Raw genomic sequence first — 56,720 nt, forward strand, 5'->3', positions numbered from 1 at the left:
TCAACTCAAAGACAAAGTCTGTAAACATAGGCAGGTGGTTTTTCTCCATTGTTGGCCCTGGGGAAAGAAAAAACAATCGTGAAACAGCAATTCTACCTCTGTTACAGGGAGAAAAAAAAGTGTTGTCCTGTCTAGCCAACGCAGCAGCACCAGTTCTCTGGCCCGACAATAAAGCCTCCTAGCTAAAGCTGCTGCTGGCTAGGCTCTTGGAGCGATCTGGTTTCAACTCGGCTAACCTCTCAACATATTCTATAAGGTCCCAGATACATTTGGATTCACTGGAGCCATATGTTGGATATCCTGACACCCACCAACACCAGCACCAACTGGAACAGCTAGGTTGATTTCGAGCCATTTCCTGCCGGTGCTAATGAAACACAGAACTAACTAGCTGGAGCTAAATATCTCAGGGTGAGGTGTTCTTAGTTAGGTGAAAAGTGTAACAACTGAGGGATGACTTTGGTCAGAAGGACAGAATGTGTGTCCTCCTCACAAACATCACCAAAGATCATCTGCCTTCAAGACCTGAATAGAGGTGTCAACAGTCAGGCTACATGAGGTGATATCCCAAACTATATGTGTTGTAACCAATGAGTAGTCAGTAAGGGAGCCGAAAATGTCAAAACTAGAACGTGAAATAGTTTTATTTTGAAATTTGTGAGAGGAAGTAATGATTCATATAGGCTCTAGTTTGACAATTCATCCTCAAGGCACCTCTGGCAGTAGCTGCCTCCTGTGTGCTCCAGTCCCTTGTTCTTGTCAAAGCTGGTGTTTAAGGGAAGCATCTGCCACTGCACACACACTTGATACACTCACTCACACACATATCAATGCACCTGGGGTCCAGAGACATCAAGAGGAATATACAGTAAGAGGTCCAAGTAAATCAAGAAATAATTTAATTTACTATATATTTACACAGCAAGATGATAATGATTAAATCCAGCCACAGGTCACAAAAAAGGCAAAACCCAAACTGTCTCCTGAACATCACTGAAATGAAATGTACACACCATAACTGGTGTTTACAAAGCTGGTCTGAATAGCTTCAATTGAACTTCTTCAGTAAGCTCTTGCTGGTCATACTGGGTTCCCTGCTGCAGAGACCTGTTCAGTACCTGGATTTGTCTTTGTGATGTTTTCCCCTGTTGTCCAATGTGAGATGTGAATCAGAGAAGATTTTTCTATGGGAAGCACGACTGACCCCCTGTATTTAGTCTAGACAGTGAAGTAACAAATAAGCAAAAAAAACAATATAGTTTCAATATGGAATTTCATGTTAATTATATTATTCGTGTTAATTCATCCATGTCAATTTCATAATAACCTTACTTTCAGATAAATTATCAGAATAATAAATTCAGAAAACCTAGTAGGGTATGAGGCCTTGTCATAAGACACTGTCACTGCTGCCACCTAGTGGCTAGCAGCTGGAAAGACGCTATATAAACTGTATCATCAGTAACTTCAGTGCCAACTGAATCAGTACCAGAAATGTAGTCAGTTAGTGTTAAGTGTAAATAGGACAAGAAAATTAGTATTTTTTACTGTGTATACAAATTTCTCCTGAAGTTGAAAAAAGGTTTCAACAACAATAATAAATAAAGTGAAACTATGTGACTGCTTTCTTCTGCATTTATATCCATTTGGATCAATCTAGCAAGATGTAATGATAAAATAGGTCATCATGCATTCCAGAATGCTAATAATTAAATGTGACTTTAATTTAATGCATTAAACCTGCTTAATTACTTTTAGAGACCAAACCACAATATGTAATATTATGTTAATAATACTGATCATAGAAGCTATATAACCAGAGACAAAAAATATAAAATAATAGGCTACATTATGTGAATAGCATCAAGGGCACCAAATGACAACTTTTATAGATTTAGAGAGTCGTAAATATATATTATTTAACATACTGCTGATTAACTTATTATGTGCTAATTAATCTGATTACAATAGGGAAATAACCAGAGTAATAAAGTATTCACATACAAAAGATATTTACAAACAAACTGATTATACCAGGTATATAACAGTGAGAAAAATGATAGTACTAGAAAATACATTTAAAAATGTTCTATTAAGATTGGGACATGTGCCAGGATGTAGTAGGGCTGTTAAAAATGGCGAGCTTTTTCCCCCATAAAATGAAATTAATTAATTTAACCAGTAATAGCCTCAGAAAGGCTAACTAGAAATATGCGGCATGAAAGAACAATCTAATGCTACTGTTTTACAGAATACATTTTATAATCAGAGCACACACATAGGAATCTAGCACCAGCTGCTTCCTAGTTAGTTTGTTAAACTTCCTGAGTAAGCAATATTTCTAGTCTTTTTTCCCAAAATCATTATATAAGATTCCTTTCAAATGGCAGTTGGATCAAGTGGGCTTTTCTCGGATGCAGCATGCTCGATCTGTGCTGAGTGATGTTGGTTAGCACTGGAAAGGTGTTCTCGCACATCGCTGAGGATGCACCAAAAGTCCCTCCATGGTTCAGTGCTGTTATCACAGTAGCGCTGCAGGATGGCAGAAGGGGTCCACTTATCCTCAGTAGAGTGGGCCATTTCAGACTGCAAAAAGTGGCAAGCTGCAGAAAACAGATTCTGAAAGCTGGCATGGTGAACTCCAGCTAGTGTTGTAGTCAAGAACATCCAAAGTGAGACTAAGTCATGACCAAAACTAGACTGAGACAAGACCAAGAATTTGACAATTTGAGGCCCCATCCACACTGGTTTTAAAACGGAGACTTCTGCTACGTTTGCACCTCCCATCCAGACTAAAACGGCGAAAACGGAGACGTTTGAAACATTTGAAAACGCTGCCGACCCTGTTTTTCGTTTTGAAACTCCAAAGGGCGTTTTAGTGAAGACGGGCAAAAACAGAGGACTTTAGAAACAATGACGCAGACGCTCACGTTTGGCTCTCTGATTGGGTCTTATCAGTCATGCAAAGTAGAAACAGGATGCTACTGACAGAGTTTTTGATTTGGTATTTTTATTCAAATATTTTGGACTGTACAAATAAAACTTGCATGTTGCCGTATTTACTTTGTGATGACTCCCAGTCTGTTTTCCTTCGCCACAGCCACTTTGAACTCCAGTGTTACATTCAGTAACAGTCCCAGCTCGTTATTGGTCCATGCAAAATAAAATATGGTGCGTTTCTTTGTCTGTAGTACTTTATTCTTTCACCATATCTTCTGTAACTATTGAATAGACTATCTGCTTCATGTTTACACCGCCATGCACATGCGCAGTGTACTTGAACAGCCACTAGATGTGTGTCGTTTTAGTACAGACGGAGATTAACTCTGCAAGCAGCTAAAACGCTAGCGTGGACAAAGATCAGTACCACGTTGCTTAGCTTTAATATCAGGAGCTGTATGCAGCTGACATTAGCTAAAGTTGATGTAACTCACACATTTGCTACATAGCTTTATGTGGCCTGTCTTTTCATTGTTTGTCACAAGCACAAAGGTAACTTAGGAACAAGTGGTCACCACATGCACTTGAGAGCCAGCACAGCAGCTCCAGACTATGATACTCACAACTCTCCTGTTGCTATAGTCTCTGCAATGTCATCGCTGCTGCTGGGCCTGCTGGCTTTGGCCGGGGCAGATCGTGGAGTTTTCTTCATGGATCTGGGTTGCTACCCTGCCAATCATTGCTGGCTAGTGTAAAATGCACGTTATTGGCATGCCAGTGCATGAATGTCACCATAGACAAAACTCCGGTATACTGTCAAATACAGAATACAGAAAGAGGCAAGGGCTTAAATGTAATGGACATTCTTTTATATGTAAATGTCCCACACTCCAGCTTTAAAATAAAAATTTTTATTGCATAATAAAATCAATCCTGCACAATTTAATCCCGTTATAATTGTTTCTATTAAATAAATTGAAGGAAATGTGGAGAAATTGCTTTACCCAGGGAGTGCTACGTTTTTGGACTATGAAACATGAGTTTACCCGCTCACACATGGATGGGTCTTCTCCACCCTTGCAGGATGGGAAATTGACTTTAAAGACACTTCTCACCATCTGCCACAAGGTCCAGGAAGCAATGTCAATTGTCTGCTTTAAGATTTGAGGCCTCTACTACCACCTATGAGAACTCGTTTTCTGCAGCCCGAAGTAGTCAATGTTGACATTTTTGAAGGTGGTTTGTCAGGCAAGAGTCTGTCTTCAGGTATGTCTGCAATCTTCTGTCCGAGAGTCTTGAAATCCCTAAATCACTTTTTGTCAGATGACTACTCCTATTCACACTGCTACTTCGCTGCAGTGTGGAAATCTTTTCCTGAAACTGTTAGCGTTGGCTGAAATTGATGATCTCCATCTCAGCTCCTGTCAAGTCTTCCACAGTCACAGCATTCCTTTTCATTGTTGACTTGTTATTATGTTTCCTCTACTTCACAGTCCCCTGAGAGATGAGATCTGTTTGTGAATGTGCTTTGTTTTTCCTTAACTAATCTATGCTCGTAACATCATAACAATACATTGAGTGCATTTAGCAGTTTGTGGGTGCAGGCTCAGCAATGTGAGCACAGCAAAATTTCTTGGATGATAATGTAAACGGTTAGGGAGCTAGACTGAATATTATAAATGAGATTGTTGCCACATTTATAGTTAGAGTGTAGTAAGTAACCTTAATGTAACTTAGCCTATCCTATGGGTCTTCCACTGTGTGTTGCTGTCCTGCGCCGTTATGTTGTATTATTGTATATTATGTGGGTCCCATAAGTTACAGCGACTGAGCTGGGCAAAGAAACTAAATTTAAATTGAACGTTACGAAGCAAACAACGCCAGATCCATGCTAATCTCGAAGCCCCCTAGTTCTGTGAGCCAATGTGGTTTGAGCACGAGAAGTAGTATGAAGTAGGCTAGGCTATGTAAAAACCTTTCTAGTACACTGTAATCTGTTTTTGAACAAATCTGATAACCACTCCAGTTGCTGAATCTTCACTCATGTTAGATCTGCACTGTCGGTTGCAAATACTTTTCTAGCCTATTAGCTTACTGTTATAATACAGCCTGTCTAGTTTTGCAACAAATGCTGTTGTAATAAACTTATGTGTGATCAGTAACCAACATTATAACTAAAACACCATTCTGTTTTCTTTCTCATTTTCCTGATCCTTATTATTATTATATAATAGATATCTTGCAGATTAGTAGGCTTATGTCTGTGGCAGTGGTGGACAAAGTATTCAGGTCCTTTAAGTAAAAGTACTAATACCACACCGTAAAAAATACTCACAAGTAAAAGTACTTCATTGAAAATGTTACTTAAGTAAAAGTGTGTACGTATAATCAGGTAAATTTACTTAAAGTATTTAAAAATATCACATGAGAACCAACGTACTGATCTCAGATCTATTGTTTTTTTAGTAACTTTTTTAAAGTCATCTTTATTGCAAAAAAGGGGGTTACAATTCAGATGCGACTTATAAAGATATACATAACAGTATACAAATACATATTACAAAATTATTTTTTTTCCTGCTGAATTTACATTTATGAATGTGGAATTTTGCCAAAAGAATTAATACATGTAGAATGAAGAACATATTTTCTTTACTTTGACTTCTATAAAAGCAAAATACCACATTCTCCCACAATAAGGTAAAGTCTTTATAAATATGGTCTATGTTGAATCTGCTCAAGTTTTGCCAAAATGTTCTGGTGTGTAATACCAAAAGAGGTGCAAAACAGTTTCTGGGCGGTCTTCAAAAAAAGAACAGTTTATACTGATGTCTCTTTTAAATTTAACCATGTAATGATTAGCAGGGTGATGTCTGTGAATGACTCTGAACACTTCCTTCACCTTGTCATCTCAGATCTATCGTCAGCCACTTCCACCTCTCCCGGTTGTCGTATGTTGATGACGTTGAGGAAATGGCCGCTCTCGCCGTGTCTTGCGGGTAGTTTTATTTTCTCCACCATAGCGGTTAAATTAAACCGTATAAAATTTATTGCGGATTGTTACAAAACCAATATCAGCGGGAGAGGGCAGTTCGGAACGCAGCAGTGCCGTCTTTAAAGAGCTCCGGGTCGGCAAGGTGAATGAAAATGTGTGGTTGTTAGCAGCTAGCAGATTGTAGCTAAGCTTTTAGCTTAGCTGCAGCGGAGGCTGCATTGTTGAAAGACAGGCGAGTGTGCTACATTGTCTGCTTATTGCTAAAGCGGTAGTATCCGGTTAGTAATGCAATTAAGCCAACTGGTTTGTTTGTTTATATTCGTCAAGAAAGATTTGCTGTTCGGTGAGGGCAGTGTGGTCGTTGGTTAGCCAGCTCTTTTCACGTTGCCAAGTTATGGGCCTTGTTGCCACCTAGCGCGACCCAGCTATTAGAAGTGCTAACCTTACTAGATATGTTACGCTGCGGGTCAACTTTTGTATTTACAATTTTGGACATGCTGTCTAATTATGTAACACAAGTAGGGGAATAATGTCAAAGACTTTTAAATTAACGTTAAATGTGTACGCGTTTAGCTCCTACCATTGGCAATTGCTAGCTAGCTTGCTATAACGATAGCTTAGGTTTCTCCTTTGCTGTTGAATTAGCAGCGCTGGAAGCTAATGTTAACTTTTCTGTTGTCAATTATAAACTTGTGACTTCTTATTCTTATAAAAAGTGCTTTGTAAGTTAGTTGTAAGAAGTCCTAGACTTCTCTTATCCTGTTTGTCAGCAAGCTAGCCAGATTTTCTTTGCACAGGCAAACTCCAAATTACCGAAAAACAAACATTTATAGGTTGCTGTCATACATTTGTGTTATTTATTGCAATATATGTTGTACTGTATTGTGTAGCGTCTCGTATACCAAACTCAATCTGAAGGTTTAGCAATGCATTATTGGGTTTAGGATGTGTAAATACCCCTTTTTTTTCTGGGTGCATTATTTATATTTAGAGGCAACTTTATTGGTTAGTATGTATGTAGTAGTAGTAGTAGTAGTAGTAGGTTCTGAAATACTATTGTATACCTGATATATAACCTGGCTGATTTGTAAAGATGTTAAATGTACAGATTTTTTGATGGAGTTCTGTAAGATGTTCTTCCCATGAACATGCAGAAAGGCATATATTTACTATCAAAGTGCTGGCACAATTAGCATATTACGTGTTGATTGTTGTTGTTGTTTTTTTTTTTTTTTTACAGATTATTGTTTTTCTGTTTACATCAGAAAATTATCTAATGGATACTCCTGAAAGCCCTATCCAGTCCCCTCAGTCTCCTGAGGAGGAGGAGAAGGGCCTTTCTGACAGTGAGCTCCTAGATTCTCCTGATGAAGAGGAGGACGGGGTCATCTCAGACAGCGAGTTAGTCCATGGAGAGGAGAATGGGGCCCTGGGTGAGGAGGACGATGAGGAAGAGGCAGTGGAAAGCAGAGGAAGAGGTTTGGAGTTAGAGGAGGAGAGGGAAGAAGAGGATGAGGTGGTCCCTGACTTTGTCTCTGACCCAGAGGATGAGGAGCCTGTAGGAGAAACAGAAGGAATGGGCCTGAACGATGGGACCATTATCCTGGGGGGTGAAGACGGACCACACGGGGACCACTTAGAAGGGGAGGATGAGCGAGAAGGAGAAGATCAAGAGGATAGAGTCATTGACACCCCACAGTCTCCAGACTCAGAGCCAGAACAGGGCAAGAACTTCATTACTGAAGAGGACGGAGAAGATGGGGAAGGAGGATATAGTGACTACAGAAAGGATGCCTCATTAGAGCTTGAAACAGCTGATTTGGATGAGGAGGAGGAGGAGGAGGAAGACAAAAGCAAGGCCAAGGAAAAAGAGGATGAAAGAATGAGAGCTGAGGAAGAGGACAGGAGGAGAGCTGTCGTGGTGAGAGAGATGAAGGATGACTCAGCATCTGTTTCACGGGAGCTTGACGAGCACGAACTGGATTACGATGAGGAGGTCCCAGAGGAGCCCAGTATCCCTGTACATGAGGAAGATGAAGATGAAGAAGACCCAAAAGCAGAGGGAGAAGAAGAGGATGAGAGTGAAGACAAGATCAGTAAGAAGAAGGAGAAGAAACCAATCCTTCCCCCATCTCCTAAAGACAGTTTGAAGAGGACAGACAACTCCAAAGGGCCTGAGAGGATGCGCAGAGATTCCTTCCGAGACAAGAAGAAGGATGAAGATGATGGAGAGATTGACGAAGGAGAGATTGATGTAAGTGATCATAGTTTGGCAGGAAGTGTGAGGTTAATTCTTCTTTTAAAAAAAAAAAAAAAAAATGAATTAGAGGGTAAACCCCCCCAATGCACCATTTTATTTTCAAGGGGTTCCTCGTGTACAATACATTAAAATAAATTAAACAATCCCAATGACACAAAACAATCAATCTAGTAACATTAACATGGATATACACATTACGGCTCTCCCTTCATCCCAAACTACACCCACTACCTTTCTTAGAAGTGTTTATCTATCTATCTATCTATATATCTCTATCTATCTATCTATCTATCTATCTATCTAGATAGATAGAACAAGAACAATGAATGGGCCCTTGCACCTTTACGAAGGTCAGGAGGTGCTGCAACCGTGGTGCAGTTGACAGAGGGCCATGAATTTGCACACATTTTGGAAGCTGATCAAAGGAATTAAACGTCACTTTGTATGTCCCCTATGTGGTGCTAGAGAACACCCATTAATTACACGTTATGTTCCGGTACATCAAGTGTGGACCACACCATTAAAAGGGCTTACTCCATGTTGCCTGTAGGGCACGCGGCAACCATAAGTTGTAATTGGCATGTAGATATGCTCTGAGCGGGAGTCTTATAAAATATGTAGTTTGGGCCAGATTGGACAACGTATAATGAAGTCAGAACAACTTCCTGTTTCATGGCAAAACATTGAACACTGACAAAAAGTTCAACAAAATGTCACAGTTAGCGGAACTTCTCATCTCAAAGGTCTTTAGATTGCACTGCAAAAATCTGAAGTCAATCCAATTAATTCTGTAGGAGAGAGAGAGTTTGTTGGACCCTGTAAGTAATTAAAAATGGTCTAAAATTGCACTTTCAAATGGCAGACTTCCTGTTGGGTTTAGGGGGCTGCTCCAAAAGGCTTTTTTGTGTGTCTTGGGATGTTCTGCCACAAAGCATTCTGTACGGGGGCTCCTTCGTTGAACGCAAACTCGCTGTTGCCGGGACGCTATCAAACATGAACTTTGGTAGAGATTTGAGCATCTGCAATCAAGTTACAACTTGTAGTTTCATGGCAAAACATCAAACTTCAGTGCCACACCACGGACAAGCCGTTGAAAAAAATCACAAGCTTCACAACATAGCATCAATGTGCTAGGGCTTTTTTGAGACTGTTTTCAGGTGGGTGTGGCTAACCTATAGGGACAATACATCACAGCATAAGCTTGACATTTCCTGTTGCCATAAGGCAGCACTACGACAACGAGTGAAGATCGGAATGTGGATGACTTCTGGGCCAGACTATAAATCAAAAATGTAAAGTTTGCAAAGCGAAGGCAACGCAAAGGAACTCGCAGGTTGAATATATTCAACTCAAGCGAGAAAGTCGCATGACGCAAGTCGCGATTGCCTATCAGCATTGAGATTGTCCGTACGTCACCAACTGCTCCAGAGTGTTGTGTGGAGAGGGCCAGGCAGACCGTGAGATTGAAAATCTGCTGGCCGGCGGAGAGCTGCTAAAGTTGGGCTCGAGGAGCAGGGAGCAGCGCAGTGTTTCCTCTATATGCATTCAGCAGCGGCGGTGCGCACTACTAAAAGTTCTCACAATCATTGAACTATGCACTACAAATGTTTTCACTCGTACACTATGCGAGCACGGCAGTGTGCAAATAAAATGCACCTCAGAAGGGAGTAGGTTTCTCATGCTGCCTATTTTTTATATTAATGTCTACAGATAAATGTCAGAAGCTGTAAAAATGAACACACAAAAGGCAAACATGAACAGTCCTATTTATAATGATTAATATTAACGGGGTTTTCCTGCTGTTAAGACTTAGGTGTGATGCCCAAAACATGTTGTGCCATCACTGTGGAGCAACAGAACCAACCAAATTACTTTCTCCAGATCTAAAGGTTGTAGTTCCTCAGTAGACTGATCTTTGGGTGTTGTTTATTTATTATCTGCTCTAGCTTTTCCAGCTATTTGTTCAGAGATGTCGTGAAAATAATTGCCCAATATGATGTGAAATTGCGTATTTTTCATTGGAAAACATCAAATTTTCTTGGGAGGACCCCCAAACCCCCCGACCAACACCAAAACATTCATCTAAAGCTCACATTAAACTGGGAAAACACTGCAGTTTTAAGCTATTCTGAGGTGCATCACATGCCCATGGACACGAGCAATGTTGCTGAGATATGTTGAAACACTGAAGTTTACTTGTTTTGTTCGGGGGGAGCTTCTCAGCAGCTAGCTTCCGTGCACTTCCGGTTCCAGTATTGTTCTTAGCGTTGTTAGCTCTGTTGGATTATTACTTCATATTTATGGGCATTGCTGGGAGAAAAGAAAGTGAGAAGGTTGAACTACCTGGTGAGTTCAGAAAACATGTGTATGTAACTTTATTCCAGCTCTCGCTGTACTTTACTGTGAACAAGTTAGCATAGCATAGCCCTGATCGATCCAAACTCCATTCAGAAAACAAACATTTTAGAAGTTGTTGTCTTGCTGTCTTGCTGACAGACCTGACACAGCATGAATTCATATGTTTAACAAATCTGCATCATGTTGTAGTTATTTTGGCATCAGTTTGACCTGTTTATCGCTATTTAATCACAGCAAAATGTTTACTTTGGGTTCATACAGCTGTAGTAATGGCGAGTTGCGTTTATTCGCGTTATCGCATTGTGTGTGAACACTCAGCAGTTGTCCAGCGATAAAACCCCTGCGAGGATTAAATTTGCGTTTGGTCTGAATGCCGCACATTAACAGGCTAAATAACATTATGTCAAAATACTGAATCTACATATACACTAAAACTGAAGCTTATTATAAACAAGAACATGTAGATTTAAGATAAACAAGCAAAGAAATCTCGATTTCATAAAAAGAAGTAATCAATCTTAATAAGTTAGGGAAATAATAAACAATAAAAGTGAATATGATGATCTGAATGAACTAAATGCTGTTTTAAGTATGACGGATAGTTAGAGTAAAGGTAAATTTAAAAGCAAGACCAACCAATAAAGATGTCCCTAGAGTGAAGTGCTTGCCAGTTAAGTATGTCATACATGAAACGTGTGTGTGGTCAGGATGCCTCAAGACAATCTAATAATATTACTGTCAACAATATTTAAAGGATGAAGATGTGTAATCAATAATGGGAAATAAAAGCTGTTAGTTTGTTTTCTTAGTAATTCTTAATAGACTGAAACAATGAATTGACTGATATAGAATTCTAAGACTAGAATTTGTTTTATTTCTCATAAATCAATATGAGGCCTATAAGAAATTTCAGAATCAATCCCAATCCCAAAAAAAAGTCCCAAGTGGAGACCATCAGTTAAATGAATAGCCAGCTCAACAGATGATTATATCTAGTACCAAACAACATGTTACTAACTTAAAAAACATTTTAACAGCTTTAAATTTTAGTCGTATTGGACTCAGATGTGTATATATTTATCATCTGCATATAAATATAAAACTCTGGCTTGGTGCAGATGAATGGGGAAATATGCCTTGCATATTGAGTTTGATGGCTGCTCTCTTGTCTGGAGTTGTTTGTGTTTTATTCATCAACACAGAACTTTGTAAAATAGTAGCTGTTTGATGTAAAGACTGCAATTATGGTCAGAAAATAAAGATGTTCTGAAGTAAACGGACACACCCACCCAGTTTCTCCAAATCCCGTGGGGAAACACTGAGGACTTTTTGATTATTTAATATATGCAGTGGTGAAAAACCTGTCTGGTATTTGGGAAAGTTTATCATTATATTCAGTTTTGGCTTTGGCTTCGGACAATAATTTTCGTTTCGTTTTAATATATTTTATACTTTCTATGAATATTATCCAATTAATCTTATTTCTGTCCTGTATAGACACCTTATTTTGAAAACCGTCACATTGTCACATGTTTCCGCGACCCTGTACGCAGGATAAGCGGTTGACGATGGATGGATGAACATTGTCACATGTGTATCTTCGTGCTAAATTCATGAAGTCCGACCCAGTTTGATAAATAATATTGTATGTCGTTCTCCTGTGGCGTAACATGAAGACTTCACAGCCTCTCTTCAGATAGGACTCTAACACTGCAGCACTTGTCTTTGTAAAGAGAGAAACTTTCAGTGGATTTACCATAAAGGCTTTAATACGTGTGCACTCCAAATTTTAAACACGAAATGGAAATAACACTCTCTAAATTCCTTATTTTTATCATTATTAGTAGGTAGCTCTAATGGCGTCATGATTTGCCTTTTGTATGTGTGGGCAGGATGATGACCTGGAGGAGGGGGAGGTCAAAGATCCCTCAGACAGGAAGATCAGACCACGTCCTATCTGCAGGTTCTTCATCAAAGGTAAGTGGTAAATAGGGGTGTGCAATATATTGACTCAATATCATTATCGCAATATACACTCAACAAAATTATAAAATCAACACTTTTGTTTTTTCCCCCATTCATCATGAGCTGAACTCAAAGATCTAAGACTTTCTCTATGTACACAAAAGGCCTATTTCTCTCTAAATGTTGTTCACAAATCTGTCAAAGGCTACGTTCGCACTGCAGGCCTTAATGCTCCATTCCGGATCCGATTTTTTTGTTTTCACAGTTCACATTACTGTTTAAATGTGGCCCATATCAGACTCCAGTGTGAACTCTCCACGGCCTGAAAGGGACCCGAATGCGCAGAAGAATAACACAATGTTGCGTGCATTTATGTCCATGCTGAGGTCGCATTTAAAAACATCCGATCTGTATCGGATTTGGACCACACATGAAAGTGACCAAAATCCGAACAGGAAAAGATCAGATTCCTGTTAACACTGTTATAAAAAGATCAGATCTGAGACCATATGAGCAAAAAAATCGGATTTGGGTCACTTTGAGTGTAGCCAAAATCTGTGTTAGTGAGCACTTCTCCTTTGCTGAGATAATCCATCCACCTCACAGGTGTGACATACCAAGATGCTGATCAGACAGCATGGTTATTGCACAGGTGTGCCTTAAGGCTCGACTATACTCTGGAGCGGATGCGCACACAGACCGCTGCGGATGCAGACTACTTCTGTTCTGGAGTCTGCCTGGCGGACACGTTCCACACATGCCCAGTAGATCGGATGGTGCCCTGGTAGCTCTAGTTGGCCATTTTTTATGTCCGCGCAGTTATGAAAAGTAGGAGGCACGCAGACGTCCACACAGACCCTACGCGTACCCCCTTTGATGACGATTTTTCGAGTACGCGCAGACGTGGAAAGTATAACCCTTGCTTTAGGCTTGCCACAATAAAAGGCCACTCGAAAATGTGAAGTTTCACTGTATTGGGGGGGTTCCGGAAACAAGTGGCCCAATCCCAATGTCCAGACTCACAGACTTTGAGGCGTGTTCTCGGGAAGTCCGTGAGGGCTTAGGGCTGTCCCACTGTCAAATTGTCAAGTGCGCGAGGGCTCTCTCGCGGACATTTTGAGCCCTTTTTAGACCCTTTTCTTAAGTCCGCATTTCTGCAGACTTTGCCTGAAGGAATTTCCCACAGTTCATAGCGGTGTGACGTGAAACACGGGGGTTACCGGGGGAAGCCCGGAAGCGACAGAAATATCATGGCAAATCTGCGTTATAAGAGAAGAAAGAAGAAAAACGAAGTCAGCAGAGTCTGTGAGGGTTCAAAGCTTAGGGCTTAGGGGGGACATTGGGCCAGTATCTGGTGTGACCTGCATAGAGAAATTTTGGAGAGGTTTTAGCGAGCGCCAAAGGAAAATCTCCAGCACCAAAATTATCAGAATTTGGGGGGGACGCATTTCAGCTATTCTCGTAATGTGTTTTAATACCCATTTATTAAACAACTATTGAGCAAGCAGAACAGAAACTTGACGTCTTTGACTTCCAGCAGTCACCTCTACTTTCATCCACAGCTGTATTTTACACTTGCAGCAGGCGCTAATGGGAGAGATGACTCCCTGTGATTTCTCCCAATATAAAAGCCATTTGTGCTTGAAGTGTCCCGGTATTCACCGGTACTGTCACTTTTACATTTTACTCTTTGGCGTACCGGCACAGGCACTCTCCTCTGCCCTCTTCAGATTACGTTCTCTGGGCACTACGTGATGCTCACCTGTTCCCGTTCTCGCCTGCCTGCTAATCTCCGTCGTGAGATCTGTGGTCTCATGCAGCTGTGTGTTTAAAGTTGCTCGTCAAAGTCACTTTTTGTGAACCAATCAATCACATCCTGGAGGAGGCAGGACATTACAAAAAAGGTAGACTCACTACAGCAAACTTTGTTGAACGCGTTTTGTATGCACTGTTTTTATTACTGACAAGTTAATAATTTACATAAACAAATCTAACCAATATGTAAAGCATTTTCTTGCCCAATAATTTAATTACTGAAACCAATGCACAAAAATGAAAGTGCTGTTTTGTCCAGCTGGAATTAATATTAGGCTACTAATGGTCAGTCAGCTATAGAAGCCTATACTATTACCTGAAATTATAATGAAAACACCAACATTAGCACTTATCAAACCTTAACCACAGTGCTGTAGACTAATATCAGAAAATGGTTTTATTTGTGAAACAGCTGAATCTCAACTAATAAATCTATCTATCTGTAGGCAGATTATCCAAATGAAGTGTAAACTGCAAATATATTGTACTAACATTATACTTTCTATCTAATGTTATAATATTTATTATTACACTAATTTATACCTTTACTCCTCCAGTTTGTGGATACATTTTCCTTTTTTTTATCATGGTCAGAAATAACAAGAAAATGCGTTTTGGTCATAAGGTAACTCATTGCCTTTACTGTATGCATACCGTTCATGCTTATTGTTTGCGAAGTCACCCCCCAAAGGCCCATTCTGAGCCAGGCCTCACGCAGTGCAACACATCTCCTTCGCATAGAGTTGATCAGGTTGTTGATTGTGGAATGTTGGTCCACTCCTCTTCAATGGCTGTGTAAAGTTGCTGGATATCGGCAGGACCTGAAACACGCCGTCGTATACGCCCATCCAGAGCATCCCAAACATGCTCAATGGGTGACATGTCCAGTGAGTATGCTGGCCATGCAAGAACTGGGATGTTTTCAGCATGTGCAGTACCAATATAATTGATGAAAAAAATGCGCTCCTTTGGCCTGTGATGAGGCCGCCTCTCTCCGTCTGCTCGAACCCGCAGAGTGGTGAATACAATGTCCCGCCCACGGTACTGTAACAACTGCTAATTGGTTACAAGTCACGAGTCATAGCCTATCAACACTGACTGAGCCATCACGCTGCTTCCTTCCTCTCAGCAGAGCTCCACAGACACAGAGCGAAATGAGCAGAACTGGTCAGTGTAGATTAAACCAGTTAACCATAACTACACTCGTTGCTGTAAGTGCAGCAAAACCAGGGGTACTAGTAAAAGGCTGATAATGCATCAGTACAGCAAGCAGGGACATGCACCAAGCGATATTTTAATCTGCTCTGTCTCGTCCACCGCAGCTGTAGTTTAGGTTTTACATGAGCACATGTGCTAGCTTGGCTAAATAGCTAGTTTGTCATAAACATGCTAAAACGAAATCTCTGTCTGTAGCCTGTTTAGCTGAGATGCTACGTACCTTAAAATTTAGCAAATCCTTGTAAACTCAGATGCTTGTTAAGAGAAAACAGCTCCTCCCTGCCAGCAGCGGAGGAGGAGGACTGCCACGGACTGCTGTCTTCAATCTAAACTTTACTCAGCAGTGTTTCCCATACGTTCATTTATTTGTGCCGGCCCGCCATAATATCAACGCTGACCGCCACAGATTGATTTTCATTATTTTTTTTATAGCTGGTAGTCAATATCGACTGCACGCACATGCTCACTTTTGTTGCCAGCAGTTTAGACATTAATGGCTGTGTGATGTGTTATTTTGAGGGGACAGCTGCACACACACTACTTTACATTGTAGCAAAGGGTCATTTCTTCAGTGTTGTCACATGAAAAGATAAGCGTGTGATTGAAGAGAGAGAGTAGGAAATGAATAAAAGAAAAGACAAGCGAGTCAGAGGAGTGAAAAACAGAAAGGACAAAAGTAAGATGATGTGTGGCTTAGGAAGACAACGAAACTTGGTTGATGTTATTGGCTGATTTAATATTATAACAGATGTGGATTGGAACTGTGTCTTTACACTGCTGCCAACTTTTGTCTATTCTGATCTCATCATAGTAAACCAATTAATTTGACTGGAAGACTATTTTAGAATATGTGTTGGTATTTTCCAAAAGAGGATGGCACAGGGCTGCTGCTGATTCTGTTTCTGAGGATAACCTTGTAGTAAAGATAACAGGCTTTCACTTGTGTAAAGTTTTGATACACAAAGAATGCTGTGGATTTGATTATACAGTGACCAGACGTTAGTAGTGATTTCTCCTGGATTGGACACTGACTAACATTCAAATTCCATGCATCACAGCTACAGTAAATTACTGTATTATTATAGACATAAAACAATCTAACGTTGTAAAAATATCTGTTATGGCTTTGGAGAGCAGATTACTTTGTATCGGCTCTTGTTATGTGAGTTGTTGTGCAGCAGGGGGAGCCATTGTACCTAACATAGATTTCAGATTCTTTTTCTTTTGCCACATGTAGTCAATAAGAAACTAAGTACTTAAAATATAGATTTAAAATGAACATAGTTTAAATGTCTGTCAGGAATAAATATAAAGGGTCCCCAATTTTCTAAGGTCAGGTTGCAGTATAGTAGATGGTGAAAGGCAGTGTGTTGTGTTTGCTGCCACAGGAGAGAAATGTAAGGCCTGTGTGTCTGTAACTTTACTATGGCATCTAGATAGTTAGCAGCTACAAGTTAGGCTAAAGTCAACTAAAATAGCCTATATCACAGATATGTTTCAGAGCTAGAGGTACAGTAATTACAGCACTCAGATGATTTATCATTTTTTCTTCTACAGCAGCGAATAAAATCCTGTGGCTCGTAGCTGCTAACTTGCTAGCTTTTCACCATGTGGACCAAGTCTCTGAAGAGTAGAAGACACACTAGTAACCTTAAACAGGGCCTCTTAATATATTTTCTGTGGCATCAAACACAACACATAACCTTTCACTCACTATTGTACTTAGGGCTGAAATGATTCATCAGTTAAATCGATTACTAAAAAAAATTAGACTCAAATTCTTTTGTTTAATCCATACTATACTATATAGCGCACTGTATCGAACAGACCTTTATTACTGTGGCACATCGCGCTTACGCTGTGTGAACACGACGTGATTATGATGCCGCTAATTGCAAAGTTGAAGGAAGAGAGTCTGGGTTGTTCACTTACACAGCTGTTCCCATTACCAGTGGTGCCTCCGCCGCCAAGCAAAAGTACTTCTTAGACGATTCAACGATGAATCGATGAAATAATCTGTAGAAGCTTCGAGTACTAAAATCATTGATAGCTGCAGCCCTAACTGTACTGCAGTCTTAGCTTATCTACTCATTGTATGGCTAACTAAGGTAAGGAAACTACTTCTCAGCAGTAAAATTATGACTATGAGGATTGTAAACCATACTACATTTTGTTTCCTTCAGGAAATTGTACTTGGGGTATGAACTGTAGGTTCATCCATCCCGGAGTTAATGACAAAGGTAACTATTCCCTCATCACAAAACCAGACCTCTTCTCACCTAATGGAGCGCCTCCTGGAGGACCACACCCTCTCATCCCCAATAATCCCTGGGTACGTCTCCCTCTCCCACTACGTTTTGCAAAACAGTAAAGATGGTGCACAATATCTGTGTGCTTTTGAAGAAATTCTGCTGTAACATTGTTACAGTACATTATTACTTATAAATCATGAAGATTAAAACAATTGATCTGACTAAAATACTCAGCAACTGGATCTATGCCAACTGCAATTCTGACTGTGTCCCCATAGTGTGACAGTCGGAGTGTGTGTATAAATACAAAGAAACTTGTGAATTACTTTGTCACTGTTTTAGGCTGGACCTGCAGTGGAGGAGCTCCCTCCACCACCTCCTCCAGTGGAGCCTCCTGTCGAGAGTGCCTGGGAGAGAGGTCTCAGGCATGCCAAAGAGGTAAACACTTCCACGGCCTCTCATGGAAACAAAATTGAGCTGTTTGTTTAATGATACTCCAGACCTGTGTGTGTGTGTGTGTGTGTGTGTGTGTGTGTGTGTGTGTGTTGAAGCAGAGACAAAAGCGTTAGTGATTCAATAATAACACTCAGTTGCCAGTTTGTCTAAAAGTTTTAATGTTCAGTCTTTGTTTTGATACTTTTTGGAGGATGTAGTTTGGGGAGCTATTGAACTGTATTGCATTATCCAGAAAGGTGTTCAGTTATTTAGTGTACCCTCATTGATACAAATGGGATGGACAAAATAATAAAAATACCGGTCAGTATAGTCACACATTACACTGAGTCTACAGTCTCATTAAAAGCAGCAATAAGTGTTTTATTGTTTAATGTCAAGATGTTGGACCTCTCTTCACGTCATTGTAAAAAAGATTACTTTGTGGTATAGTTTCCATTTGCTGCATTTTATATCTGTGTTCTTTATCTGGTTCTTTGTTCCATAGGTTCTGAAAAAGGCCACCATCCGTAAGGAGCAGGAGCCAGACTTTGAGGAGAAGCGTTTCAATGTGACCATCGGAGAGGACGAGAGAGAATTTGACAAAGAGAATGATTTCTTCAGAGAACGCAGCTACCGCATCATCAGAGAGTATGACCTGCTCACATTGGGTTATCAGTTTAAACTAGGACACACATTATACAGTGTTATGATGCATAGCTCCATACCTGAACGTGGTCCTCGATCAATCTATCGAGAGAGAGAGAGAGAGATGATTGGGTTGAATATTAAGCTGGTTGAAGCACAAACATGGAAGCTATACTGATTAGTGCAGGCACATCTGCAGACAGCCTTGTCAGTGTTACTGCTGTGGGGTGATGTGAGTGCCCCCCTTGTGAGGTTTGGGAGTGAAAAGCATGTCTTGATGCTAGTGTTCTGTAATAAAATCTTCAAATAATTATTTGTAATAAGGGCCATGTCGAGCCTAACAAAAGATTTCACTTTCTGCTATCTATATATATATTTTTCCAAATCGTTGTCATTTATCATATAATAGTAAATTAATCATTTTTGGGTTGCACATTGTTAGTTGCAGTCTTAGTAGCTATACCAAATATGACGCAATCGTTTTTTTTGTCTTTAACACTGAAATGTTTTCCTCTTTCAGTGAAATGGACTTCAGAGATCCTATATATGGGTAAGTGGAGCGCAACTTTGTTGTCACTTTGTTGTCATTGTCACTTTTCTGTCCCTTGTCAAAACCTGAATCTTCATTAGGCCATAGTGTAGACAGATGTAGATGATGTACACTGTCCAGTGTGACTGATATTTATGCACCACTTTACTGCATAAACAGCACTATACTACATACTACTTTAAAATATACTACATCTTGCACTCTACAACACTACTTGCACCTTATAACTGTTTTACTTTACTACCAGCTCATGATTTGCATAGTGAAGCATAATGACTGCCTTCTATATTGTGCTTTAGTGTACTATTTATTTTATAGTTTTATTATGTTGTCTGTTTTTGTATTGACCTTGGACAACCTGCTGGGGACTACAGATGAAAATTAGTCTTCTGGCTAGATCTGGCATATTTACATTGACACAAGATGATATGTTCATTAATGTGCACTGTCCCTTTTAAATAAATAAAAATAATAAGTGCCAAAAAAAAAAGGAGAAAAGGCCATGTTTTTCTTTATGAAAAACTGTCAGCCTTTCAGATTTGAACAGCGGAAATATATTTTTAAAGCATGTGTACACATTTCTGGATCAATTTCTCAAATGTGCTTCCCTCTGCAGTGACCCATATGCTGATCCATACTATGACTATGAAATGGAGGCCCTATGGCGAGGTGGCCAGTATGAAAACTTCAGAGTGCAGTACACAGAAGCTCCCCTTCCGTACTACAGTGTGAGTTTCCTCCACAGTCATCGTATTTTTCTCTGTAATGTAAAAGGTTGTATCACCAAAGTGAGTCCTTCACCTTGAACAACTCAAAACGAAACAAAAACAACAAGTCCCTTATCTCAGCACTGGGCCAAGCTTGATTTACCCCCGTGTCACTAGTTTTGGTTTGTTTAGGACGAAGGAGCGAAAATGTGAGGGCTGAACCAGTCATGGCTGAACTGCCTACTCAACTAGCTTAAAATGACTTTTGTGTAGTTTACCAGTGCCTGATGAAGAACATGCTTTTGTGTGAAGCATCACATGAAAACATGAAGGAGTGGCCAGGCACAGGATAGCTTAACAAAGGTCAAAAAAATGGTTTAAAGTTAATTATCCTAGGGTCTGTTGGTTGATTTACTCAAAAAAAAAAAACATTGTGCATTGTAATTAACTTCAGTGTATTTGTGTCGCTGTGTCATGGGTAGGCCCAAAGCACGCCCACCCTATCAATAGTAACGGGAGGGATTTTTTCCCTGCCCTTGGAGAACTGGCCTCTACCCAAACTACTGCAAAAGTTCCAATTGATATATACTTGGCAAAAGCAAGAAATAGCCAGTAATGGTCAGAGGATTTTTTTTTGTTGTCATTTTTTAAATTCAAATTTTATGTGAAAACATTTTTGTTATTCAACATAAAAGCTCAAAACAATATTTTGGCAAAAGCCATTACTGGCTATTTAGTTATTAATCTCAATAAAGCAAGAAAAAAGTTTTGACTTTAGTTATTGGAGCATAAAAATGGTTTCCACGTATATGAAACGTGTATATTTGACAATAAATCAGCTGATTTGTATTAGAGCCTTATATAATTACAGATCTAAACATATCCGTGGCTTTAACAGCCGAGAAATGACAAATAAAAAAAGAAACATAGTATAGTTTGTCCACTAGAGGACACTCTGCAACCCCCTTGTTGGCAACACAGGCTTTGAACTCTACAAATCCACCACAGACCACAGCAATCATCTGAACCTTTTTTCCATAGTACTATTTCTTACAATAAAAAAAGTTCATTTTTCAGCTGCATTGTGTCTTGTTATCTTGATGAGGTCTGATAACTACACATAGCAAATGTTAGTCTTGTTTATGGAAAAACCCTGAAAAAAGAATATCAGACAATATATAGGAATATTGGATATTATATATATTATTGGATTTAAAATATGTCTTAAAAATCCCATATTGGTCAGACTCTAATTTGTATAATACAATGATAAAAATAAATTAAATGTGATAATACAAAAAAGTTATGTTTTGGGTCTATATTAATCTGGCAAACTTTCATCCTGATGGAATAAAAGGATTTTCTCCCTATTCCTGGGCGGTGCCTGGCTTTACATTTCTATTAATTTCTATCAAATTAAGGTAAACCTTTCATATCTTGTGAATAGTACTGTGCTGGGTTAGACTGGTATATGTGAATATCTCTGTGAATTATAGGCCCTAAATTTGTCCTTGGAAAGTTCATAAAATGTATCATTACAAAAAGAGTGGCAAACCGTCTTTAAAAGACATTTTTTATGTATAGCTGTCATTCTTGGACAAGGTTCCTTTCCTTTCCTGTAGCTCAAAGGCCAACTGAAATAATATCTCAAATTTTCTTATTCTCTACCAATTCCATGAAAAGTCCCAAACCAACAATAAATTGATCTTACTAACATAGTATACAACAAGTGCGTATCCTAAGTAAGCTTGATATGTTATTCCTCTCTGCCATAGATTTCAGTTAATGTCCAGTAACTATTAGAAACGCATCACAAGGTCTATTTTTTATTCTTTATTTATTCATTTTTTGAAAAATGTAGAGTTGTGCCACTTGGTTTTGTGTGAGGGCCATCGCAGCAAATTTGCAAGAAAACCTAACATGTCCATCTTGACAGGAGCGTGAACGCGATCACGACCCTCGGGAGCGTCACCGGGACCGAGAGAGGGAGAGAGATCACCGCGAGAGGGAGCGCCGGCAGAGAGAGAGGGAGAGGGAAAGGGAGCGGGAGCGAGAGAAGGAGAGGATGAGGCGAAAAGAAGAGTGGGAGCGGGACCGCATGAAGAGGGACGAGAAGGAGAGGCCGAGGATGCGTCCTCCTCGAGACACCAGGGAGAAGAAAGAAGAGGACAAACTGAAACCACGCTCTCCCCTCAGCCTACCACCAAAGTAAGTGACATTTTAATTGGTTTTAGGTTAATTGTGTTATTTAGCAGAAATGTTTGATTTCTTGAAACACTAGAAAAGAACCAAGACAGTCATTAGGATTTGTGGATTAAGTGACACAGTTGTACTTATTGGTTGTGGCTGACACACACAGGCATGCATCACTACTAGAGCCCGACTCATACTGGATTTTTGAGACCTATACTGATATTTTGGTCTTACAGCTTCACTCCAGCATTTTTGAAATAGCACTTTTACAAGATGACACCCTCTGCATGTCTTTATTTTTAGTTTTTGAAGTTTCATAGTCAGGAACAATGGAAAGAGTCTTCCTGGCAAACAGTGACCTAAAGCAATGACTGGTGAGCGTCGGAGTACATGATTTGATTGTCATGGAACTGTGACTTTCATGTTATGATCCATTATCGAAAGCATAATTATTTAACTGCCACTTTAATATTTCACAAATGAATATGAGATAAAACCAAACATTTTTATTTACATATAGGTACATTTTATCAGTAGCTTCGGCTTTACATAATGTATGATAGCTTGACCTGATAAAACTATGATGTGCAAGAATGGGGAATTTGCACATTAGCGAAGTTTGATTTGCAGAGAAATCTGTGTTACAGTTCCACTTCCCTTTCTTACCGTGGTTTCTGTTGACTGGTATTTGCTTACTTATTGATAAAATCTGTGTAGCACTAAATATGACGTGCGTCATTTGAGACGTAGGATAATTAAATGATATGCATCGGAGGTTTTCTTTTAACACACAGCTGATGAGCTGTTTTTGTTACCGTGTGGTAGCCCAGTAATATAAGTATGTCACCTCATGACATTGTTAAGCATTGTTTGAGACTGAGAAGATGACCATAAATACTACTATAATAAATATTTTGTAAAACAGTTTGATTATGCTGGCAATGTGTCAAATCTCCCCCTGTTTTTGAAGCATTTAAAAAAATGAATACTTTTATAAAATTTAAGTGGGGGTGTGATGAGACACCTAAGTTACGAGACAAGACACAGTATTGGGTTCACAGCATCAAGTAGAGATGAGATTTAACAATATGTTTTAACAATGCCAAATTATGTGAAAAGTTTGAACATTAAACACTTACTTTACTGCATTCTTGCAAGTTTTCTGCTTTTCCCGCATCAGTTTACGGTGGAAATGTGTTTATTTATGGAAATGCAAAATTCATGTGGCAGTTGGCAATTCAGAATATAATGTTATCTAATGCAGTGCAGCTCTCAGGCATTCTGTGTTGCTTTCAGATATGTTTCTCCTGTAGATCAGCTTTTATTTCACGCGATGTGCCGATTGTTTAGACATCTGTGGATAAGCAGGCATTTCAGTCATATTTAATAGATAGAAGCAAAACAGCAGAAGAAAGATAAATGCATCAGAAGTTCTGGCAGTGACTTCAGCGACTATGGTAATAAGGTAATGTTGACCTGCACACAACAGAGACATGGTTTCCCTAATCATTCAAAATCAATGCAGAACAAATGATTTTCACCCGCACGCTGTGTGAGCACAGTAAGTCACGGTTTTAACTGCAGAGCAATGTGTGTGCATAGCGAGTGAGTGGATGGGCGAACGTGAGAGGGTGAGCAGCAGAAGGTGACGCTGAAAGCGAGCAAGTAATAAGTTGGCAGTCTGGCAGTAAATGTAAAGTGTAGTTCAGTTAATAAAGTGTCGTTTCCACAACTGCTGGAAAGTGAAGGTGGTCTCCCTGTGCCTCAGACTCTGGTCTAAAGGCTGAGCAGGACGGGACGGGTCGGAGTCACTCGACTACACTCACGGTAGGATGTTTCAGGGGGGAAGTAGCATAAACACAAACACAATAGTAACAGGATTAAATAACCAAACTAATCAACATGGGGAAAATGATGTCGGTTAGAGGCTTTTTGGTTTTGATTACTCTTCAATTGACCGTCCAGCCCTAAGCACAAGGCTCTTTCTTCCTCCCTGGAAGTTTGCAGAGTCTTCCCTGGTGCTCTGTGGTGACTGCGACACAGCGTCACTAGAGCTGGAGGCGGGACCAAATTTGACGGAGTAATTCCTCTATGCAGGACAAATGCTGCAATTCAGGGAAAACCCGTTAGTGTCAGCAACTGCAAACCAACACCCATATTTTGTTATTGTGTGCAATGATGATTGACGTGATGTTCTTGCACAATATTACCTGCCAGAGGAGAAGTGGAGAAGTGGAACATTGTCTGAACACACGTTTCCCGATGAGCTACACTTGAGCATGGATGAAGAAGAACTTGTTGGAAACTACCTGCAGTATCTACTGATACAATGCAGAAAGTTAGAATTCTCTGTTGAAGATTTTGAAAGGGTAGTGGTGTCCAGTGAAATAAAAGATTTAAAAAACTGATGCAGGTAGTACAAATGACCACAATAGCTCAACTTTAACCTCTTCTTTTGGAATATTTCTTATTTATTCACTTTATGATCTGCAGTAATACAAATGTTCAATGTTACTGCGACTGCAGCAGTCACTTCTGTACATGAGTAGAACTGTATGTGTATTCACAGTGAAATTAGATTTTTTGATTTGTGCAACTCTTAGTCGATCAACTTTGGGTTGCCAGACGATTGAATTCACCAAAACCTCCGGTTAATTTAAAGAGAGTATATAGTTATTGTAGTTAATATTAAATTAAGTTTACTATACCCAAACCTCAGAAGCATGCCTGTAATTTGGAACAGCCCTCCCGTTTTGCAAATATGATTAAGTCTCTGTTGCTCTGAGTTTCCCTTCACTAACAGAAAAACTGTGTTTCCACTTCGTCAGAGTCAGTAGGTCTTAACAAGTCTTAATATGTATTTAAATTAGATTTAAGACTGTAAAGTTGACATTTCACTACAGGTTAATGGAAGACATTTGCTTCAACTGGTTTTGGTCGTAACTTGCTGAAGAATGTATTCAACCTAATGCATTTTTTATTTGGATTTTTTAACACTTTCTTTTTATTTAAACAAACAAACAGTAGGTCCACGCAAAGTTCAACTTCAGCTTGTGCAGTTAACTGAGCCTCCTCCCACCAGACCTGCTCATGTTTCTCCTGAAGGCTGCCCAGGCTTATTCATTAAACCTACAAAGGTCAACAACACTCTATTAATCGTTGTTGTACTCTGAAGGCCTTATGGGTTTATATGCCCCACTTCCTTTTTTTAAATTCCTTCCTCAAAGGTATCGTTCTGTTGATAGGAAAAATTGTTTAAAGAGCTAAAAATAGCTCTTGTGTTGTTGTTCTATTATGCGCTACTTATTGCTCACATGTAGCTCAAAATAGAACACTATGTTCTTGCATCACTATGGACTTTCACATTCACTGGACCTTTTGTACTTGCACTATGTATGTAACACTGCGCCCAGATAATTATGTCATTCCAAGTATGTGCGCCTGTCTAGATTTATGTTGGTGATAATTAAAATTATCTTTGGTACATGCAATATTATGCTTAAAACAGGTTGTGCAAGGTCCAAAGGCCCTTTCTGTATTAATTTAAACAAAACATACTCTCACTAGTTAAAATGCTTAACCACGTCCTTCAACAGGGTCCACAGTCACACAGTTGGGACTCCTTCAAGCTTTCATTCAAAGACTGTTTTATTCACAGTGGGAATATTCACTCATCTTCTTAAGTTCCTCCAACAAATATATATAATGGGTACCTTTTTTAATTCTAAAAGCACAACAAGGACTAAGTGGTAGGCCTTAACACTAGAACAGCCATTGGGTCAAATTTTCCTAAAAGTGTGTTATGTAGCACCCCCTATTGTTGTAAACATACATAAAAGCTGCTGCTTATAGCTTTTGTGTATACATGATCATCAAAACTAATGCTGCAGTAGCCTAGTTTTTCTCTGTGTTCTGCGGTCCCTTCAAGAGAGCGTGCGGCTCCCTCGTGTGCTTTTTGACCAGCTATAATTTTTCCAATGCTGTGTATTTAGTAAAAGTGATCATTATATATTTTTCCGTTGGGTAAAAATCTACTATGAATTTTGGAATTGATGATAATCGTTTCTTTCGAATAAATAGCCCTACTTTTATTTGAACTTTCAAACTTTTGTAGCTCTGTGTTATTCTCCGGATGCCCGATGAAGTCTGAAAAAAAAAAAAGCAAAACAGAAGCTGTGTTTAGAATATAACTTGGTTATAACATCTATAACAGCGACGAGTGGATGACATCAAAGGAGACGCCGCGCGTGAACATGCCCTTCACAGATGCGCGGTGCAAAGTGATCGACCTGCACGGTGAAGGCAAAATGAACAGATTAGAATAAACATTCGGTAAATGCCTGAAATGTGATGGTGTTTATAGGAAATGCACAGCTAAGGTGATTTCTCCAGAATCGCTTTCTCCAACTTTATGATGCAGAGAAATTTACAAAAAATTTGCTATATTAGAATATATATATCGTTATCATATCGCATAGCCCTAACGTTATCTGGAGGAAATTGTTCGAGCGGGTCAGGGGGAGAGAAAAGTCACAGGCCGCATCAAAAATCAAAAGAAAAAAAAAAAGCACTTTGGACAACGCAGGGCTCTACAGTGCGACAAATTCAGTTGCATATGCTCCTAAATATAGATACAAGCAAAAAGTAAAAATGTTTTAACAAAACATTTATTTACATTTATTCATCGGATAATTCACAATCACTCGAAATTAATAGGGGGGAGGGCTGCGTAGAAACAACGGTTTATGCTTCTCTATCTCCCTCCCTCCTGTCTGTGGATTACAGCTACAATGGGGAAAAACAGAATTAGGTCCAAAAGTTCTCTTTACAACCACAAAAAGCAAACATTGACAATGTAATATGGGAAATAACGCAAATGATGTTGGGGGCTTTTTTGATCTGATTATTGCTGCATATACTTTTATAATGAAATAAATGCATTTCATAAACCTTTTAAATCAACTCTTCTTTATCAGAAGTTTATAAATGTAGGCTATATGACAGTTCATAATGTATTTTTGTTGGTCTGGGTCCCATGGACTTGGACTTGCTGAAAAAGGTTGGTGTGTTATGAAATGATTGTTATGGAATGTTTTCTTAATATGGACATATGTTATGAAAATATGAACATGTTAAAATGTATAGATAGCATCCTTAATCCGAACCAGTTGACACCGTGAGGCACTAAGAAATTCCCTGATGAAATGTTCATCATGAATGCATATAGTTTGGGAAATGACTTAGAGTTTCTGTGTGTGGTTTCACGTTAGTCATTGGTGTGTCATGATCTTATAGTAATCTATAAATATGTGGACGAATTTAGCACAGACGCACAGCTATATTTGCACAGTTGTTTGACTTAAAACACTGTCCAACCTTTGAGTGACCTTTGAATTTCATCTCAGCCCCCTGTCTGTATACATATTAGATGTGATGTCATTGATGGGGAAATTAGGCAACTGCCGCAGACTTAAGCTGGTTAACGGTTGTAATCTTTACTCATTACCAATGATGGCAACATTTCCCTGCAACGCTGTTCAAAAATTTGCCCCGTGAATCATCAGCTTTACAGTGCCTTCCTAAAGTATGGGGGGGGACACTCTCAACAGCCACTTTATTAGGTACACCTGTCAATTGCTTGGTAACACAAATAGCTAATCAATCAATCACATGGCAGCAACTCAATGCATTTAGGCATGTAGACGTGGTCAAGACAACTTGCTGAAGTTCAAACTGAGCATCAGAATGGGGAAGAAAGGGGAGTGAAGTGACTTTTAACGTGGCATGGTTGTTGGTGCCAGACGGGTACCACTATTTCAGAAACTGCTGATCTCCTGAGATGTTCACGCACAACCATCTCTAGGGTTTACAGAGAAGGGTCTGAAAAAGAGAAAATATCCAGCGAGCGGCAGTTTTGTGGGCGAAAATTCCTTGTTGATGTCAAAGGAGAATGGGCAGACTGGTTGGAGATGTCAGAATCAGTTTTATTGCCAGGTACATTTTCACATACGAGGAATTAGCCTTGGTATAAATTGGTGCTTACAGTAAATACGAACATAAATATAAATTAATATATAAAATGTAAGGAGATCAAAAATCTACAAGTATACCAAAATTACCATTATACTATAATACAATGCTGAAAAGTGTGTGCAAAAAATCACAACATGCGCATGAAGCACAGTTGAGCATTATTGTAAAACGCAGAAAGGCAACAGTAACTCAAATAATCACTCATTATAACCAAGGTATGCAGAACACCATCTCTGAACGCACAACACGTTGAACCTTGAAGCAGGTAGACTACAGCAGCAGAAGACCACGCCAGGTGCCACTCCTGTCAGCTAAGAACAGGAAACTGAGGGTGCTCCTCAAGTCTCTGAATTGCATCCACATTTCCCTCACTTGCGTCTTTTCCTTGCGTCTTTGTCCCGCCCACCGGGGATGCATGGAGAGACACAAGGAAACCAAGCCAGGAGAGAAGGGACGAGGAAATATGTTTGTAGGGACATGAGACGTCCTTTGCTCCGAAGCGTCACTAAAGTGACGTCTGTTTCTGATGACGGCGGCAGCTGATCACAGCTGGATCAGCTGTCAGTCGGCTCTAACAGTTGTAGAGACTTGATGGAGTTTGTGTCTACGTACATGTGCACTGTGGTACTAATAAAGTCGCACAGTTATCAGTGCAGAGCAGAATGATTCTGTTACCTGTTTTTTTTTTTTTTTTTTTTTTAGCGCAGCATCTTTTATTCATCATTTCATAAGCTGATTTTACTCGCGGAGCCACTGACTGCTTTCATCAGATGCTTTGCTCGCTTCATTAGATACTTTGGTGCAGTTTAGTGACTTGTCCGACTCCTTATGTGTGCTATGTTTTATTTTCGTCTATTTGGACTAAACACAGGAATCAGCAGCCTCACATGTGACTGAATAGAAATGACGATAAATTATGTACATGTTTTTTGCTGACAGACTCTCTGACTTTAATTGTCTCCATAATAAAAGTTGATTGAAGAAATAATAGAAAGATTTTTCTAATAAATAAATAAAGTTGTGTGTGGGGCCTTTGTTGTTCAGACCTACAATGAACACAGATTTTAACAAGACAGTGAATCATAAAACAACTCAAATAAAGGCTTTGCAGTGATACACTTGAGTTTAATCTGTCCTGATGTGTCAGATCAGTCCAATCAATATAACTGCTACACAGTAAGGGGGCGTGTCGGTCATTAAAAGATTTCCGCGAAGGATGCACTGGTGTATCCTCGCTCATAGCTCCTCGGAGCGCAAATAAGAGCTTTGGGACAGCCTGCAAGATGGCGGAGTGAAACAACTTCTGGTTCAAGGATTGATGAGCGAAGAAACGACAAATAAGACTTGAGAAGCACCCAGTGGCCAATTCATCTTCATCTTCCAATAGAAGATTGGAAAAACGTTGCCTGGTCTGATGAGTCTCGATTTCAGTTAAGTCATTCAGATGGTCGAGTCAGAGTTCGGCGTAAACAGCATGAAAGCATGGATCCATCCTGCACCCACCCCGTGTGCGTGTGCGCGCGCGCGTACATACATACAAGTGGTGGTGATGGCGCAATAGATAAGACTATGCCTTTGTAGTGAGAGACCTGGGTTCAATCCCCCTCTGTGGCCCATTGTGTCACTGAGCAAGACACTTAACCCTTTGTTGCTCCAGAGGTGTGCGACCACTGGCATATACAGCAATTGTAAGTCGCTTTGGATAAAAGCGTCAGCTAAATGAATAAATGTAAATATGTACGTATGTATGTACGTACAGTGGGGAGAACAAGTATTTGAGTCTGTAATAAAATGGATTTTTGTTTTAGATTCCGTGTCTCACAGTTGAAGTGTACCTATGATAAAAATTACAGACCTCCTGCAAAATCAGCAGTGTATCAAATACTTGTTCTCCCTACTGTGTGTGTGGGTGCGTATATATGTATAGTGAGGAGAGATTTGGACAATGACACAAGTTATTTTGGCTGTTTACCAAAACATTCATGTTACACTTGCTGAAGACAAAACTTAAGGCAGAAAGACCCTCAAATATGCAACAACTAAAGACGGCTGCAGTGCCCCTCAAAGCACCACGAAGGAGGAAACCCAGTGTTTGGTAATGTCCATGGGTTCCAGACTTCAAGCAGTCATTCCCTGCAAAGTATTCTCAACAACATTTTCATGTATTTTTGTTCAACCCATTGAATTAAAGCTGAAAGTCTGCACTTTCAGCAATTGCATTTTGTTGTTTCAGTTCAGATCCATTGTATTGAAATACAGAGCCAAAATCGTGACATTTGTAACTATGCTGATTAGCTGTTTGCTTCTCTAAAATGTTGTACACAAAGTCTGGTGAAAGTGTATAAAACCTTTAGAAGAACTCAAGGGTTTATTTTTAATGAAAGAGTGAATAGAATTCCCAGTAGGCTTCAAATATGAGGAGTTCTACTCAATTAGCAAGCAAAGTTGCAGCATATACATCTGATTTTCAAGGTGTTTACGAGTGGGCGAGGAAAGCGAATGAAGAACGAGAAAGAAAGACAAAGAAAATCAGTGTGCTGGCTCTTCAGACGCAGTTGCCTAAAAGAAGTATACATGTGAATACAAGCGTCTTGTAAAATTGTATGCAATGGCACAAAAAGTACTCGGGGGTACATCCAGTTTATTCAAAATGAGATGAAATGAGGATGTTAGAATGGTAATGGTGTTTGCTTTTACACTGCACCTTGTTTCTAACCAGTCATTAATCATCTTTTTAGCAGACCGATGGAGCCTCCGTCAAAGAAGGAGGTTGTTCCAGTCATGAGGCGACCTGATGAGTGGAAGGACCCGTGGCGTCGGTCTAAATCCCCCAGGAGACGCCCCGGGCTGGGCTCCCCACCACGAGGCCGCCGGCGACACCGGCCCTCGGGCTCCTCCGTCTCTTTGTCAAACTCCTCCAGGTAGGAACCCTTTTCTTCAAGTCAGGACATCCTGTGTCGTAGTGTTGGCGAAAGAAGCTTGAAAAACAAGCAGCCTTTTATTTATTAATTTACGGCTCCAGGCATTCAACTTCTAGATCTGCCAATGACCGCGAGCGGGATATGTCTGACTCATACCTCACCGCTAAACCACGCTCTGAATACACAGCTGGCCAATCAGCACAGTATATACTCACTCTAACTGATGGCTGCTTTTTTCTAAGATATGGTCAAAAGCTGTTCCTGGGGCATCTTGTAATAGTTAGTTGTTTCCCAGAGAGGTTGACAGGAGAAGTAAAATTTATTGTCTTTCCAAAACCTAAAATAAATCCAGAAAAATGTTGGCTGTGGGTTGTTCCTAATGTGATGTTAGTTAGCTTACGCTAGCTAACTTACTACTGAATGTAACGTTATAAAGCACGACTCGTTGTCTTTTGTCTCAATGGTCGGGGGATGCGGTGGTTCACTTGTGCTGTGTGATCGGTAAGCTTTAGCTTTTATCTTTTTTCACGTCAGTTTGACAGCCTGAATACAACCTTCAAATGTCTGAGATCGCTTTTTCCAACAAATTTGAAAATATTTCTCAGATGTTATAAAATAGATTTATTGATGGCCTACGTCTAAAGTCAATAATGAGTTCCTGGGTTTTGGCTGTGTTGAGCTGGAGGTCATTGTTCGAACACCTCCATGCGGTACTGTGTTCCATAATTGTTTGTGATGAGGCCCACAGTGGTTGTGTCGTCCGCATACTTTATTGTCTTTACTGAAGTGTCTGTGGATGCAAAGTGTGCGTTGTAAAGGGAGAAGAGCCAAGGGGAGAGAACACAGCCCTGAGGAGCCCCTGTACTGAGGGTGAGAGGGTGTGAGCTTATGTTATTAACCTTCACCCTCTGTGATCTTTTCCACAGGAAGCTCCTTATCCAGTGGCGTATGGCTGGGTCAATGTTCATGTCCAAGAATGTGGTAAAGAGTTTAAATGGGTTAATAGTGTTAAATGCAGAACTGAAGTCTATGAACAGAATGCATGTATAGGTGTTTGGTGATTCCAGGTGTTGCAAGGTATGGTGGAGTACTATGCTGATTGCATCCTCAACGGAACGGTTGGCTTAGTAGGCGAATTGATACCGGTCCATCGGTGAGGAAGTGAAGGATTTCAAGTATGCCAGAATAATTCGTTCAAACGCTTTCATTACCACAGATGTTAGGGCAACTGGTCTAAAGTCATTGAGGCAGGTGATCTCTGAGGACTTTGGCACAGGAATGATGATGGAGCATGGAGCATTTAAAGTACTGTGGGACTGTACATTGCTTAATGAGATGTTAAATATGGTGGAAAATAGTGGCGCCAATTGAGCTGCATAATGCCTAAGCAAAGCAGGACTGATCCCATCCGGCCCTGCTGCTTTCCTGATCTTAAGCCTCCGAAATGAAGCTGTCACCTCTTCCTCCTGGATGTAGAAGAGTGGTGTTGGAGTGGGTTCGGGGGTGATGACTGGTGAGGTTATTTAATTTGTCTGGGAGGCTTGGATCGTTATTAAGAGGGGAGATGGGGTGTTTTTTGTATTCTGTCAAGTCCTTAAGATTTTTCCATATTGATCTTGAGCTGCTTGATGAGAATTGTTGCTCCATTTTAGTTCCATAGCTGTGCTTTGCTCTCCTTATTGCAGCTCGTACTTTATATTTGGCCGCTCTGTATTGACTCTTGTCTCCATTTTTGTACTCCCAGTCCTTTTCTTTGCATAAGAGATGTAAGTCTTTGGAGAACCATGGTTTTTTATTGCCATAGAATGTCACCGTTTTGGTGGGGATGCACATATCCTCGCAGAACTTGACGTATGACATCACAGTATCAGTGAGTTCATCGAGGGAGTCACAAGCTGCACTGAATATGTCCCAATCAATGCATTCGAAACACCCTTGGAGTGTTCCAATCGCCAATAGGAACAACCCTCCTTTTAAGAACAACATACTCCATACACGGCTACAAGCTGCAATCATTTTTGGAGACAGTGCTACTGAATTTTAAAACAAGGAGCACCAGTGCAAATACATACATATACAGTGTATGCGTGTAAACGTGCAGTTGTTTTAGGCAGGAAAAGAGAGGAGCACGAGAGGAGGAGGCATCCCCAGTCACAACAGAAACGTTTGGGACATTCTGAGTTCTTGTGTTTTTCCCTCACAGGAGTGTGTTTAAGCACAGGAAGACAAAACATCCTTTTGATTCTTCCGTATAAAAAAGAAAAAAAATTTTTGTTGTTGTTTCTGCCAAATCAGTAGCCACTCGAGCTCAGCTGTCATTTATCAAACTTTATATAACATAGATTTGGTATACCAGAATGCATTTGGTGTACAGTGATATTTGTACAGTTCAAAGAACAACAGCCACAGACTTGTTACTGGAAGCTGGTGCTCATGGTGGTGTTCTACGAGTCCAACAGGTTTTTGCCATTCGTTTTACTTAAGTCAGTTTTTAGAATCCCTTATCTCTTCTGATCAAAACTTGATATCTCACTGCCACGTAAAGGTGTAGGCTGGCATTCTCATCACTGGTGCCTCAGGCTTTGTAGTCTGTTTTGTAAAACATACACAAAAGCCTTTGTTCCCAGAACATATGAAATACTTCTTTTACGACCCCTTTCACCTGAGTGTTGTATTTTCGATAATAGTAGTATCGAATTGAATATGTGAAATTAAATAAAGTTTAGTTGAATGCAATTATCCTGTGGATTCATGGTCGTGCACACAATCATGTGACAGGTCGGAGTGATTGCATTTCTCTAGTACTGGAGATTTTGAGGTCATCTGATGTAATTGGAGAAATATTGGTCTTCAACTGACAGATTGCACACATTCCCAGACCAACCCCTTTCGGCAGAACGGCAGTGTTCGACTACTCTTAATATGTTCTTTAATTTTTACTTCATGTGCTGTGTGTGTTACAGGTCTTCATCTCGCTCTTCATCCTACACAGGCTCTGGGTCGTCTCATTCCCGCAGCCGCTCTTCCTCATTCAGCTCCTACTCTAGCCACTCCTCCCAGCGGAGCTCCTTCAGTGGAAGCCGCTCTAGGTAATCAAGAGAGAGTTGTCTGCATGTATCTCTGTGTGTGTATATCACTACACCTACCGGAATTTGCACCAACGGGAACAAAAACATTTACCAGTTACACCTGCATGACATTTGAACACCTCCACAGAGCACACTACAAGTATTAGTGAGCTTTAGGCTTGTTGCAATTGTTTCATCTTAAAAGCCTTCCAGAGGCTCAAAGGGCCTAATGCCTTCTCTTCCTTGTAGGCTTTTAATTTGACACAGCAGAGGATGTATTGAGTTTCACTGACGTTAACTTAACAGCACTTAAAAAAAAAACCTATTACCGAGATGAAGTAATTGTCTATGATGAGTGAATGGAAACCGTTTTTGTAAAAAAATTGAAACAAGGAGCTGTGGAGTATGACTCCGTTGTACTGATAGAATCCATAACATAGAGATGTTATGCAGAACAATCCACCTCAATAAGTTAGACCTAGTTTTCATCAGTGACTAGCCTTTGTTTGTGTTGTGTTAATAATAATGCTAAATTGTGCTATGCCTGACTATTAACACATTGATGGTCCAGCTACACTATGTAGTATTTAAATAGGAGGATGTGTAAATAATATTAATATATCAGCTCTCAGAAAAAAACAACCATCTAATGCTACTTTGCAATTTGGAGTTTGACAACAAATCCCAGGATTGCTCTAATGTTTTGAATTTTTAAACAATACTAGCATTATCTATAGGACTGTCAAGCCACTTAAAGCAACTATAATCAACTATAACCAATGATGTTAGTGTTATGTGCTCAGCCCCAAACAGACAGACACAGTTAGTGACTTGCTGGTGAACATTGTAAAGCATTTAGCAGCTAAATAGCTAGATGTTTCCCCATGAGTTGGTAGAGACCGAACAGGATTTTATGTTAACGTGGTGGCCTGAAACACGACTCCAAATGATTCATAATGCTGCTCCCTAACTGTGTAAATAAACAAGTATTTGCTAACCAGGTTGCCATATGAACTTAAAAAGTTATGTGTCAATTTTGTGTTGACAACTTGTTTCCGCTGCCACCAAGAAGCATTTCAAAGCATACTTTCTGAGATCTGTAATCCTTTGAAATACAAGTTGTAGACAACAACATCACTAGGCAAAAACATTAAACTCTTCTGTTTTCTTGAGTCAGCAACTACACACATGAGCTCTATTTCCTTGATGGCAGATCAAAGCACAACTTTTGTTGTTGGTACTTGTGTGATGTAATATTATCTTAAATTAAGCTGCTTAATGACTCTTTTATGACTACTTTTGATTTATAGGTCTCGGTCATTCTCCACAACTCCCTCACCGAGTCCAGCACAAAGGATTGCTAAGAACAAACCAGACCTTCCTCCTGCATTACCTAAAGGGTAAATGTCAAGTACTTAAATCCATTTAATCCATATTTAGCAATGCTTTTATTATCTTTTCCCATCTTAGTTTGTCCTAAAGTACATATTCTTATTAGCATTAGTGTTCCACTCTTCTTTTTATGATAGTACATGTACTCAAATTTTCAGAACAAGGCACTTTTGAGGTCTGTTGTTTGGGCTTGCTTCAGCTAGGCCTGTCGCAATTAGAACATGATCGTCTGATCATGATTATTTGAGCTAACAGCGATTTATTTTTGCCAGTGGTGTGATGAGACCTCGCAACATTAAAATGTGACGATCTTTCTCGTCGGGGTGAAAGCTGTCACGCGATATCAGCATGAGTGTAGGGTGAAATTAGAGTAGAAGATGCCACGGTTTGTGTGGTAGCATTTTAGGTGCCCAGGAGAAACAATAAACGGCAACAGAGTGACTAATTTTGCGATATCATTAGTTATCTTACAAACTTGTTTCCATCGCCAATTTGTCCCAACAAATCTTTAAGGACAAAGAAAGAGTACGGTCTAGACCTGCTCTTTTATGAAAAGCGCTCTGAGATAACTGTTGTTGTGATTTGGCACGATATAAATAAAATTGAATTGAACATAAACCCCAAGCAGATGTCACACACACTTTTTTACCGCTATTGTGGAAGTCTTGTTGAGTTTTGTCACTTCATCCAATTTTTCTAATTGGCTCATTTGCAAAGAAATGTTTGAATAGAAACATGTTTTTGTGTTTCTCTGTTGAATATTAACTCTTAAACTTTTAAAATAAAATAGTGTCCTTTTTACATTAATTATAATAAGCTTTTTGAAATGAATATGTGCAGCAGAGCGAGAGGTGAAACGTTGTGTCTGAACATGCACAAGCCATTTGGAGATAATTGACACTCCTTTGTCAACGATGAATGATTGATGGGAAATTTAAATTAACAACATGGATTTAGGCCTAATATGTCATGATTGTTACAGCTCTAGCCCCAGTATCACATTGCATCATTCCTGATTACTGATAATGTTACTGTTATTATTTATCAATGTGCTCTGCTGGCATACTAGTTGCTAGCACATGCCTGCTCATCGTTGTCTGCATGCTCAACAAAACAAGAAGTGCCTTTTCCTTCCCTAAGCATGCCGCTGAAGCCGGGTGCCATGCCCCCTCCTCGCAGGGACAAGCCTCCCATGAAGAAAGCTCCCAGTCCTCCGCCACCTGGTGGACTGCAGGGCAGGCCTTCCAAACCCATGCCAGAGGTAGGGAAGCCTCCCGCCAATCCCCGGGAGCCTGGAGCTGCAGGCGGCGGAGTAGGTGGCGGTGGAGCGGGGAGACCACTGCCACCACGGGAACCTGGAAAACCTCCCACTCCAAGGGAAGATAGGCGGAAAGAACGGCTGCAGCGTCCTCCTCGGAGGTTGGTATCTCGTCTTCAAGCTCTGTTCATTTTGTCAAAACAGCCATACAATACATTTCACAAAACAAAAACTATAAGGTACATGCCTGGAGTGGAACCAATCTTCGTTCATGAATCTATCTTTAAGTTTTACTTTTTCACAAAAATATTGTTAGTTTTAGATGAGATTCTGATTTTTCTGCTTGTAGAACTTGCTCAAAAAGTCCTGAAACTTTGCACCCATGGTTGAACTGAAAACGCAATTTTAGTAGGGAATTTTTTTTTTTTTTTTTTGGGGCATTTACCTCTGGTGCAAAAAATACTAATGTCGCTCCCCCGAGGCGTGTGTGGATGTGAGGGCCTGTTCAATGCTTTAATTCATGTTGTCCTTGCAGACCTGTGTGTTCTGTGTAAACAGGCACACCAAACAAAATGTGATTATGGTAGGTTTTTTAATTTAAGTTAGTAGTATAAAAATGGATTGCCACAGCATCATTGAACTCTTGCATATATGTGTTTTCACTGTGTCTTGTCACTCTGAATTGACAAACTGCTAATTATTCCTTACCATGTTGTGTGAGCACAGCACAGGTATACAAAAAAACTGTCTGGATGCTGTGCTATTAGTCTCAGGTGTGTGTGTGGGTGCGCGTATGTGGGTGGAAGAATGTTACCCTGTGTGCATGTTTGTTTATTGGACTCTCATTTGGAAGGAAGTGTGTCAACAGTAGTTGTTACACATTTGCAATAAGCAGAACTGTGTTCCCTATCACATTAACATTTGTGTGTGGCATTAAGTGATACTGCGGGTGTATCCCACAGCTGTGCATTTTGGGGGAACACCATAGAGTGTGTGTGGGTGGGTATGTGTGGGTGTGTGGGTGCGTGCGCACGTGCGTGTAAGGGAGTGGGTGGCTGGCTAGAGGAAAAACGTTGAGTTTTGTACACATTGTGTGTGACAGAGAGGAAGAACAGTTAAAGGGCAGGGAAGAACAGTAAGGATGTGTGTGAATGTTTTTATATGTGTGTGGGTGTGAGTGTGGGCAGAACATGTTACACTGTGGAAACTGTCCAGGAAAACCAGTTCAAACACCTGTTTGTTGTTTCTGTTTATGAACTACTTCCCCCTGATTGACTGATATAATATAGGTTAGTTATACTTGCTGGGTCACTGGTGTGGAGTAACAGTCTCAACATGTTTGAGGAGACAGTGTTACCGGCTTAAAGGTTCACCACAGTGGTACACCTCAAAAATAAAATTAAATATATTATAAATTACAACGTGCTGCCAGGACATATGACAGATCCTCCCTTAGAGTTCAATAAAAAAGGGAATGGAATGTCACCCAGCATCCCCTTTAGAAGTCGGGGAGATCATTTAAGTCCTGTAAGTAGCAAGGTGGGGCCTCCATGGATCTGACTTGTTTGTCCAGCACATCCCACAGATGCTCGATTGGATTGAGATCTGGGGAATTTGGAAGCCAAGTCAGCACCTTGAACTTGTTGTTGTGATCCTCAAACCATTCCTAAACCATTGTTGCTTTGTGGCAGGGAGCATTATCCTGCTGAAAGAGGCCACTGCCATCAGGGAAGCTCACCTCCAATGATCCATTCAGCTGTTCTTTCCATGGCTATCAAGTGGCAGGGTGGATGAAGCGTTTGTGACACTAGTGTTTAGACAAAGCCTTTTCATACAGTTAGCCTAATAAGCCATTTTCATGCATGGGAATTCAAATTCTTAAAACAACCATTGGAACTCCTACTGCGTTTAAGTTAGTAGAGAAATGCACCTGTAATGGTTGGTTTATAAACCTTATTATTTAAAAACTCAGAGCCAGGTTCATTATCATTTACTACTTCTCTGTCTGTCTCTTCCAGGCGAACTGTGAGTGGGAGTGTTAGTGGAAGTGGTAGCAGTTATAGTGGTTCTAGCTCCAGATCCAGATCCTCCTCCAACTCCCTCTCTCGCTCTGGATCCAGAAAATCCAGGTACTCGCCCAGTGAAGACTCACTGTCATCAGTACTGCAGTTTGCCAAGAACTTTCTTATAAAGAGATGTTGTTGATCATGTATTGCATTATAAGTGGTATTTCTGATCTTATTATATAATGACCTTATTTAATAACAAGCAAATAACAAGCAAATGGATACAGAACATGTGTATAATTGTTAATTATAGTATCTCTTACACACAAATGTGAGAGATGGACATAAAACAGGATGCTTGATGAATCTTAAAGAGTTGTCCCTGTTTTAACTTTTTCAACCTGCCCAATTGGATTCCATCATGTTCTCTCTTGCTTTCATGTGCTGTCTCTTCTGGGAAACTCTAGGAAATCCAGGTATGAGAATTATTTTTCAGTGTGTGCAAAGTGCATGCCGTGTGTGTGTGTAGACATGTGGGCATGTTGGAACTCAGTCAGTCCCAGTTATGTGTCCTGTGTGACTGCTGAAGAATCAGCAGCTCATGGCTATTGTTTCTTGCCACAGATCGCTGAGCGTGAGCAGCGTTTCATCCGTGTCATCAGCGTCGTCCAGCAGCAGCTCTGTTCGTAGTGCAGACTCGGATGACATGTATGCTGATCTGGCCAGCCCAGTGTCCTCTGCCAGCTCCCGCTCTCCCACACCAAATCACCCCCGCAAGGAGCGAGGAGGGCCTGCGCGGGACCGGCCTCCACATGGCAGAGACAAAAACAGGGGTTAGTGTTGGCAACAAAGCAGGACTGATACAAGACAGCATAACATACCTATACCTAGAATTTGTCTAGTACAAAAATAAAAAAAATATTAATTATCTAATTAATATTTTATTGATTTTTTTCTTTTCTTTTCTATAAATGGTAAATATAGGACTGATGATTAGCACTGCATGGTTTATTTGTTCCCATATTTTCCTGTCCATCACAGAGAGACCATCAAAGAAAGATGAACCCTTTAGGGAGGACCGCAGGAAAATTGACCAATCTGATGCCCCACCTCGAGGAGGCAACCCCATACCCAGATCAGGACCTGGTAGCAGGGGTGGCCACCCTGTGCATCCCCCACCCGGCACCATGGGCCCCCCAGGAAGCTACGGAGGTTCAGGTTCCCACAAAGATATCAAACTCACCCTGCTCAACAAGGTAACTGTTGCTCCTTTTTTCCAATTTAACGGGTCTCTTTACCCAAATTTACAAAAGACATTTTCTCTTTAAAATTGGTAGTCACAAGTCTCACAGACAGGGTTTTGGTTTTATGTGCTAAGAAGTTGAGATAAGCTAGATAAACTTACTGCAATTTTTTTGTCTTAAAGGCATGAACTTAAACACTCAACAATGTAATGAGAAATGCAAGTATTTTTGTGAAGAAATTTAGGAGTAAAAAATTGCATTTAATATTGGACACCTGTCCCACACAGCGGATGTGCTGTACACGCAGTGGTTATCAATGTATGGCAGCTGGGATGTGATGGGCAGGAGAAGGAGTCTTTGTTTTTCCAAGCACTGATGTACATCAATGCTTGGAAAGAGGACAGCCTATCCTAACAAAAACAGCCTTTATCAGAATAAAGGCTAGAATAAAAGTAATTAAATAACAGAGAGGTGGCACAGATACCAGTCAGCCCTACAGCCAATTAAGCTGTCAGTATTAAGTTCATTAATCCACTGCAGTTCGCAATAACTGGAAAAGTAAAAGTAAAATTATTTTTGCTTTTAATATTTGATTTATATTAGATACAGTGGTGTGAAAGTGTTTGCCCCCTTCCTGATTTCTTATTTGTTTACACATGTCACACTGAAATGTTTCAAAACAAATAAAAATTTTAGACAAACATAACACAAAATGCAGTTTTTAAATCAAGGTTTTTATTATTATGGGGGGAAAAATCCAAACCCTTAGCAGCAACTACTGCAAGTATTTGCAATAACTGGCAGTGAGTCTTTTACAGCGCTGTGGAGGAATGTTGGCCCACGCATTGCAGAATTGTTGTAATTCAGCCACTTTGGAGGGTTTTCAAGCCATAACCGTTTTTCATGTCATGGCACAGCATCTCGATTGGATTCAGGTCAGGACTTTGACTACGCCAATCCAAAGTCTTCTTTTTGTTTTTCTTAAGCCATTCAGAGGTGGACTTGCTGGTGTGTTTTGGATCATTGTCCTGCTGTAGAACCCAAGTGTGCTTCAGCTTGAGGTCATAAACAGATGGCCGGACATTCTCCTTCAGGATTTTTTGGTAGACAGCAGAATTCATGGTTCCATTTACCACAGCAAGTCTTCCAGGTCCTGAAACAGCAAAACAGACCTAGACCATCACACTACTACCACCATATTTTACTGTTGGTGTGATGTTCCTTTTCTGAAATGCTGTTATTTTTACGCCAGATGTAATGGGACACACACCTTCCAAAAAGTTCAGCTTTTGTCTCGTCAGACTTCAGAGTCTTTTCCCAAAAGTCTTGGAGATCATCAAGACATTTTCTGGCAAAACTTATCCAAGCCTTTGTTCTTTTTGCTCAGCAGTAGTTTTTGTCTTGGAACTCTGCCATGCAGGCCATTTTTGCCAAGTCTCTTTCTTATGCTGGAGTCCCGAACACTGACCTTAACTGAGGCAAGTGAAGCCTGCAGTTCTTTGGATGTTGTGGGGGTTTTTGTGACCTCTTGGATGAGTCATCGCTGCACTCTTGTGGTAATTTGGTTGGCCAACCACTCCTGAGAAGGTTCACCACTGTTCCATGTTTGCCATTTGTGTATAATGGCTCTCACTGTAGTTAGCTGGAGTCCCAAAGATTTAGAAATGGCTTTTAAAACCTTTTCCAGACTAATAAATCTCAATTACTTTACTTAAATAATTTCTTTGGATTGCAGCATGATGTTTAGCTTTTGAGGATCTTTTGGTCTACTTCACTTTGTCAGGCAGGTCCTATTTAAGTGATTTCTTGATTGAGAACAGGTGTGGCAATAATCAGGCCTGGGTGTAGGTAGAGACAGCTGGGGCAATCGCTTTTTCACACAGGGCCATGTAGGTTTGGATTTTTTTCCCACTTAATAATAAAAACCTTCATTTAAAAATTGCATTTTGTTTATTTGTGTTATATTTGTCTAATTTCAATTTGTTTGATGATCTGAAACATTTCAGTGTGACAAACATGCAAAAACATCAGGAAGGGGGCAAACACTTTCACATCATTGTATAATATATTATGAGCTTGATTTGTTGTATATTGGCTAGAATGTTTGGAACTAATAGTTTGCCTAGTGCTAATGTTTACAGTCCAGTCTAAAATAAAACTTTTTTAATGATGCCAGATGTAAGAATGTGAAGCAATTTACATTTATTAATTGTGTTGTACTGCCAAAGTGTGAACAGATTGTAACGTAACTTAAGAAATTAGACCTTCCCAACTTTCTCAGGTGCCTGTAACAGCCTGTGGACTGATTTCTGTGTAGACGACTGTAGACAGATGTTTTTCTGGGAAAATCCAAAGAACGTGACGTCTATTTGTGCTCCCGAGTGCCTTCTCTTCTGCTTCCCCACACCTCCAACAGTGTGCAACACTATCTAATGTTAACTTAGAACTGTTCAACACAAAGTCTAAATTCACGCAAGCAGTACTGCAAGGCAGTATATATATTGTTTTTTGCTGGCTAATGTTAGATACAGTTAGAATGTTTAATTGCAAGCTAGCTAACAAAGCAAAATTCTGTCTTGAGTGGATAACATCAGCTGGTCTGGCTGGTAGATTGGCTGGCTTGCCGTTTTCAGGTTGCTTTGTCTTCTGGCGCTGTCTGCATGCAGTGTGGCTGGGTTGTAGCTGACTTGTTAACCTCAGCTTGCTTTGTCGTTAACGTTGGCAAAATACCATACCTGTCAACATTGAGATTTGAAAAATAAAGAACATTTTCAGGCACCCCACGCCGGGCCGTCTCACCACCCCTACAACTGTCCACATACCGCTTACATTTAAACAAGATACTTACTTAGATTGTTTACTTTGGCCTTTGTCTATCAACCTTTGTTGTTCATGCTCTGTGAGTTCTTACAAGCCTGTCGTAAATCAAGAAATTGTCATTCACTTTCCATTAGCGACCTCGAGTCCTGCAAAGGTCATGGGACAGCAGAGGTTCTTCGGGGAAAGCTTATCAGTTCTCGGGACAGAGCTTGTTGATGACTCAAAGGCCAACATTCAGAGAGGTTTAATTCTGTTTATCAATAAATATTCAAAATGTTCAAAATCTGTGTTGACCATGCTACACAATGTGCAGACATTTACTGTGAAGAGCACTGGCTAAATCTACCTGCAAATTACTTAAATTGTACTTGTGATTGTCCGGGTGATTATTATTTATTTATTTGTTGCACTTAGATGTGGAATAAATAAGTAGGTTGATCTTGTTTCTTGCATTCAATTCCACATGTCCTGTCATTTTCCAGCAGCAGGGAGATAAGGGCAACAGGAAGAGATACATGCCTTCAGACAAAGACAGGCCAAGTTCCCCCCCCAGCAAGAGAATGACCGTGTCTCCAGACAGAGGTGAGAAATGTGCTGAAAACAGCAAACACATCTGTTCACTGTCACACATCGTTTACTGTTTCACACAAACACACACCATAGCTAGACCAATATATGGGTTGAATGTATATGTAATGTATAACAGTTGAATTAAATCAGGTATTTGCTCTTGTCGATCTCTGACATTGATGGGTTATGATGTGTGTGAATGGCTCTGGCAGTAAAGTTGAATAATGTGGTCCTCCCTCTAGAGTCAGTTCTTAGTCTGTTATTTAATCTTCCGTGTGTGTAATCAAAGTTATGCTGATTATACACTACTGTATCTTTGTAGTGTACATAGCGGAGAATTTAAGAGCTTAAGAGCCAAATGTTTTTGTTGAGAACTTTTAATTCTCCCTTCAGTGTACCATCAAAATGCTTTTCAAAAAGCTGTTATTAAGGTAATATAGTTGCATAATGTTGCTTTAACAACTGTGTAGTCTCCAGAACCACAGTAATGTGTATTTTAACTAACTCTTAGCAAAAAGAAGCCATACCTTAAAACTATTAAGTCCTAACAGCTTCAATAACTCTAACTGGTGTTTTTCAGGCCGTGATAAAAGAATACCTGGCAGACCCCCGCTTTCCCCTCGAATGGATCGGCCCAGAGGCCAAGGGCCCCGACCAATGCCCCCCCAGGGAGACAGGTTGGTGCAACCTTCAGCATTGCTGTAGGACTGTGACATGTATCCACTAACACTTCATCATACAACAACAGTCACAAAAACAAGTCAAAAATAGAAGAAAAAAATAATAATAAGGGATTTTAGCTGGAAGTGTGGAAATTCTCAAGTCAGCTGTTTCTGACACATCATCATTATTGCAAGCAATGATTGTGTTTACAATGGCCAATCATGGAAAGGTTTTCAGGGCATGAAGTTTGCCTGACCGCAAATGTTTGGACAAAATGAGGAACCTGCCACAGCAGTTACACCATCTCTGCACGTGTCGCAATATTCACTGGCACAAATTCCCCAGCATGCAAAAGGTGCTTTGTAATGGTGCTTAGGTGTGAATTAGATAGAAATGACACATTTTTAGTCATATTGAGTTTATTGATTTTTGCATTTGTCGTCATCTCTGAAGCTCTGTCAAGTGGGAATCTCACAGTCAAACAGTTTTTTCAACCTAAAATGCTCACTCTAAAAGAAAATGTACATGAAAGCTGGTTGCGTTAGCTTTCTTAAGTCATGAAGTCTTGTAAACAGTGATGGGAATAGTTAAACTACATAAATGCACACTCGCATCAGTTTACGAGACTGTTGTGACTCCAGGTGGCTGGCTGCTTAGGGCTATCTCATTGTGATTTTAATGGTTGCATTTTAGAGCAACACTAAACGTGCTCTGTGTTTTTTGACGACGTACCGTCTCTAGTTACATGAGGTGACATCATGGTAGTCGACTGAACAGCCTACAGATTTTACTTTGTTCAGTATGTCCCCTCCTGCGCTACATCTGACATGTCTTGTCAGGAAACGCAAACAGCAAGAGATGTTTTCTTTCAGGTTGTGTAGGTCATTTATTATTCATGCTTAATAAATTATTTTCTTCTGGTTTTAGGTTTTTTTAGTCTTGTTGCATTTTTAGGTGGAAAGCATCTATTAAATTGGTGCAAAAACCTGAGCTTTTATCTTTTTGACCATACTATGAAGCAGTTTTGCACTCAAGTATGTATTTTACAATTGCATATGAATTTCTTTTAATTGTGCATATAATATAAATATAAATATAAATGTTTGATTATGCTAACTTAGCTTGACCAATTACTCATTTACTCTGATAGTTCTTGTGAAATTTTGTTTCCTCCCAATTTACTTCAATACTAAATGTCAGGTCAGGCATAAACATTTAGTAGCAACTTATTTTTAGATAAGAGGAGTTTGTGTGGTGAAACCTGTTTTCATTTCGAGATGAGTATCTATGTAGTAAATATTTATGTTACAACTAGGCTTAGTTTAAACAGCTGGTTCCTCATCCAGGAGGAAACAGTGCAGTTGCTGTGCATTAATACACATGTGCTCAAATGAGTGTTTCCAACAGCAGGATGTGTGTGGGATTAAGTGTGTGGGATTAAGTCAAAATAAGTGACGTGAAGTGTGTGTGTCACTCAGTGCATCAGTGTGGCCTGTTAATGTGTTTTTTTAATAGTTTTTGGACAACAGTTGAGCTGTGGGGCACAGAGGAAGAAGATATTTCAGGCTTTGTGTGTCATGCACAATACTTGTTAGTAGTAGGATCAACTCATTGTTGGTTGTGTTTTTTATTTGTTGACAGTGTTGAAAAGAATAATAAATCACCAGTGCCAATAATAAATTCTGTAAATATTTAATAGTTATTATTATTATTATTATTATCATTGCTGTAAGAAGCCAATGAGACAATAGACCTCTGACACTTTTTCACCCATATTTGATGACAACAGCTATTTTTATTGTTTTTGTAATTGTTTATTTTCTCTTTTTGTTCTGTCACTTCATACATGCATGACTTGTGCAAAAGTGTGACCAAAATTCTTACTGCTCTTCCTCAGAAAACGTCCTCTGTCACCACCACCTAAGTCGTCTGGGAAAGGCCCAGTTGCGCCATCAGGCAAGCCGGCCACCCCGAACTTCCCTTCAGCCACTGGCTCGGGCTCAGGCTCAGGTTCGGGCTCCAACAAACCCAGCAACACACTGTCCCGCCGTGAGGAGCTGCTGAAACAGCTTAAGGCTGTGGAGGACGCCATCGCCCGGAAACGAGCAAAGATCCCCACCAAATAAAAGCCTGTTCCTCATCTGTTCGCCTGCCTGCCAGTCTGTCTGCCTGCCTGCCTGCGTGGCCTCGTGAGCCGGGGCAACAGTGAGGGTCATGGGATGGAGCGTTTTTTCCCTGCCTTCAATGGACATGTAAAAATGTTGTTTGGTTCATGTATAAAGGCTATTGTGTAAGTGAACAGGAAGTGGCCACCACAAAAACCATCTTCTGCTTGTTTGCCCTGACAGAGGTTTGCCTCTGCTCCATTCTAGAGGGTTGTTCACTCCCACATGCCCGAGTTTAGCTCCCCTTAAAAGTCTTTGATTTCCTCATCAACGAGAAACAGGAGGAAATGTTTGGGCATCTGGTGAGGGAGGGACGTCTCAGGAATGGAGTGTACTTTGTGTAGACTTCACAGTACTTTGTGTAGACTTCACAGTACAGAAACAGAAGGGTAGTAAGGTGCATTTGATCACTTGCTGCTTACTCTGTTCATTCAGTGAAAAGGAAGCATCTTCCTTATGTGGTGTGATGAGTAACAGATTTATACACATTGAATCCTACTTTGTCTGTTTTTCTCTGCCCCCTTTTATCTTGTTCTCTCTTGCATCTTTTCTTTTTTTTCCCCCTTTAGTGTGGATTGGTGTGACTGAATCAGCTCCACAGGGTACTGACAGCATACAGGGCTTCACAACGCTTCTGTGTATAAATCTCCAAATTATTGAGCATCTGTATTCGGGCCCCTGTAAGTGATCATGAGCCCATGCTTTGTTCAAAGCGGATCCATCTTTAACCAATGACTCGTCTACGTTCTGTGTTTTAGGGCAGTGTTCACTGTCACATCTTGTACAATACTAGCAAGTCATCAGATTCTTTCAAGCGTATGGTTATAGACAGTGATGTGAAGTATTGCTTTTTTTTTTAATTTACAGCATTTTGTTTTCTTCTTAGCTCTTCTCTAGTGATAAACCGATGTATTATTTGTCACATTTTAGTTGGAGGAGTATGAGAGGTGGAACGGGGACACTTAGAGACAAGATATGTCTTGCTTTTGTGACAAAAGCCTTCTAAATAAACTATTTTGATAAAGAGGATGTCTGTTGCCTGGGTTTTCTGTGCAAGACAAAATGAATGTTTATTTAAACATGCACAGTCACATGTATATGGAGTTGAGACAATTCTTCAGCATAAAGAGCATGGAATTTACAGTATCTCACAAAAGTGAGTACACCCCTCACATTTCTGCAAATATTTGATTTTATCTTTTCATGTGACAACGCAAGAAATGACACTTTGCTACAATGGAAAGTAGTGAGTGTACTGCTTGTGTAACAGTGTAAATTTGCTGTCCCCTCAAAATAACACAGCCATTAATGTCTAAACCGCTGGCAACAAAAGTGAGTACAAGTGAAAATTACCAAATTGGGCCCCAAGTGTCCATATCGATGAACTGTAGCTCCCCAGAGCCGGCAGCACTCATGCAGCCCCAGACCAGGACTCTCCCACACTTGTCTCTGTACTCCTCACCTGGTCGCCGCCACACATGTTTGACCCCATCTGAACCAAATAAGTTGGTCTCATCAGACCACAGGACATGGTTCCAGTAATCCATGTCCTCAGCCTGCTTGTCTTCAGCAAACTGTTTGCAGGCTTTCTTGTGCATCATCTTTAGAAGAGGCTTCCTTCTGGGACGACAGCCATGCAGACCGATTTGATGCAGTGTGCGGCGTCTGGTCTGAGCACTGACAGGCTGACCGCCCCACCCCTTCAACCTCTGCTGCAATGCTGGCAGCGCTCATATGTCTATTTCCCAAACACAACCTCTGGATACGACGCTGAGCACGTGCACTCAGCTTCTTTGGTCGACCATGGCGAGCCCTGTCCTGAGTGGAACCTGTCCAGTTGAACTGCTATATGGTTTTGGCCACCTTGCTGCAGCTCAGTTTCAGGGTCTTCGCGATCTTCTTATAGCCTTGGCCATCTTTATGTAGAGCAACCATTCTTTTTTCCAGATCCTCAGAGTTCTTTGCCACAAGGTGCCATGTTAAACTTCCAGTGACCAGTATGGGGAAGTGTGAGAGCGATAACAGCAAGTTTAACACACCTGCTCCCCATTCACACCTGAGACCTTGAAACACTAACGAGTCACATGACACCGGGGAGGGAAAATGGCTAATTGGGTTTTCAATCCTGTCCCATCCAGTTCCTGAACATTTTTACAATCCAAAAATAGTGTTTAAATATATCAGGACTGCATATTTATATATAAAACTGATCTGTGATTCCTGTTCTGCAAAACTATACTAACTCTGTTGTGAAGTTTGCGGACGACACCACCATCGTCGGCCGGATTTCAAACAATTCAAATTTATAATCTTGCAGAGTGGTGCTCAGAGAACAACCTACTGCTCAACGTCAGCAAAACTAAGGAGCTGATCATTGATTTTAGGAAGAAGGAGATAAAGACACAGTGGAGCTGAGGTGGAGCAGGTGAATAGTTTCAAGTTCCTGGGAATCAGCATCACAGAAAACTCGTCTCACATCTCCACGCTGGGGAAGAAAGCTCAGCCCGAAGGATACTAAAGGACAGTACCCACGAGTTTCTGCTGCGGCACCACCAGACTGCAGAGCAAGCGCCTTAAAGTTAAATATATTATAGTGAAGTCTTTTCACTACAGTGTACTATTTAATGAAGCAGCCAACTGATGACCTTTTATAGAGTCTAACAGTACAGTCTGTTCCTCTTAATCAGTAGAATATCTGGGCCTTCCTCTTTGTTTCTGGTGGTGGACACCTTTGGATCAAATCTTCAGTTTCTTGGCAGTCTCACACATGGAACCTTCATTTCTCAGAAAAGCAATAGACTGATGTGTTTCTTGAGAAAACTGTTTTGTTCTGGCCAATTTCAAACCAATACTTAATCTTTAGGAGTATCAGCCCCTTGCATCCCCAGGAAAGACAACTTGCTTGCTTTACTTAACAGAAAAGAGTGAAAAATGTAATAGAAATGAATTATTTACAGTAGTTATAGACATTATTAATGCCTTAGCTATATAAAAATCAATTTAATGCCATCTTGTTGAATATAAACGTACAGTATATTCAATTAATACTTGTATTAATTTCAAAAGTGAAATGTGGTGTGTCGAGTAATTTTTTTAAGTGTAATTAAGCCCTAAACTCCATGAGAATTCTCCGTATGTTAAGTTGTATGCTGAGGGGGAGGTGAACAGTCCTGGTCCAGTCTGTCATCTGGAGTGGGCGAACAAATAAATATGTTAGTGAGGTGTTTTCTGGATGCATGAAGTGTTTTGCATTTCGGAATTCCTTTCAGAGGTCCCTCTGAACTGTGTGACCTTTATCTCAACCAGAAATTTGCTTAAGTTTTCCATAACTTGGAACATGACTGAATAAACATCCCTGTAAGAGTTAGCACAACACTCAGTGGAAACGCATGTATTCCACTGCCACTGAAATGTAAGAAATATGAAAGTATGCTTTCCTATGCTGTTAATAGTCACGTGACCCCTCAAATTTAACTTGCAAACCATGGTGGTTTCAGTGCCCTTTCTCCGTGCCCCCAGGAGGACAACCACAGCACAAACAAGTTTGAGCTAGGTAAAGATAAGCTCAAGAATAAACTTCCATGCCGTGGTAATAAATGTCTTGTAACACACGATAGCACATTTCTAAAGCTTAATAATGTATTGTGATGTTTAAGAGACAAAAACAAGTTATTGATATTCAACAGCTGAAAATAACCCTTTAAGATGCTGCTAAACTGTGCATACTGAATATATACTGATATACTGAAGCGTGGTATCACAACAGTGTGTACATAACTAAAATCAGTTTGTGTGTACAGAAACCAACAGAAAGTGACTTCATGAAAATGGAATTTTCCCAATCACTTGAATTTGTTTAGGGACACAGAGTCCATTCACGCGGTGTTTTTGTGTGGACTTTAACATGCAAATTTGGGCTATTGACCAATTGCAAACCATTTCGAGTGTGAATTCTAAATGTGTTTTTAGTCTTGAATTGTAGTTTTTCATTTTAGGAAATACAATAATGTTAAAACATAAACAATTACAAGTAAATTACAATCAATATCACTGAGGTAAGAGTACATAAGAATTACAGGGTCGTCTGCTGTACTGACCGTTAAGCCTCTTTGTGATTTTTGATTTTGGGCTAAATAAATAAAACTGACTTCAGTCTGCTAATACACTTCCAGACTTTCGTAGCACCCATATCAAAATAGAACATGTCATAAAATCTGTTAGTAGGTTTGAAGGCAAGCCAGCATTACATAAGGCAGTGATTCCAACACGTGCCACAAAACTGAAAGTAAAGCAACAAGCAGTGGATCAGTTTGATATTAAACCAGCTGTGTGACTCACATCCTTGCAGTTCTGATCTGGATCACAGAGATACTGAATGTGGTTTAAAATATGATGCTGAGAAATTTACTTGAGCTTGCGTTTAAATGTAAGGTTTAAACTGAGCTGCTGCCATTTCAGCCTGTGAAATGCATGTATTTAACTGCAGTTCCTCTATTAGTCACAATACATGCTTTCTCCAAGAACACTTGTTGACAGTTCAGAAAGTCCCAACTTCTCTCTCTGAAAATACACCATCATGTTTGAGAGTCACAATTGTTAATGTCACTTTATCTAAGGTGTGTCTTTGAGATGTATAGTTTCATTAAAAGGTCAAGATATTGCTTCACTGGTGTCCCAACCTATTACAGTCAGTTGTGGTGGTTCATAGCTTGCTTGACCCACCTTAGCTGCATTAAGCTTAATTGGATTTTCCAGCTCCAGTAACTGCCAAGATGACAGCGAGTGTAAACCCAAATCTAGACTTCACAGCGTCACTGGCAATGAGTTTCTGCTGTTTATTTCTAACTATATATTTCAAATTAAAGAAGCTAGTGAATAATGAGAGTCACCAGACAACATCACAAAAAATGTGTTTCTCTCCCCTTGCTCCTAGCAGAGGGTTTCAATGTGACTGGAAGGTCACAGATTAAAGATTGGCTCCTGAACCATCAGTACAACCGGGGTGGTGAGAAACTTGGGTGTCATAATTGATCATATCTATTTATTAAGTGCTGACTAAGGGTAAAACTTCTTTAAGCAGCCTAGATGGATGGGGTCCAAGAGACAGGTTGATGGCTTAAATGGATGGCTGCAAGGACCATTAATGCAAAAGTCGCCTATGTCTGCAAGACAAAAAGCCATCACTTAAACAGATATATGAAGCCAGCAATGTTACGCCTTCCATGTCTGGAAAGATCCGAAAACAAGGTGGATGAGCATGGTGTCTCTCATTCATGCCACTTTGCTCTTTACAACACTAGAAAAATCAGGCCTTACCTTACTCTGGACACCATCTACCACTATCTCTCACCTCAACTATTGCAATGCCCTCCTAGCAGGTCTCCCAGCTTGTGTAGTGAAACCCTTACAAATGGTTCAGAACGCAGCAGCGCGTCTGGTTTTTGATCAGCCCAAAAGGACTCCTGTCACTCCATTACTCAGTGACCTCCACTGGCTCCCCGTGGCCTCCAGAATCAAATTCAGGGTCACTAATGCTTGCATACAGAGTGACTACTGGGTCTGCACCCATCTAAATACAAACTTACATTCCTTCTTGGCCGCTACGCTCCTCCAACGAACACCGCCTGGCTCTGCCAAACCTTCACACAAAGCAATCCCAGTCCCTGTTCTCATCTGTGACACCACAATGGTGGAACGAGCTACCCCACGCCATCAGAGCAGCCGGCGTCCCTCTCTAACTTCAAGAAGCTCTTGAAAACTCATCTCTTCTGAGAACACTTCCTCTTATAACACCTCTAACTCCTCTAACATGCACTTCCTGTGCTCTTCTTCTTCTGTCCCCTACAATGATCTTGTATTGATTGCACTATTCGTTAACTCTTACTTCTTTCCCTGGGTATTTATCTCATTGATGCCGTATGCACTAATAGCTTTCACTAGTATTTATTGTCACTTTTACTCTCACTTTACTGATACTTGTATGTTGTTCCTAAAATGTAAGTTGAATTGGATGAAACCAATCATTTATCTAATCTTCAAGCATGGTCATAAAAACCTGCATGACCTGCAATGTTATTTATTGAATTTACAGTGGGTACGGAAAGTATTCAGACCCCTTTAAATTTTTCACTCTTTGTTTCATTGCAGCCATTTTCCAAAAATCAAAAAAGTTCATTTTATTTCTCAGTAATGTACACTCAGCACCCCATCTTGACAGAAAAAAACAGAAATGTAGAAATTTTTGCAAATTTATTAAAAAAGAAAAACTGAAATATCACATGGTCATAAGTATTCAGACCCTTTGCCGTGACACTCATATTTAACTCAGGTGCTGTCTATTTCTTCTGATCATCCTTGAGATGGTTCTACACCTTCATTTGAGTCCAGCTGTGTTTGATTATACTGATTGGACTTGATTAGGAAAGCCACACACCTGTCTATATAAGACCTTACAGCTCACAGTGCATGTCAGAGCAAATGAGAATCACGAGGTCAAAGGGAACTGCCTGAAGAGCTCAGAGACAGAATTGTGGCAAGGCACAGATCTGGCCAAGGTTACAAAAAACTTTCTGCTGCACTTAAGGTTCCTAAGAGCACAGTGGCCTCCATAATCCTCAAATGGAAGACGTTTGGGACGACCAGAACCCTTCCTAGAGCTGGCCGTCCGGCCAAACTGAGCTATCGGGGGAGAAGAGCCTTGGTGAGAGAGGTAAAGAAGAACCCAAAGGTCACTGTGGCTGAGCTCCAGAGATGCAGTCGGGAGATGGGAGAAAGTTGTAGTAAGTCAACCATCACTGCAGCAATCCACCAGTCGGGGCTTTATGGCAGAGTGGCCCGACGGAAGCCTCTCCTCAGCGCAAGACACATGAAAGCCCGCATGGAGTTTGCTAAAAAACACCTGAAGGACTCCAAGATGGTGATAAATAAGATCCTCTGGTCTGATGAGACCAAGATAGAACTTTTTGGCCTTAATTCTAAGCGGTATGTGTGGAGAAAACCAGGCACTGCTCATCACCTGTCCAATACAGTCTCAACAGTGAAGCATGGTGGTGGCAGCATCATGCTGTGGGGGTGTTTTTCAGCTGCAGGGACAGGACGACTGGTTGCAATCGAGGGAAAGATGAATGCGGCCAAGTACAGGGATATCCTGGACGAAAACCTTTTCCAGAGTGCTCTGGACCTCAGACTGGGCCGAAGGTTTACCTTCCAACAAGACAATGACCCTAAGCGCACCGCTAAAATAACGAAGGAGTGGCTTCACAACAACTGCGTGGCTGTTCTTGAATGGCCCAGCCAGAGCCCTGACTTAAACCCAATTGAGCATCTCTGGAGAGACCTGAAAATGGCTGTCCACCAACATTTACCATCCAACCTGACAGAACTGGAGAGGATCTGCAAGGAGGAATGGCAGAGGATACCCAAATCCAGATGTGAAAAACTTGTTGCATCTTTCCCAAAATGACTCATGGCTGTATTAGATCAAAAGGGTGCTTCTACTAAATACTGAGCAAAGGGTCTGAATACTTATGACCATGTGATATTTCAGTTTTGCTTTTTTAATAAATTTGCAAAAATTTCTACATTTCTGTTTTTTTCTGTCAAGATGGGGTGCTGAGTGTACATTACTGAGAAATAAAATGAACTTTTTTGATTTTTGGAAAATGGCTGCAATGAAACAAAGAGTGAAAAATTTAAAGGGGTCTGAATACTTTCCGTACCCACTGTACAGTCCTGCAGAAATGCCCAAGAGAGAGAGAGAATTTAAAGGTATAAAATTAAACATTTCTACATTGAAATGTCCAGAAATTATTAGATCTGTGTTATATATTTTGTTGGGTTTTGTACTTGTGTACCAAACTGTTCAAACCCAGAATTTTATTCAAGGTAACAATGCATTTCATTTGATTCATGTGAGGGACCATTTTTTGGTTTGAAGCTAAAAATCTCCTATTTTCTCTACATAGATTTTTTTTGGTAATGTATAAAAATGAATAAAAGACAAAAATACCATGATCTCTGAAAAAAAACAAACATGTTTCCATGAAAGGGCATGAAATAAACTTCTAATGATAAGCCTCTAATAATGCTAGAGGCTTATTTACAAATTAACATCAAGATATATAATGACTAGTGAGGAATAAACCATAATTTAGTCTAAGACTTATTTTTAAAATGTAGAAATAATGGTGTTTACATCTGGCTTCACATGGCTGAATATGCTCCAGGGGGACTGACCAGTGGAAAGTTAACTTCGAATGCCCCTAACACTCATGCTGATAAGAGGACATTCCCCTCAGTTGATAGATGGACCTTCATATTGACAAAATCTCCCATTGTGCACACACACAAACACACACACACACACACTGCGACAGTTGCATCACTGGCCAACAACAAAGTGTTAGCATCTGAGTACACGTAGTTCAGGTAACATTAAACATTGTTGCAATAATTAAGCATTGTTGTACCTTTTTTACTCTTTAATGGGTGCCTCATCAGCCTCATACTCTAGCAGGTGGTTTGTGCAAAAGAAGGGTTTGCAACTTGAGATCCTGGGTAGACCTAATTACACTGGACTTTAAATGTTCTTGTTTGACAGTTAGAGTATATCTTTCTAATTTCTTTATTTGTATCACTGCAATAGAAAAAAAGACTGAGCTCAGAGTTTTTTGTTTGATGGCCCACAGATTGACTGTTTTAATTCGCTCTCACCATGCTCATCCACCTTGTTTCCAGATAACATTGCTGGCTTCATTTATCTGTTTAAGTGATGATTTTTAGTCATTTGGATATAGGTGATTTTCACATCAATGTTCCTTGCAGCTTCATATTAAGAAACAGCTGTAAAACCTGATGCCAAACAGCTGCGTGACTTTCTACAGAGCAATAGTTTATTTGAGGATTTTCAGTCAGGATTTAGAGCTCATCATAGCACAGAGACAGCACTGGTGAAAATTACTAATGACCTCCTAATTGCATCAGACAGAGGACTTGTCTCTATACCGGTCTTGCTAGATCTTAGTGCTGCATTCAACGCCATTGACTATCATATCGTAATACAGAGACTGGAACATTTCATTGGTATTAAAGGAACCACTCTGAGCTGGTTTGATGAGATTGATTTCAGTTTTAACATGTAAACGCTGAATCCTTCACGCAAGCCAAAGTCAGTCCTGGAGTTTGAGAAGGATCTGTGCTTGGACCAATGCTGCTCAACTTATATATACTTCTTCTAGGTTATTCTTTCAGGAAACACTCCATAAACCTTGATTGTTATGCAGATGATACTCAACTATATCTATCGATCAAGCCAGATGAAACCAATCCGTTAGTTGTTAAAACTTGGATGAGCTGCAGTTTTCTGATGTTGAACTCGGACAAAATTGAAGCTATTGTACTGGAGCCCAAACACCTCTGAGACGCATCATCAAGATATAGTTACTCTGGATGGCATCACACTGACCACTGTGAGGTATCTTTAATCAGGACATGTCCTCTCACAAAAAACAAACTAATCAAGGACAGCCTTTTTTTTTACCTATGTAATATTGCAAAAATCAGGCATGTCCTGTCTCAAAATCATGCAGAAACAGTAGTCCACGCATTTGATACTTCTGGACTGGATTACAACAATTCTTTATTATTAGGTTGCCCAAAGAAGTCTTTTAAGACTCTTCACCTGACCCAGATTGCTGCGGCACTAATCTGACAACATCCAGGAAAAGAGATCATATTTGTCGCATATCAGCATCTATGCACTGGCTCACTGTAAAATCCAGAATCGAATTTAAAATCTTTCTGCTCACCTATAAAGCACCATCTTATCTTAAAAAGCTCACCTTTGTACCCCACCAGGGCACTGTGTTCCCAGAATGCAGGGTTACTTGTCACCAACTGCTTGCTCATGGTGGGAATTGCTTTGTAAATAATTTTACAGTATTGTCTTGATCTGCTCTATATGAAAACTGCAGTGGGATGGCGGTTATGAACTGGCACTACATAAATAAAATTGCATTGAAATGAATTGATTTCAGACATGACAGGACAAATTCGGAATAAGCTGCAGGCTTCACATGAGTGAGTGAAGGGAGGGAGAGGGGGAACTTTGGTGAGTTAAAATGAGAAGGAAGAAGACATTATTTTGCTTTTTTTTTTATCAGGTTTTAAACCGTAAGTTGCTGTTGAAGCCTTAATTAATGATCACTGCGAGTGTGAGGGATGTTTGTCGTCTCTAACAGAGCAAACTC

The 56,720-nt window shown here is 40.2% G+C and overlaps 1 protein-coding gene across 9 annotated transcripts; it reads left to right on the forward strand.

Annotated features, from left to right (window-relative positions):
• Positions 1-5,894: 5,894 nt before the first annotated feature.
• On the forward strand, positions 5,895-46,808 carry zc3h18 (zinc finger CCCH-type containing 18). Of its 9 annotated transcripts, none has more exons than XM_038705415.1 (21): positions 5,895-6,077; positions 7,201-8,189; positions 12,446-12,530; positions 17,735-17,883; positions 18,146-18,241; positions 18,744-18,886; positions 19,404-19,433; positions 20,050-20,161; positions 22,077-22,348; positions 31,105-31,287; positions 34,251-34,376; positions 35,666-35,755; positions 36,888-37,166; positions 39,024-39,134; positions 39,479-39,487; positions 39,636-39,844; positions 40,053-40,267; positions 43,210-43,317; positions 43,558-43,657; positions 44,226-44,322; positions 46,206-46,808. In XM_038705415.1, the coding sequence occupies exons 2-21, from the start codon at positions 7,212-7,214 to the stop codon at positions 46,432-46,434; spliced, it is 3,621 nt and encodes a 1,206-aa protein (XP_038561343.1). In that variant the 5' UTR covers positions 5,895-6,077; positions 7,201-7,211; the 3' UTR covers positions 46,435-46,808. The 9 variants fall into 9 exon arrangements, with proteins under 9 accessions (XP_038561343.1, XP_038561342.1, XP_038561339.1 ...); XM_038705414.1 differs by having other exon boundaries at positions 5,896-6,077; positions 7,176-8,189; XM_038705411.1 differs by lacking the exon at positions 5,895-6,077 and having other exon boundaries at positions 43,561-43,657.
• Positions 46,809-56,720: the final 9,912 nt, after the last annotated feature.

The sequence above is a fragment of the Micropterus salmoides genome, unplaced genomic scaffold (assembly GCF_014851395.1).
Source record: "Micropterus salmoides isolate LMB-PRFRI ecotype aquatic unplaced genomic scaffold, ASM1485139v1 Ms_hic_scaffold_8, whole genome shotgun sequence".
NCBI classification, from domain to species: Eukaryota; Metazoa; Chordata; class Actinopteri; order Centrarchiformes; family Centrarchidae; genus Micropterus; species Micropterus salmoides.

Bases quoted from the DNA above. Each gene is read 5' to 3' on its own strand.
- zc3h18 (XM_038705415.1), top strand. From the start codon at position 7,212: ATGGATACTCCTGAAAGCCCTATCCAGTCCCCTCAGTCTCCTGAGGAG. The intron at 20,162-22,076 runs GTGAGTTTCCTC...CCATCTTGACAG, and splicing joins CTCCCCTTCCGTACTACAGT to GAGCGTGAACGCGATCACGA. The intron at 44,323-46,205 runs GTTGGTGCAACC...GCTCTTCCTCAG, and splicing joins ATGCCCCCCCAGGGAGACAG to AAAACGTCCTCTGTCACCAC.